This window comes from Felis catus, chromosome B3 (assembly GCF_018350175.1).
Source record: "Felis catus isolate Fca126 chromosome B3, F.catus_Fca126_mat1.0, whole genome shotgun sequence".
In the NCBI taxonomy this organism is placed as follows: Eukaryota; Metazoa; Chordata; class Mammalia; order Carnivora; family Felidae; genus Felis; species Felis catus.
The window spans coordinates 114,395,126-114,464,478 of NC_058373.1; the positions used below are offsets into that span (position 1 = coordinate 114,395,126).

The 69,353-nt window shown below is 51.5% G+C and overlaps 2 protein-coding genes and 4 long non-coding RNA genes across 12 annotated transcripts in view; 3 read left to right on the forward strand and 3 right to left on the reverse strand.

Moving 5' to 3' along the window:
* Positions 1 to 10,177: 10,177 nt before the first annotated feature.
* ZFP36L1 (ZFP36 ring finger protein like 1) lies at positions 10,178 to 15,651 on the reverse strand. The gene is made up of 2 exons (XM_006932939.5): positions 15,380 to 15,651; positions 10,178 to 12,981 (listed from the first exon to the last, which is right to left on the reverse strand). The coding sequence occupies exons 1-2, from the start codon at positions 15,434 to 15,436 to the stop codon at positions 12,022 to 12,024; spliced, it is 1,017 nt and encodes a 338-aa protein (XP_006933001.1). The 5' UTR covers positions 15,437 to 15,651; the 3' UTR covers positions 10,178 to 12,021.
* On the forward strand, positions 12,981 to 16,982 carry LOC123386122. The gene is made up of 2 exons (XR_006599729.1): positions 12,981 to 14,109; positions 14,577 to 16,982. It is a non-coding gene; the product is annotated as an uncharacterized LOC123386122 (long non-coding RNA).
* An 8,117-nt stretch (positions 16,983 to 25,099) lies between these two features.
* Positions 25,100 to 30,921, reverse strand: LOC123386123. The gene is made up of 3 exons (XR_006599730.1): positions 30,818 to 30,921; positions 29,819 to 30,040; positions 25,100 to 28,901 (listed from the first exon to the last, which is right to left on the reverse strand). It is a non-coding gene; the product is annotated as an uncharacterized LOC123386123 (long non-coding RNA).
* Positions 30,922 to 42,262: 11,341 nt separating this feature from the next.
* LOC123386346 lies at positions 42,263 to 45,246 on the forward strand. The gene is made up of 3 exons (XR_006600132.1): positions 42,263 to 43,968; positions 44,087 to 44,238; positions 44,893 to 45,246. It is a non-coding gene; the product is annotated as an uncharacterized LOC123386346 (long non-coding RNA).
* An 8,317-nt stretch (positions 45,247 to 53,563) lies between these two features.
* LOC123386124 lies at positions 53,564 to 57,972 on the forward strand. Its single transcript, XR_006599731.1, has 2 exons — positions 53,564 to 55,812; positions 55,902 to 57,972. It is a non-coding gene; the product is annotated as an uncharacterized LOC123386124 (long non-coding RNA).
* Positions 57,973 to 61,617: 3,645 nt separating this feature from the next.
* The window catches only part of ACTN1 (actinin alpha 1), a 95,190-nt gene continuing 87,454 nt past the window's right edge, over positions 61,618 to 69,353 (reverse strand). For 3 of the 7 annotated variants that reach the window (XM_003987769.6, XM_045060118.1, XM_019833196.3), the window contains exons 15-22: positions 68,938 to 69,120; positions 68,500 to 68,634; positions 67,169 to 67,348; positions 66,276 to 66,422; positions 65,290 to 65,370; positions 64,785 to 64,850; positions 63,425 to 63,583; positions 61,618 to 62,032 (exon numbers count right to left, since the gene is read on the reverse strand). In XM_003987769.6, the coding sequence (XP_003987818.1) occupies positions 61,874 to 62,032; positions 63,425 to 63,583; positions 64,785 to 64,850; positions 65,290 to 65,370; positions 66,276 to 66,422; positions 67,169 to 67,348; positions 68,500 to 68,634; positions 68,938 to 69,120 (1,110 nt within the window). In that variant the 3' untranslated portion in view covers positions 61,618 to 61,873. The remainder of the gene's footprint in view (positions 62,033 to 63,424; positions 63,584 to 64,784; positions 64,851 to 65,289; positions 65,371 to 66,275; positions 66,423 to 67,168; positions 67,349 to 68,499; positions 68,635 to 68,937; positions 69,121 to 69,353) is intronic. The other 4 variants (XM_003987768.5, XM_045060120.1, XM_003987767.6 and 1 more) reach the window with 2 other exon arrangements.

The window sequence follows — 69,353 nt, forward strand, 5'->3', positions numbered from 1 at the left end:
CGCAGGCACTCTCCAGCCTCTCCCCGCTGTGACTTGTTGGCACTAAATGCACCACCCAATTTGCAGACTGTCACAAGCTGTACTAGCCCCTAATTATCTCAAGCTAGTCTTTTATTGTATGTGTATAGAATGCCATCAGAGTCCAAAATCCAATCTCATTAATGGATGGCTTCATTAATTTATGCCTTACCTCCTCAGCCAAAAAGCAAACTCTTTTATGAACAAGGATCACATTTTCCGTCTTTTTGAACCATATAGCACCTTTCATGTTGTACTAGTACCCAATACTAGTACCAATCAGCACAGAGGGAATTCTGAGTTTGTGGTGGATGCCATTTGGGTTAACACATCAGGATACAGAAGAAATCTCTTCCAGGAACACAAAGAAAGAGGAGTAGGTAGGGCCAGACCCAAATTTATCTAACAACAAAAAATTAGCCATCTCTATGCCCTGTGCATCAACACTTACCAGCAACCATAAATAGCTGCAGGGGCTGATTTCATGTTGTCATTAAGAGTAGCTTGTTTTGGGGGCGCCTGGGTGGCGCAGTCGGTTAAGCGTCCGACTTCAGCCAGGTCATGATCTCGTGGTCCGTGAGTTCGAGCCCCGCGTCAGGCTCTGGGCTGATGGCTCAGAGCCTGGAGCCTGTTTCTGATTCTGTGTCTCCCTCTCTCTCTGCCCCTCCCCCGTTCATGCTCTGTCTCTCTCTGTCCCCAAAAAAATAAATAAACGTTAAAAAAAAAAAGAGTAGCCTGTTTTGGGGACACCTGGGGGGCTCAGTTGGTTAAGTGTCCGACTTCGGCTCAGGTCATGATCTCACAGTTCCGGGAGTTCGAGCCCCGCGTCGGGCTCTGTGCTGACAGCTCAGAGACTGGAACCTGCTTCGGATTCTGTGTCTCCCTCTCTCTCTGCCCCTCCCCCACTTGTGCTCTGTCAAAAATAAATACACATTAAAAATTTAAAAAAGAGTAGCTGATTTTTAATTTTTTTCTCACCAGTGAAATGGACTCATCCAAGCTTACTAGGCATCTCCTAGCCAGGAAGGAAGAATGTATAAACCTGTTTGTAAAGTATATTTTAAAGCAGAGAGATAATTAGGTATGTTGCAGCCGAGTGCACTGTTAGATGGCTAAAGTATATCAGTAAAAAACAATCCTCAGTTGTTAATTTGTGTCTGAGTTGAACTATCTATATTTAACCTGGTGATTACTTAATTAAATAGTTTCCTTGGTGTCTACCTGCGGTTCTTGTAATTTGTTATGTGGAATAAAATAATCCATTTGCATTTGTATTTACTCTTCACTTCCCAAGGCTACTTAGTTGTGGGTTTTTTTCCTCTTTTAATAGCCCCAGAACCCCTAATAAAAGAGAGTTGAACAAACAGTTTGAGAACAGAGGAGTGAGTACAAAACACAGAGCACTTGAATCACAAGGTGGTCCAGCTGGAAAGAGCCTTGAGATAACCAAATCCAACCCTGTCCTCTTACAGATGAAGCAGCCAAGCCCCCAAAAAGGTTGGGTGACTCACCCACGGATACGGCCAGCAAGACACTCTGCCCACCTGACTCCCCAGGGCTCGCTCTGCTCTCCCTCAGTTCCTTCCAACGTCTGCAACCACTGAGGGGCCCAATCCCGTGGGACGAGGGGCTCGTAGGATCGGAAGCTATAAAGCCTATTCCAATAGCAAAAATTTTATCCATTCGGGAGGTGTCGGGTGTCTGCTGAGTGCCAGGAGATGGAACACTGGAGACAGAACAGTGAATAAGGGCCCAGGTGTCTGCTTTGTCACCTTGACCTTCAAGTTTGGCACGATGATGACTGAGAATAAATAAATCAATCAATAAATATGACGCTTTCAGAGAGTGAGCCGTACTAAAATAGTATACCAGGATCGTATGACAGCTTAAGGAGGAGGGGGCTGCTTTGGTAAGTATGTCATGCAATCACTCTGTAGTCTCCCTGATGGGGGCCGGGGGGTGGGGTAGGGCTGGAGAGCATTGTGGGGGCCTGGGAGGGAGGTTGGTAAGCCCCCAGCTTTGGTTTGAATATCACCCATGACAGGAAATTCACTACCTCCAAAGGCCAACCCAGCTTGTTAAAAAGCTCTTTCCTGAACTCAGCTGAAATCTACCTCCCTGGGACTTCAAATTTCAATAACTCATTCTCCAAGTGTCACAGAAACCAGTCAGCTAGTGATGTTAAGCAGCATGTGCAAGTGCAAAGCACCATCCTAAAATAAGACAGTTGTTTGAATGTTTTGATGTTAAATGGTGTGTTTGGCAAGTACAACATACCAGGGAGGTGGCTTACAGGGTCTCATTCAACCTCCAGTTCGTAAAAGTGTTTCAAACCACCACTTCAAAGGAGGTTCAGACCGTCAACTTCTAGAGTCCCAGACCCGTCCGTGTGAGTCACCTGACGTCATTAACAGGACACCTCAACACCCTACTGTCCAGAACTCTAGGTGGGGCTTGGGAGCATCGACACTGCTGGCTCCATCGCCCCAGCAGTTGGCGTGGCGGAGGAAGTTTGGCTCCATGCATTTTGCTTTCTAAGAGATTCATGGAATCCTAGAACCAAGAACGCATCTGGTCCAACCCCCCTATAGCGCAGACAAGGAAATGAAAGGCTAGAAATTAGAAGTGGCCGCTCAGGTTCATCAGCAAGCTATGGCAAGGGTGGGACTTGTCCTCTCCAGCCCCCAAACCAGGCTGGGCACAGCTGGGCAGCTGTACTCATAATATATAACTCCCGGGTTTACCTTCATGTTGGCATGAACTTGCAATCCTCCAGTGATTTTTTTTTTAATTTTTTTTCAACGTTTTTTATTTATTTTTGGGACCGAGAGAGACAGAGCATGAACGGGGGAGGGGCAGAGAGAGAGGGAGACACAGAATCGGAAACAGGCTCCAGGCTCTGAGCCATCAGCCCAGAGCCTGACGCGGGGCTCGAACTCACGGACCGCGAGATCGTGACCTGGCTGAAGTCGGACGCTTAACCGACTGCGCCACCCAGGCGCCCCTCCTCCAGTGATTTTTAATGTACGTCTAAGATGAGAAAGCCCGGCTCCCGAACCCCCTTTGCATGTAGACCTGCAGTCCAGAAACCCTCCGGAACATCCGACTCTGCACGGAAGGGGCCGGGCCCCCTCTCTGGCTTTGATGTGCTCTGTTTGCCTTGCAGGGTCATCCACTGTGCAGGAACACTCTGCTGTAGCTCCAAACCAAACCAGAAGCTGCAGGATGCAAGGAGAGAAGCAGAGGCAAGGACAACACAGAAACCAAAAATATTTTGGCTTTTACCTGAGTCCAAGAGTCTGACCGAACCCACCGCCTGGCTGCCCAGATTGCCAGAGGGCACTCGAGGCCGGGGCAAAGTGTCAGCAACAGGGGAAGAAAGAGACCTGGGGAAACAGGCCTTTTTGAGCCAATCACTGAGCCCTGCCCACCCTCTCCCAGCTTGAGGCAATTGGGGGAGGATTCGAGTGGGGGCTGTGGCTGATCGGCAGTGCCTCCTTCCCCTGTCCTCACCGGGCACTGTCCTCATCGGGTACTGGCTGCAGCTTGAGAACCTATCATTTTTCTCCCCCTGACCCTGCACTCGCAGGAATAAGTGACTTTCTTGAGTGGAGGGGGAATGCTGGAATGCAGTCAGATAATTACAGGTAGCATCTCTCAGAAAAGGAAGCACCAGAAGAAGAAACAGCAACTCCAGCAACTGTCCAGGGCCTGCCAGAGAAGACCCCCAAGGTCCCAGGTTCCAGGTGGACAGGAAGGCTGGTTAGGGAGTATAATCACCCTAGCCCTCAGGAGGCTCCTGAAGCATCCGGGGTCGCTCCGTCACTCATCGGGCAGGACGACACTAAAATATTATTCTCTCCACCACGAGTCATGCAGCAGCACACCTGAGACAGGGACTTGGTTTTCAATGCAGCTGCTGCAACTGAGGGTGATCCCGGTGCACTCGCCACTACCATATTGTACCTCAGTTTCTCCATTTGTAAAAGAGGCAGAAAATCAGCCGACCCCCTGCTCACCACCCCGACCCCCTGCGCTGTGGAGAGGGTAACCGGATGGGATGGCAACATCCCAAGGAAGGACAAGCTGAGGGGAGACATATTCTCCTCCATTCCTGTGGGTCCCCAGGGGAGAGTAAACCGCGGAACCCAAATCTGCTGGTGACCCCAGTGCATCTAACATCTGTCTCCCTCCCAGTTGGAGCGTGGGGACTTGAGAGCTTGGGTGGTGGGGTCAGACGGACCAGGGTTACAGCTCAGTCATGTACAACTGTGTGATTGGGAATACTGACCTCTTCCTGAGCCCGACTTTCCCCATCTGTAAAATGGGTCTAATAATAGTACTTACTCATAAGTACTATCAAATGAGAACATGTGATGGAAGACTGAAACCAGCACCTGGAACACCTGGTAGGTCTCCACAAACACTGACGAGTGTCATTATTTTTATGATGTAAATTTTGAAGATTCACCTACAACATACACGCCACATGTGAACTCAAGGCAGGGAACCCAGAAGATGGGCCACATCAACAAAGCGCTTCAAGTTATGACACTAAAACATCCCTGGGGAGGGGGCTCTGTCACCCTGGAGTGCAGCAAGCTACTCCTACGCCCTCAATACCACCTTTGTCCAGGGTCTTTCATTTCCAAAACTCCTTCCTCTCCGTCTCCTCTGATCCTCACCACAGCAGGGTATGTTTCCTGTACCCACGCTTAGAGGAGGAAAACAAGTCTCAGAGAGGTTAAGTGACTTGCCCAAGGCCACACAGCTTGTAAGTGCCGGAGCAGGGTTATAAATCCAGGCGGGCATGGCAGGGCTAGAGTGAGAGGGAGGGAAGTGAGATGGCAGGAGTGCCAAATTTAGGGAGGCACTCATTTGTACAACACTGAGAGGGAACATCTTCAATTCCGCCATTCTGTCTGAGCCCAACCAAGCCTCAGGCCCTTCCCAGAGCACTGAGGCTACGGCCTCCACATACTGCCCTTGTGGACCAGCCCTGCAAGAGCCTGTCCCCAAGCCTGGGGGTGGACAGACCCATCAGCTGAGCTGGGTGTCTCCCTCAGGATCCAAGAAGTTTCCCAAAGCCTTAATACTGCAACCGTGTCCCAAAAGAGTGGAATGGAACAGGGGTCAGAAGTGGTGCCGTGACGGCCACGTGAGGCTTCAATGCACCCTTGAGCCTGAGGGCGGGGGAAGACAGGCTGGGCCAGGCAGGCCCCTCAGAGGCCTCCCAGCCCCCATCAGCCTCAGGGGCAGATGGGCCTGGACAGGCAGGCCATGTGGAGGAATCCCAGGACACTAATGCTGGCCTGCCCAGCCAAGCTCTCCTCTCTCCAGCCCCTCAGAGCTCAGAAAGGCTCTAACTTGGCCTCCCTCTATCTCACACAAAGTGTGGGAGGTACCAACTAGCCACAGGAGATTAATTTTGAATCTGCAGAGCGAGAAACTCTTTTCTAATGTGGAAGCTTCTATTTACTAATGAGATCTTTTGATTTACTAATTAGCTTGCTTGAGTCTGGATGGCTGTGCATTGAGTTTTTCTAAGGAAACAACACCTGTGCATTGAGGGGCATATAGGGTAGTGGGCAGCTGTGTAGGCTTGAAACCGACGTGCCGGAATTCAAATCCCACTTCACGTACACAAGTCCCCCAGCTGCTCCGAACCCATTCTCTCCTTCTATAAAAAGGGAACAGGAGTGGTACTGATGTCCTCAGGTCGTGGCTATTACCAAAACCAGCCACAAGGTGCTGAGTGCCTATACTGGGTCGGGTACTCATTTCGTTTCACTTTTTTCTTTTCTTTCTTTCTTTCTTTCTTTCTTTCTTTCTTTCGTTCTTTCTTCTTTCTTTCTTTCTTTTTTGATGAATTTCATTTTTCCCTTATATGTAGGAACACTTACAACAACGCGATAGGTGTTTGTATTTACATGTAACTTACATACAGTAAAGTACTTGCATCTTCCTCATGCAGCTCAATGAACTTTGGTGTGTATGTTGTCTATCTTCTAATGGGATCTCTATCATCGTAGATCGTTTCGCCTGCTTATGAACTTCATATAAGTGGACTTACACACAATACACTCTTTTTGGCTGGCTTCTATCCCTTAACTTTACGTTTCTGTAATTCATCCATGTTGTTGTGTTTCCCCGCATTGGTTTTTTATACAGCCGTATAGTACTCCATTGTGTGCGCTGTGGTTTATCCATCAGACCGAGGTGTCGTTATCATCTTGTCGTCATCCCATCTCGCGAATGGGGAAACTGGGGCTCTAAGCTGTTCGCTAAGTGTTCAGCCTGGGGTCACAACGGTGAGGTTGACACTGAGCAGGGATTTGAACCCAGCTGCTTCCGGCTCCAAATCCAGCCCCTCACCCTGGACAACAGAGGCTCCCATGCCCCTGGAGCACTGGGATGGGCAGAAATGAACTCTGTGCCTTGTGGTCATGACCTCCTTCTCCCTGAGGCACAGTGGGGAGTCAGGAGGCAGCTGCCTGACTAGCCCCGGGAGGTGAGAAAATTGCCTCAGGTTTGGCCATTGCCAATATTTATTTTCACTGTGGCCCAGGCTGATGGTGCAGGCACAGGTGTCACTCCCAGCTTTGTACCTTGAGACCTGGCCTTCGCCAACATGTTGAAATAACTGCAAACAGCCGAGACGTGGGGGAAGCATCCTCGTCCCTGAGCAGCAGCTGGCTCTCATGGGTAGGAGGAGGGAATCTGGCCTGGCTTGGGGACAGCACCTGCCCTGGCTCCTCAGAGATTAGTTCCCACAACAGTAGCTCGGATGTAACCCTCTGTGACTGAGGGTTCTGAGGCCGGGAGATCTTCTGCAATCCAAGCTTTGCCCACTAAGAAGAGGTGGGTCACCATGGGGACTCCTAGCGCTGGCCTGATCTCAAGAAATTGCCAAGGTTTTGCACTGCTCCCCAACTCTCTGGGTCCTTGCTTGCGCCTAGCAGACCAGAAGCCGGTCAGAGAAGGGTCATCCGCAAGGCAGCAGGAGGAGGTGAGGAGCCTGGGTAGTCTCCTGGGCCCCCTCCCCCCCTGAACCCAGGCACTGTTTCAGGCAGTCCAGCCAGACGTGATTAAATGGTTGGCTACGTGCAGGAGGGTAAGATCCCAGGGGAAGAAGGGCACAGGGCCAACACCCCAGGTGGCCCTGGGGCACCCTTTGCTCTGTCGATCATTAACAGAAGCCACCCCATGGCAGGCAGACAAGGGGAAAGTCCAAGGGGGAGGCCTACCCCCTCCTCCCAGGCACCGTCCTCCAAACATGCCAACCCAGGACCTCGTGGGACATGAGATCATGACACTGGAGGGGTGTGTGCAGAGTCATCTAATCCAACTGGCTGCTTCTTGTGTCCCTACAAAGTCTCCACAGGCCAAAGGAGTTGGGAACTAACACCGGTCGATTTGCAGTTACTATGTGCCAGGGACTGTGCCAAATGTAGTCAGTATGCCAGCCTGCAACATGGTGGCAAAATGCAATGAGGGAGCTGGCCCGCCTGGGTTCAAATCTCAACACTTCTAGCTTTGTGACCAATCAGTGAGCTTCTCTGTGCCCCAATTTCTCCATACATAAAATGAGGAGAGTATAGGAGTGCCTCCATGAGGTCACATGAGCATGTAATGAGTTGACACACAGGAAGTTCTCAGACTACCTGCCACTTGTGAAGAGCTGTCTGTGCTAACTGTTCACTGGATCCTCAGCCACCTCTTGAGATACAGATGAAAACTCCAAGGTTGAGTCATCTGCCCAAGGCACAGCTGGCACAAAGAGAGCTGGGATCTGAACCCGGGTCAAAGGGTTCCATCGCCCTCTCCCTCCATGCCATGGAAGCTTCCTCCTGCCATGACGCTGTCTGTTCCTTTGGTAACCAGTGTTTCATGATCCAATGGGCTATAAGACCTATCTCGTGTCTGCCTCCCTGTTCTCTCAAAGGCCCTCCTTTCACCAGAGTGTCAATGAGCTGCAGTAGGCCCCCAAACTTCCTCCTGAAAATGAAGCTTCCTGGCCCAGAGAGGTAAGTCCTTGCTCAGTGGCCAAAGTAACTCTTTTCTTTTTGCTGCTCCAAGGGAAGACCCGTAGCCAAGGGCCAGACCATGGGTTGCCAGACAAACAGCCATGGAGGCCCTGCCCTACCAGGGCAGACCTCATGCAGGCCCCCAAACCAGAGATGCCCCAAGGTCTGGGACCGGAGGTAGGGAAGCAGTCCTTGCATCTAAGGAACTTGCTGACAAAGGCAGACCTGACCTTCCCTGCTCCACTTCCCTTGGTGTAGGCCTTACCTCCAGCTCTCTCTGCATGTCTCCCGTCTTCCCTGCTGCAGAGGAGCTTAGGGATGAAGGTCTTCTGCCAACTCTGGGCTCACACCTCCCTCACGTGCAGCTTAGAGCACAGGCCCATTGCTAAGGCCCCTCCATCTTCCAGGATTTAGGAAGAAAAGGCCCAAGTTTCTGCTAGTTCTTTTCCCATATAACTTTGGACGGATCTCCTCTATCTTGAAGATGTAGATGGCAGAAAATCCAACTTTGTGGTGATAACCGTGCAGGGCCTGAGCGGCCGAAATTCCAGCCTGTGTTTCCCATGGAGACTCTTAGGTGGGGAAAAGGGTCAAGGCTTAGGTACAGAGAGTTTCCCAAGGCCATAGCGAGTATCTCCTTGCCTGTACAGGCAACCCCCACCCTCAAAGGCATCCTGGAGTCTATGTTTCTAATTTTGGTATCACTCAAGTGATGGATTCCAACTGAAGAAATTCTGAGCAGACCGATGGGTATGCTTAGCCTCTGAGAACCCAGCCAGTGTCACCATGAGCCAGAGAATTAGATGTCTGCCATATGCTCACCTACGCCTGCAGGGAATGAGCTCAAGGTAAACAATTAAATGTCTTTTTGCCTTTAGTCAGCAAGGAAGATCACATGCCACCACCACCACCACCACCACCACGCGCGCGCACGCGCACACACACACACACACACACACACACACACCCTCGTTCCCTCTGCACGCACTGGCAGCCTGGGTTCACTCCAGTCCCAGGAAGGGCTGCTGTCCCCTCCCTCCACCAGCAGTCGCTGCCCTAGGAAAGGGCATCTGCCCCCCCCACCCCAGCAGGGAAGGAAGAGTTGACAGGGTGCATTAAGGTAGGTCTTCCCAAGCCTCAAGGGCAGCCCAGCCAATGTCTGCTGCAGACGTAACTTTGGGAGAGATCAAGTGAAGGTAGAAATTCAGCTCACCCCCAAAACTTACTGAGTGCAAGGAACCAAAGGCAGCCTCAAATAGCAATATCCATCCCTGCCTCCCCGAAAAGAACGGCTCCCAAGAACCAAGAACCAGACTTAGGGTTTTCAGAAGGATCCAACCCCTCTGGCAAGCAAAATATCCCCTTCAAAGCGGTCATCTGGCCTTGGCTGCAGTGCTTCTAGCTAGGGGGACCTGACTCTTCCCAAGATGACAACCTACCTATCCTGCCTGGCATGTGTAACAGGACTTAAGGTGGTGGGAATTCCTGATGACTTCCCATTAGGACTGGCCATTTTAACAGCCACTTCCCCCTAACAGCCCTCCAAATACAGAAGTGCAGGTCAGCTCCAGGTGGACCCACCCCCAACTCCAGTGCCCTTGTTTGGGCCCCTGACCATCTTAGATGCTCCTCTCCAAGCCTGCAATCCTTCATCATGCCCACCCCAGACAGGTGTTGAGAGGCTATAGAGTTTCAGGTCAATTTCATGTGGGAAAAATGAGCCTGCAAACACTCCACAAAGAACTCACTCAAACCCAGACTTGGTTGGAGTACCATGTGCCAGGGGAAAAGGAATGAAGACCGTAAAGTGGAGAAGACTGTGCTTCAGCTTTTGCTGAAGGCCTCCGAAGCTGCACAGGTGCCCAAGGCTGGTCCCTGGTCAATAACCAACACACTCGGAAGATAATAGAGAAGTATGGGCTCCCTTTGCAATAAACTTCCATCCCATCCCCTCTAAGCTCAGAGACTTCCAGCATCAAGGGAGGGAAGTACAGCCATAGGTTTAGCTGTTATGGCTGAGAAAAAAGCAACAAGCACTTCTCCTCTTCCCCAGCACCTGTATCCTATACAAAGGACAAACCTACAGGCAAAGGAAAACCACAAACCAAGTAAAACCAGCTTCACCATCCATGTTTCTTGAAAAAAACGGGGTTTATTGATTTTTAAACTGCAAATAGTCGTTACAAAAAGTTTTTTTTTCTTTTAAATAAATTCACACAAAGAAAGAGAAATAGAAAGCGACGGTAGTGACCAGCAAGAGGAATAATAATTACATTCATCTTAATGTGTGTGTGCCAGTTCTGTTTGCATTAACATTGGAAAACTCCAAACCTGGAATCCAGAACCTCAAATCTGCAACCGGAATGTCTTGAGATGGGCACGTGGAAGTCAAAGGGTTTCTTTTGTTTTTTTGTTTTTTCCCTTTTAGAAGCCATACATAAAAGTTGTTTTCCTTCTGTACTGTCACAGAACTTTTACATACATTCTCAGTCCTAGCTGAAAAGGCCTAAAGAAGAAGAAACTCAATTTGCAGTCCAACACAAAGGGGGGAAATTTCTAAAATAAATAATCCAACAGTTTTTTGCATTTTTTTAAATTAATTTTTCATTTTTTTAAAATAAAATAACCAAAAAAAGTGTAAAGTTACAAAAAATGTCGTTGAAGAATAATATATTAAAACTGTGGAAAAAAAAAAGGAAAAAGACACGTCACAAAATTTTAAGATTAATATGAAGATCATAATTTAACATAAAAGAATATATTCTATGGATTTGTCATCCCGATAAATATGAACAAAATTAACAAAAAAAAAGCATAGTTTTGGCAATAAATACGTTTTGATAAGTTAAATAAGCTTTTTTATATTGATGTGCAGTGACAAGCAAAATTTTTGCTCTCCAATTTCTGAAAGTTATATGAAGTTTAAAACCCAGGGAAAAAAGCATGGCGTGAGTGCTCTAAGGATAGACCTACGGTATTCTAGAGCAAAAACCATTGAAGCTACTTCTACAGGAAATCGTTTTAACACAGCTATTGTATGTGGAATGAATACCATTAACTGCTCACCCCTTACATGTTTTTTTAGCTTTTCTCTCATTTTTTTGTTATTTTTTTTTTTAAAGATGTCACATATGAACTGGGGAACTTTAGCACCAAAATCAAGTCTCTCATAGTCCATCTAGCTTCCCCATCCTCCCCACTTTAAAAAAAAAAAAAAAGAAAGAAAAAATTAAATCACAAAGTCCCACTTATGTCGCGATCTTCATCCACTTTTTGTCTTCCTTCCTGTAGACCTACGCGAACCCAGGCAAGATTAGTCAACAGAGGTTCAGGTCGGGAAGAAAAAGGTATTGAATGTCAAGATAGGTTTCCCCAAAAACCCAAGTCTGGCAACAACTCTCCCAAGAGGGGTGTGGGGGGGTCATGGGGAGAGGGGAGGGGGAGGGTGTGGGAGGCTGAAATAAGGGAAGGTGCAGTTGGGTCGCCAGCGGAGGGAGCTGCTGGTTCTGGGTCCCCTCCCCCTCCCCCATGGGCAGAGGCTCAGGGAGGCCCACGGGTGCCCTCTGGCGCTGAAGAGGTAATGTAGTCACAGTGACAAAGTTAGATTACAAGGCACTAAATTGCTTCTGTAAACTGTTACTGCTTTTTCTTTTGTGATTTGGCACTTAAGGCGTAAGCCGAGGGGAAAAAGGCATCTACTGACAAATATGGGACTTGTCTGTTATGCATGGTAAGTGGGCTATAAAATCGAGGAGAGGGGGTTTCAAGCCAGAGGAAGCTACTGACAAATTGACTTGTCCTTATGTTGGGGGGGGGGGGTCAAGAGAGGGGAGAGGGAAGGGGCATTCCAAGGTTCTGGGGGAAAGGGGTTGAGCTTAACCTTGTTAATGTAGGGGTTGTCAGGAATCAGGGAGAGAGGGAGGGGAGGGTAAGGATGGGGGGTGGAGTAGGCAGGGGGTCCCTCCCTACCCGGGGTTTAGTCATCTGAGATGGAAAGTCTGCTGAAAATGGGCAGGCGTCTTGAGTTGTCCAAGGTGGGGGAATCTGAGCCACTGTGGCTGCTGCTGGAGCTGCTCAGATAGCCCTCCTGGTCCGAGAGAGAATCCTGAGGGCTGGGGGGAGAGTCAAACATGTGAGGGGACTCGGACATGGGCCGGAAGAGGAAGGTGGTCGGGGAGCCACCCCCGGGCAGCCCCATGCTAGGGGCAAAGAGGTTCGCCAGCTCCTGGCTGGAGAAGGCGAAGGGATTATTGGTGCCATCTGGCAGGGTGGGTGAGCCCAGGAGGTCATCGGCGCTCAGGATGGGGGGTGGGGTGATGGACGTGGGGCTGTCCAGCAGCCCTGTGGCAGCGGCGGTGGCAGCGGCACTGGGAAACCCAGCAAAGCTAAAGCTATGCTGGAGGCGGGGACGGTCAGCGGAGAGGTCCCGGGCCCCGGCCAGGGCGCGGCGCTCCTCAGCGTTGTGGATGAAGTGGCAGCGGGGCCCATATGGGCAAAAGCCGATGGTGTGGAAGGTGCGGCACAGCTCCGTCTTGTACTTGGGGTGACGGGTCAGGCTTCGGAGCTCGTGGATGCCATGCGCGAACTGGCACTTGTCCCCGTACTTACAGGCGCCGTTCTCCTCAAAGGGGCGGCACAGCTCCGTCTTGTAGCGGCTGGAGTTGACCTGGCCGCTCCCTGGCTGCTTCTGGGTGGGCAGCAGCCGCTCGCCCCCTTCTGAGAAAGAGCGGTCTCGGAAGCGGCTGTCCCGAGAGCTCAGAGCTGGGGCCGGCTCGCCCTTGAGGCTGCTGAGGAGCTGGTTCTGGTGGAACTTGGAGCTGGGCAGGGTGACCGAGTGCCTTCGGGGGAAGCCCCCACCGGCAGGGGTGCCCACCGCCTTCCTGTCCAGCAGGCAGCCCCCTGCACTGGGAGTACTGTAGTTGAGCATCTTGTTACCCTGGAGGGAAGAGAGGGAAGAGAGAGGATGGTTGGTGACAAAGGCCACGTACCAGGGCCAAGAAAAGTACCCCTAAGTGCAGCCCCCTCCACAATCGGAAATGCCCCTTGTGTCTCTAAGGAACTACCTCTAACTCAGCCCTGGCAAGCCCCCTCCCACAAACCAGCCACCTGGCTTTACTTTGGCCCCATGCGTAAGAAACTACAAAGTCCTAACCTATAAAAAATTGTTATACATGCACCCTACTCCATGCGGACCCCTGGAATGCACCCCCATATCCTGTCTCCAAAGCTACCACTTTTATCCATAAAATCTAACTTTTTTACCTCCCCAGTAGATTCCTCAGCTAAAAAGATCTCCCGTAACTCCGACTTCTCTAGATTCCCTTTCCCCCCAAACAAGAACAGGTAAACCTCAGGAGACTCTGAGTACCCTCCTTTTAATCAGTCCCTCCTTGATTGACACTCCACACAAACAAACGCCTGGCTTCCCAAGACTCAACTTCCTCCTTCAGAAAGGTTCCCTTCCTTTGGCAACAGGTTTCCAGACTGCCTTTGCTTTACTTGCTAAGAGGAGGGGAAGAGGAAGGGTCAGGAGAAATCCTCCATCTGGGGTGGGGGGTGGGGGCCAGGAGAAGGATGGGATTCTAAAATAAAGTTCATTGCCCCACGCCCTGGAAAGAGGTGCCTTCTACAATGATCTCCCCACCCCCTCCACTGGGAAGATGCCTTTGCAGTTAGTGTTCTGGCTGCAAGGGCAGGCTTGGATAAGAGCGCCAGTGTTTAATCTTTAACGCAAAGCTGCAGGTGGGAAGGAAAAGGAAAGCACCAAATCCCCCCACCCGCCTCCCAGTCAATAGTAGATTTGGGGGGAGGGAAGCAGAGCCACCACAGACAGGTTTCTGTTCCAATGGTATACCCTGGTCACCTGCCCAATCTGTACCCAAGATTCGGAAAGGGCACAAGCTGGGGACCAGGGAGTTGGCTCCCAGCCCATGTGGGTGTCATTGTGCAAATTCTAAAGTTGGTCCCTTAGGATCAGCTGCAGGGGCTCGGGAATCTGTAACAGCAACCACCCCACAGAGCGGATTACAGGAACCAAGTGGAGAGCCCGGTTCCCAACAATAAGGTTCATTTAAAAAGTCCGGGGGGGGGGGGCGGGGGTAGGGAGCGAGGGAAAGAGAAATAGATCAAAGAGTGAGAAAGCCGGGAAGAGAAGGAAGGAGTGCAACAGAGCTCAGGTTAGCTGCCAGGGCAACTGGAGTTTGGGAAAGCCCAGAGAGGGAAGGAAGCTGAAATTCAAACTTTTTTTGATGTTGTTCTTCAGCTCCTCGGAGTCCCTGCACCCCAACCCTGCAGCCCTGGGGCCCTGGCAGCTGGGCCGACTGGAGAAGCAAGCTGGGAAAAGACAGCGACATGACCCAACGTGTTTAAAAGAAGGCAAAACACTTTAGCAATTAAAAGTAGCCTAGCAGCTCCCCGCTTTCAAAGTGGGGAGAGGGGACGAACATAATCTAACATCCAAAGGCTTTTGCTGTGTACGCTTAAACCGCATTCATGGAAAATTGTGTTTAAAACCTGCTTTTTTTCACACAGGCTGGCAAGCTACGCCACTTAAGGAGGCCCCATTAAATCCTTCCTCGCAGAGCCCCTTGAGCTCAGGCCGGCATTTTGTCCTCCAGGCCCCCCTCAACCCCCTCGGAAAACAGGTAAACGGGTCAAGCCTAGTACCATTATCACCCCAAAGTTTGCAGTACTGTAGGCGATCCCAGAAGGAAGCCTGGACGAGCTGGGGCGAACTGAAGTCCTACTGCAAACCCGTTCTGCAACATCCTTTTGAATCACAACTCTTGGCCTTTTTCTCGCAGGTTCCCAGCCCTTCCACATCAGACATCCCAGTAGAGATGTCGTCCGGAGACTCACTTCCCCAAGGGGAGCCCCTGCTGACCCCACTGGCTAGCGGTGTGGCTGGAGACTCGAACCCCTCCCGGCGACAGCGAGACTCAGAGCACGCACAGGCAAACCGAGCAGACCAGCGAAACCGGGCTCAAGCAGCACATTACGGGCGACGGAATCACCAAAAAAAAAAAAAAAAAAAAAAGGTCCCAGCAAATGACCCGCATCCCTCGGGCGGCCTCGCCACGCAAACTTCGCCCCCCAAAACTCTGATCTCCAAATTCCCATGCAGTAGCCGCCAGGACCTGTTGAAACTCAAAGGGTGGGAAGGAGAGAGCCAAATTCCTTTAAACTGGGGGGAAAGTAAGGCGGAAAAAAGAACCATCTTGCCTCTCTTCCTCTCCTTCCTACTTTCCAAGACCTGAACTTTTTGAGGGTTCTTTCTTTAAGCAAAAGAGGAAAAAGAAAACTTTGAAAAGCGAACCCTCCCCGCCCCACTCTACCTTGCATAAAACTTCACTCAAGTCGAAGATGGTGGCAGACACGAGGGTGGTGGTCATCCTGGGCGCTCGCACGGGGCAGGGACGAGGATCTGGTGTGCCGCGAAGGTCCCGGTGCGGGGAAGGCGCAGCCTCCGGCTCTCCGGTCTGGAGTCCCACACGCCTGCTCCCGGCGCCCCTCGCCTTTCTGACTCTCCCCGACTGCGGCGCGCGAAGCCCAATTTATAAAGTTCAGATTTGGTGGACCGGGGGAGGAGGAGCTTTAAACTTATTTAAATGAGGAAGAGGAGGAAAAAAAAGGTGATTGACACTGAAGTTGAATCAGCCATGCGGTCAAACTCGGGAAGAAAAAAAAAAAGAAACTTTCAAAAGGAAGAAGGGGGAGGGGAAACGAGGAAAGAAGGCTAAGAAAAAAAAAAAAAAAAAACCAACTGCAAGCAGCGCACAACTTTTTTTTCTTAAAGAGGAAAAGTTTCGAGTCTCTCGCTTGGCTACCCGGCGCTTGGGGCGCCCCTCTGTGGGGCCGCGCGGCGCGAGGGGGAGGGGCGCCCCCCCTTTGTCAGCCTGCGAGCGCGGCTCTGTGACATCATTCATTCCACCCTCTTCGGGGTTCTTGTTGTTGTGTTGTTGTTTTTTTGTCGGGCAGGAAGGCGGGCTCGACTTTCTCTTTTTGCAGGCGGGAGCAGAACCCGTCCTTAGCGCCCGGGCTGCGGTTTCCATCTTGAGCAGATCTCCCCTGAAACTTCTCCAAGTGCCCCCCACAACTTAACTCTTTTCCCGAGTTTTCTTCCGCACTCGGCTGCCTTCCGCAAACCAAGCAGGACCAGAACATCGGGAATTTGGGACGCAGAAAGCATTCGGGTCTAAGGTTTTTAGTTTAGTTTAGTTTTTGTTTTGTTTTTTTCAGCAGGTCGTGGGGGAGGTAGAGTGGTGGGGGAAACTAGGGAGAGTTTTTCCCTGGGGGGGGGGGGGGGGACCGGGCCGGCTGGGAGAGCGCAGCACGGTTTCGCGCGCCACACGCGTCTACACTCTCCTGTGCTTCGCAACCGAACGGCGGGAGGGGCAGTAGCGAAAAAGACCACCGCCCGGAAGGATTGCTTGCTTGTTTAACAGGCTTGGGAGTGGGATTTATTTCACGCATGCAACCCTTAAACTTCTTCAAAAAGAAAACATGAATCCTCATGAATGTCCTTTCCAATCCGCCCTCCTCGCCCCCCCTCCCGAAACACCAATAACGCACAACTTTCCACGAGCGCTCTGAACTATGGGACACACGCACACACCCGTAGACGCTTGAACAATGAAAAAAGTTACTTTGGCAAGAATGAAGGTAAAGAAATGGGGGAGGCGACACTTTTAACTTCTTGTTGCTTCTCCCCCGCCCCCACGGGAACGGAACATATGGCTTGTCACGCTGCGCTGTTTGGGCGGGATGGGGGGAAGGGGGCATGAGATCTTCCAACCCCCCCCCCAATAGATTATTACTTCTTTTAAGACTGTAATATATTTACTGTTAGCTTCAGAGGCCTCTCCTTCCACCCAAATAAAAAGTTGTTAACGTGTCGCCCACGGCCCCCGGGTGCTGGAGCGAAGACCCAGGCGGAAATCGCGGGGCTGTGTTTCTTTCCTATTTCCCCGCGTGCCCGGCCGCCTCCTCAGCCCTCGCACGTTTCTTCCCAGCACTCAAGGCGGCCGGGTCTGTTATGAAACCCCGTGCGCTGAGTGGCTAAGAGCGGGTTCCATTGCGATGTAATTAGGTCACCCCATTATGAGCACGTTTCTTTGGAAAGGACAGGGCGGGCGGAGCAGAGCGCTCGAGTCGCGCTCTCACCACCACCACCCACCCACACACACTCACGCATTTTTATTGCATTTCTGGTGTATTCGTCAACCTCCGAGCAGACCCAGGGAAACCTTCCAAATCACAACTGTTTTAGGAACCGGTTATTTTTCATCTTTGCGAAACACAGAACTTTTGCTGCAACCACCAACCTACGTGATCCCAGCCGGGTCTGCTTTTATTTGGCCCCTCTGACTTAAATTGATGGCCCCCATTTTTAACCCGGCTGCTGCCCCTTGCCTTTCCTTCTGCTGCTGTCCAGCCGCCTGTTGCTTCCCTCCCCCTGCTCCCATATTTCAGCTTTTCTTGAAATCTGGCAAGCGCCAGAAAGGGAAATAACTTCCATCCACCTTAATTTAAATCACTCAAGTGTAGGTTTCTTTCTTAAAGGGGTGTTTGCTCGCTCCTTTACCCAGCTCCAAGAAAGGGAGGGGGTCGTGCAGTTTCTTGGTGATGAGGTAATGAGTTCCAGATTTCAGGACAGAGCAGGCTGCGCGTTAAAACCACAAGGTTAGTCTGCGTCCTGATGTGAAGCTATTTCGTCCTTTTATCTGCCTCCCCCCCACCCCAAAAGACCCATTGGTCTTTAATTCTGGAGGGTTCGCGAAGCTCTGCTGGGGGGATGGAGGAGGGGTGGAAAAGCGAGGGAGAAGGGGGACCCGGAGCGGGTGGGGCCGCCTGCCCGGCCCCAGGCCTGGCCCGCTGTCCCCCCCGCCCGCGGCTGCAGGACTGGCTAGAAGCACCATCACGCGGCCCCGGAGCCGCAGGCTAGCTAAAAAGTCTTTTTACCCAACCCCCCCCCCCCCCCCCCGCAAGAGAACTCCGATTCCTCGAATTTCCTCCGCTTTTCCAACTCCCGGCCGCCTCTCCCCTCCCCCGCTCCCGGGGCGCGGGCAACGCGGGGCGGCGGCCAGCCTGGCCCGCTCGCTCCGGAGTTGTTTACCGGCCCCGCCGACCCACCGAGTTTGTTCCAGCTCCCAGAGCCTGCCTCTATAATTAAACTCTTTTTTAATTGTTGGGTTGAAACGTCATTTCGGGGACTTTCCAAGGGTGAGGGAGCCGAGGGGAGGGAGCGAGCCTCCTTAACCCTTCGCTGACCCGGCGGGCCGCAGAGTGGCGTCCAGCAGGGCCGAGGAGGGCTGAGAGTCCAGGGACCGGAGCCGGCCCGCCCCGACTGGACCGGCTCTGCAGGTGCCCGATGGCGGCGGGGACGGCGGAGAGCTCTGACCCGGACGGGAAGGCCGACGAAAGCCATCCGCCGAGCTCCCCGCCCCCTAAGCAATGCAGTCCGCGCTCAGGTTCCTTACCCGCGCGGGGCCGCGAGAGGCAGTCCCTCCACCTGCACTGCAGCTTCCGACCGGGAGGCGATCCGCCGGATCCTCCGTCCCAGGCCCGACTATCAGGGCCCTCCTGGCGCACTTGGAGCCGGTCCCCTCGCGAGGAGGGGCTGGGCAGGTATTTTTGGATGGGGGTGTTAGGTTTTGTTCAAGGAGGAAGGTGAAAGTCCCTCGAAATTAGGGAACCGCGACGGATGTATTCATGGGTGATTCTGGACCGTGGGCGCACCTCGCGGCAGGTGAGCGTGTGGGGTGCCAGGCCCCTAGCGGGCTTGGCCACGTCAACAGCGACCTCCAAGGCACCCCTCCCCAGGATCCCATCCTGGCCCGGTTGCAGCACGCGATCTGCCATCGCAGAATCCCACGGCTTCAGGTCGTTTGCACAAACCCCCAAATTCTTCGGATTGGGCCCCGCCCGCCCAGGACCTCTGCCACCTGAGACCCTGGAACAGCTGTAAGGTCTCTGGATTAGAGAGAGGTGGAGGTACGGCCAAGTGCGGCCTGAGAGTTACGTGGTTTAGATTCACCTGTAGTGCTTGTGGAATGCAGATTCCTGAGCTTGGACCCAGGCCCAGTGAATCAGATGGTCTGGGTGGGGATTCAGATGCTCTGGGGTGGGGTCAGGAATCTGCATTTCTAGTAATTTCCTGCTAGTGACTCAGACATTGAGGTCTGAGAATCAGTGGTCCAAAACGTTGAAGTTGGGCCATTCTGGATCCAAATCTTGGCCCTGCCATTTTCTAGCCGTGTGACTTTTCAAGACAGTGACCAAAGCCTCTGTTTTCTCATCCCTAAAATATGGATGATAATACCGCCTAAAATTGGCCGCTAAAGTGCTTAGTTTCAACCCTAGCAGAACCCTTTTATATGCCTAGCCATTGTATGTAAACGAAACCATTCTTGAGGCCTTATTACACCACAAAACACATTTTGGGGAGTATTCACTTTGCAAAAGGATGCTTCAGTATGAACATCCGTGAAATGGTCAGCTAACAACTTTGACCCCTTCTGCGCCTTCTCCTTCCTTGCCTGGGCCTGCCTAGAGACACAGGATAGCCCAGGAGTTTTGAGCCACCTAGACTTTGAGGGGAAGCCCAACTCTGCCAGCTGGTCACCAGTTGCACAACCTCAAGCAGGTCACTTATTCTCTGGGGTGGTCGGGAAGGTTAAACTCTTCCAGCCAGTGCTTAGCTCCAACAGCCACTTGCCCTCCAGTCACTCCAAACTGTAGCAGTTGCTGGTGGTTTGCTGCACAGCCCTCCCTGGGGCTTTGCTCAAGAGGTTCCTTCTGCTGGGGTTTCACGCAGCTCCCAGAGCAGGCAAAATACCTCTCTCGCAGCAGGCCCACTGCAGCCTGCGGCACTCCGGCATTCTACTGCATTTTATGGGAATTATCTGTTTACTCCCACTGGACCTGTCAACTCCTGGAGGGCAAGGGCAGCTCTATTACCTGGGTCTCAGGAGTAGGTCGTGAGTAGGTACGCAATTCATTTTTTTTCCCCAGCTTTTACAGCACCTGCTGTTGTAACCATTAGGATACTTTGGTCACCCTAAACCCGGCAGTGGGAATAGAAGAAGGATGGACGAGGCTCCAGGAGTGACAGGAAGGGGGGAGGCCTTGGGCTCTGCCATCAGGGGAGATGGCACCCTTGCCAGGTTCAGAAGGCCAGAGCTGGTAATTCAGGAAGGCTGGGCTTCCACGGCTTGCCAAGGGCAAGTTCTGTGCAGCTGTTAAGAGGTGACATAGTCTAATGGAATGAGCACTGGTCGAGGAGTCAGGAATCTTGGATTCTAGAGCTACTCTGCCACTAGTTCAGTAGGTCATTCTCTACTCCGGGCTTCCATATTCTGCTCTGTAGATGGAGAGCATTAGACTAGGCAGGTGGTACTCGAATATCACGCTGAGCAGAATTACCTGGGGAGCTTTTAAAGCTATACAGATGCCCTGCGCCACCCCATCCCAGTCCAGCCTCCTCCAAAGATTCCACTTCAGTTGGTCTGGTGTGAGGCCCAGCATTTGTATCTTCTAAGCTGTCCAGATAATTCTATTGTGAATCTATTATGAACCCAGAAGCACTGGATTTGATTATGTTAGATCAGTAGTTCTCAACCAGGGATGATTTTGCCCCCCACCCCCACCCCATGAACATTTGGCAATGTCTAGATACATTTTGGGTTGTCACTATTGGGAGGTGGGGAGGTCAGTGCTACTGGCATCTAGAAGATAGAGGCCTGATATGCTGCTAAACATCCACACAATAGCCCCCACAACAAAATTTATCTGACCCAAAATGTCCATGGTACCCAAACTGAAAAACCCAGTTTTAGAGGTTCTTTCCAACTCCCAAGATCCCTGCATACTTAGTTAGGCTCTATCCCCACTCCCCCTGAAACCCTTCTCCTTAGGGCAGCCCAAGTGATCTTTTTTCTTTTCTTGTTTTTTTTTTTTTTTCACGTTTATTTATTTATTTTGAGAGACAGAGCTCTTCGCTGTCAATGCAGAGCCTGACGCAGGGCTCAATCCTCTGAACCATGAGATCACGACCTGAGCTGAAATCAAGAGTCAGACGCTTAACCTATTCAGCCACCCAGGTGCCCCTCCAAGTGATCTTTTCCAAAACCTAGATCTAGGGTGCCTGGCTGTCTTAGTCAGTGGAGCATACCGCTCTTGATCTCAGGGTTGTGACTTCCAGCCCACATTGGGTGTAGAGATTACTTAAAAATAGAATCTTTAAACAACAACAACAACAACACCCCCCAAACCTAGACCTGATCTTGTGTTACACTTGCCTAAAAACCTTGGCTACCCATCCTTGTTGGAATAAAAACCATACCCATAGTCCAGCACAGTTTGACTCTCTTACTGCTCCAGTCTGGACTTTCATACCCCTCCCTCCCTCCCACCACTTCTCCCACCCCCCAGGGCACCCCCTTTGCTCTGGTCAATTTCAGATGAAAATGAAGGATACTTCCTTCTACCCTAGGGCCTTGACACTTGTTATTTCTCCTGTCTGAACTGACCTTCCTTTGGCCCAAATAAATTCTAAATCATCCTTTAGAATCCAGCTCAAGCATCACTCCCTCCAAGACAAGGTATCTCTCTCCTCTCTGAAGTCCTCATGGAATGTTCATTTCGTTCAGAGTAGTTATTTCCGTTTATAAGTATATGTTCATTCCTGTCACTTTTTTTTTTCTTTTTAATTTCACATGCAGAAAAATTGACCTATCTTTGGTGTACAGATTTTTTTTTTTTTAATTTTAGGGATGGAGAGAGACAGCACAGGAGCCAGGGAGAGGAGCAGAGGGAGTGAGAGTGAATCCTAAGTAAGCTCCCCGCTCAGCGGGGAGCCTGATGCAGGCTCCACCCAGGACCCTGGGATCGTGATCTGAGCCGAAATCAAGAGTCAGAGCCACCCAGGCGCCCTTAGCATGCAGACTTTTAATGTGAATAGATTAATCACCACCATGACCAGGAAACAGAACAGCTCCATCACCCCCAAAAACTTCCCTCATGCTACCCCCTTGTAGTCATGTGCTTCCCCTCCCTTCACTCTGCAACCACCGATCTGGTCCCTATACTGTAGTTTCATCTTTTCCAGAATGCCATATAAATAGAATCATATAGGATGTATGATTTCACACAACGTAATGCCTTTGAGATTTATCCATGTTGTTGCATGTATCGCTAGTTCATTCCTTTTTGTTGAAGAACACTATTTCACTGTATGGGTGCACCATTGTTTATTCACCTGTTGAAAGACATTGGATTATTTCTAGTTAGGGGCCCTGATGAATAGAGCTGCAGTAGCATTTGTGTACGGATTTTTCTGTGAACACGGTGCCTATTTCTCTAGGGTAAATAAGTAGGAGTGGGATTGCGGGGTCAAATGGTAAGTGTATGTGGAAGTTTATGTTAAAAACTGCCAAACTGGGGCGCCTGGGTGGCTCAGTCGTTGAGCTTCCAACACTTGATTTCCACTCAGGTCATGATCTCACAGTGAGTTCAATCCTTGAGTCTGGCTCTGCACTGACAGCATGGAGCCTGCTTGGGATTCTCTCTCTCTCTCTCTCTCTCTCTCTCTCTCTCTCTCTCTTTCTCCCCCTCCCCTGCTCACATGCTCTCTCTCAAAATAAATAAGTAACATTTAAAAAGAAACCTGCCAAACTGTTTCCCAGAGTGGATATACCATTAGGCATCTCCAACAGCAATATGTAAGTTACATGTAAGCAACAGTTGTTCCACACCCTGACACCAAGCCTTACGATTGTCCGTATTTTTTATTTCAGTCATTCCAATAGTGTGTGGTAGTATCTCATTATGGTTTTAATTTGCATTTCATTCATGGCTAATGATGTTAAACATCTTTTCATGTACTTATTTGCTATATGTGTATGTCCTCTTTGGTGAAATATCTGTCCAGGTCTTGCCCATTTTTAAAACTGGGTTATTTGTTTTCCCACTCTTGAGTATTGAGAGTTCTTTTTTTTTTTTTTAATGTTTATTTATTTTTGAGAGAGAGTCAGAGCGCGAGCGGGGGAGGGGCACATAAAGAAGGAGACACAGAATCTGAAGCAAAATGTGCAGAGCCCGATGCAGGGCTCCACCTCACAAACTGTCAGATCATGACCTGAGCCGAAGTCAGACTCTTAACCGACTGAGCCACCCAGGTGCCCCTCTTTTTTTTTTTAAGCTATTTTATTTATTTATTTTTAAAATGTTTGTTTGTTTGTTTATTGGGAGAGAGGGAGAGAGCAGAAATCCTAAGTAGGCTCCATGCTGTCATCACAGAGCAGGATGCCACCCAGGCGCCCGGAGGGTTCTTTATATATTCTAGATACAGTTGCTTTGTTGGATATGTGATGTGCAAATATTTTCTTCAGTCTGCACCTTAGCTTTTCATTCTCTGAGCAAAATATTTTTCACAGAGCAGAAGGTTTCAGTTTTGATGACTTTTTTTCAGTTTTTCTTTTGTGGATCATGCTTTTAATGTTGCATCTCACACTCTTTACCTGACCCTGCATTAAGATTTTTTCTTTTAAAATTTAATAGTTTTATGCTTTACACTTAGATCTGTGATCCATCTTGAGTTAGTTTTTATATACAATGCGAAATTTAGGTTGAGGTTTGTTTTTTTGCCTTTGGGTGTTCAATCCTAACACTATTGTTGGGTTTTTTTTTTAAGTTTATTTATTTTGAGAGAGAGAGAGAGGGGGGAGAGAGAGAGAGAGAGAGAGAGAGGGAGAACGAGATGGGGAGGAGCAGAGAAAGGGAGAGAGACAGAATCCCAAGCAGGCTCTGCACTGTTAGCGCAGAGCCCCATGCAGGGCTGGAACCCACGAACTGTGAGATCATGACCTGAGCCGAGATCATGACCTGAGCTGAGGTCAAGAGCCAGATGCTTACCAACTGAGCAACTCAGGCCACCCCCCCCCCCCAGCACTGTTTATTAAAGAGACTATCATTTGTCCATTGAATTGTTTGCGCCTATTCAAAAATCAGTTGGTCATAGTTGTATGGGTCTCTTTATTCTGTTTCACTGGTCTGTGTGTCCATTCTTTTGCCAGTGCTACACTTGTCTCGGTTATCATGGCTTCATGGGAAGTCTTAAAATCAGGTGGTGTAATTCCTCCAACTTTATTCTTATTTTTCAAAATTATTCTCATGAGTGTGCCTTTTCATATGAATTTCAGAATCATCTTGTCTGTATCTTCCAAAAAAATTGTGCTGGGAATTTTATTAGAATTGCATTAAACCTATAGATCAATTCAAGAAGAAGTGACATCTTTACCATGTTGAGTCTTCTAATCCATGTACATGGTATGTCTATTTATGTAGGTTTTTGGTTTCTTGAATCAGTGTTTTATAGTTTTTATTTATATGTATTTTTAAGTACGCTCCTTGCCCAGCGTGGAGCCCATGACCCCGAGATCAAGACCTGAGCTGAGATCAAAAGTTGGATGCTTAACCAACCAAGCCACCCAGACACCCCTTTGTAGTGTTTCGCCTATAGATCCTACACGTTTTGTTAGATTTATACCTAGTATTTCCCTCCTTTGGGGAACTATTATTTTTTCTTAATTTCAGTTCCTAATTTTTCATGGCTAGTGTATAGAAATACAGTTTTTTGTGCATTGGCCTTGTATCCTGTGTTCTAAGTCACCTTAGTTGTAAGAAGGTTTTTTTGGTAGATTCCTTAAGTTTTGTTTTGTGTGTATGTGTTTTTAACATAGACAATTATCTGCAAATAGGAACAGCTTAATTTCTTCCTTTCCAATCTCATGCCTTACATTTCTTTTTCCTGCCTTATTGCCCTGTCTAGGACTTCCAGTATGATACTGAATAGGCATTCATGAGTGGACACCCTCACCTGATCCCAATCTTAGGGGAAAGCATTCAGTCTTTGACTATTAAGTACAACATTGGTTTCAGGTTATTTTACAGTCGTTTAACTTTTTTGTTGTTGTTTATTTATTTTTGACAGAGAGAGAGAGACAGGGCATGAGTGGGGGAGGGGCAGAGAGAGAGGGTGACACAGAATCCAAAGCAGGCTCCAAGCTCCAGGCTGTCAGCACAGAGCCCGACGCGGGGCTCAGACTCACAGACCGTGAGGTCATGACCTGAGCCAAAGTCAGACGCTCAACCGACTGAGCCACCCAGGTGCCCCTGGTCATTTAACTTTTTGACATCTCCCTTCCCACTAGGATGTATACTCCATGAGAGCAGTCTCTCTGCTCTCAACTCAACCTTCAGTGCCTGCAACGGTACCTAACACACAGTTAACAATTCTCTACTTTAGTAACTTATCCAGCCATAACCACTGCCCTTATGACAGACAGCAGAGGGACTTGGCTGAACATTCAGACATTGTGAAGAATAACTGGACGATAAATACCCCAGTGGATCCAACCAGGCATTAGCCCCATGGAGTTGGCCACTTGAAACTGCAGCTTTCTAGCAAGCCATTCTGTGTCGAAGCATTGATCTATCAGGAAAAGATGACCGCAATAAAATAATTATTTCAGACTGAGAGCATTCTATTCCCAAAGGGAATCTAAACAAAAGCTCTTGGCTCTGAAAAACAGGGGCTTTCAGGGTAAAGAGTCACACTGCTCTGAAATCTTAGGCCCTCGGATGGGTGGGGTTGTTTCGCTAAATTTATTTCAGCCGCTTATAGAAACACAAGGGGGAAGAGGGGGGTGGCTGCTTGCACACCAGCCCTGGCTCTGGAGTATTAATATCTGCCGGGGCAGGCTTTTATTTGGGTTTTGTTTCACCTTTTGGGGGTGGGGAGACAGGCAGGCAGCAGGAACATCTCATGGCTGCACGGCTTCTGAGCTGTGGTTTTCCACCTTTCTCCCTGTGCACTCCCAGCAGGCCCACCCAGCCCCCTCCCGCCTCACCTGAGGGTAGCTCTCTACCCACTGAATACCAAGCAGTCTCACCCACGTACCTTTCACATCTACTCTTCTCCCATTTCCAGAAGGGGTCTGAGCGTTCCAAGAGAGTGAGAGTGAGAGATGGAACCTGCTTGCTTGCTTTCTGGCACAAGTGTGGGGCACCTTTGTCCCTGGCCCCATCAGAACCCCCTACCCAATCCCTTACCCCATCCTCTGTGGCTCTGCTATTTGCATTTGGGGTTGGGGGGGGGGGGCGGTTCTTGTATACGAAATCCAGGTCTTTTGAATCCTGTCTTCCTTCTCAGCCTCCCCCCAAGCACTGAACACACACGTTTCTCGGTGCCTGATACCTGTCACACGCTCACACCCATACGGAGAAAAAGGGGTTACGTGAAACCACCATGTTGCTCTCTAAACACCTGTTCTCGTCTGAATTTGGAATGCTTTATGGAACACAGGTTAATCACCTCCCACGGATGTGGGAGAAACTGAGGCACAGGAAGCGGAGGTGAGATGTGTATCCGCCGGCTGGCTCTCAGAGGTACCCACTGAACCGAAAGGCCCAGAGAAACATAGGGCCCCGTGTCTGGGAACTTGCTGTTGGTGCGGCCCGCTGTCTAAGGGCAGGAAGAGGAGACACACGAGCTGAACAAGCTGCTAGGCTTATGACTCAAATAATTACATGAGAATATGGGGAAGTACCTCACACGGTGCTCGGCCCATGGGAACCCAACAAATGCCAGCCCCGTTCTTTGGCAAACTCCTGCTTCCTGGCTCACCAGGGAAGATGGCAGACATATCCTCGTCCTCTCCGCTCCCCAGCCCCCAGTTCAAAAGACTGAACAGGCACTGATGGGAGGGGAAGGTGGCTGCTCCGGGGAGAATAAAGGTTATAGACACAAACTGTAAAGTGCTCACGAGGAAACTAAGTTTCTCTTTTGTCCCAGCACCAGCCAGTTGGCTTTGGAATTATCCCTCCAGCCCGGAGTGGGACCAACCCCGCCCTGGGGAGCTGTTCCTTTGAGGAGCAGGACTCACCTTCCCAGCCAGAACAGGGATCAGACAACTCTTGGAGGGTCGCCCATAGGCAGCGGGAGAGAGGATGGACCTTTGCCACAGCCCTGTGACTTCTCCCAAGATGAGTTTCTCCTGCCAAATGCACCCTCCACCCTGTGGGGACCACGGGCCCCCAAACCAGGGCCTGCCCTTGTCCCACCAAAGGCAACCAGATCTGTTGCAGCTGTTCAGTGAGAGGAAGAGCTCTCCCAGAGACCAGGGAAGTGGCTAGAGAGAGATTCCTGCCAGCCTGGGGGTGTAAATATTTATACAACGTGCTATGTGGGCAGAGGGAGGTGGCAGGAACGAGGCGGCCCCGAGACCGCAGAGTGTAGGAGCCTACTCTTTGCGCTCAGGTGGGAAGGGCAAGAGGCTGCTAGGATCCTAATCCCCCCCTCAACACCCCAAACCCCTACATCAAAGAGGCTGGTCTTTGTCCCCAGCCCTCCTGCCAGAATTGAGAGGAGAACTTAAAAGAAAGTTCACCATCCTTCTCCTAAGTCCCCTAACCGTTCATTCCTCCTGGCTAGGATAGGCCTCTCTGCCAGGAAGGAGGCCCCGCCTTCAACCAGAGACAGAGCAGCTCCACAGGGCCCAGGCCTAAGGATTTGTGGGCCCCTGGGGCTCATGGTTCTAGAGTTTTTAAGGATGCTCGGCCCCAAGACTTGGACTCTAGGGCTGAAGGCTTAGAAAATACAAGCAAAATATAAAATAGGCAAAGATTTCTCTCAAGCTTCTATATAATCAACAATACCTTTCCAAAGTAGCAGTAACATGGTACACGGATGGTGATGAGGAATGGATGGGACTGGCAAGAGAGCAAGGTGTGGAGAAGGTGGGGGAGCCCTTGATGGCACTTCCAGGACAGCACGTGGCCACCATCACACGGGGCCTAGGAAAAGACAGTGCAGCCCCACGGACGTCCACCTGGTGCTCTTGGGCCCCGGCACCCCAGGACGCAGCTCAGCCCCAGGTGTGCACTGACTTAGCTGCCCCTCATCTAGGCCGCTAAGGTCTCAGCCAGGACCCAATGGCACTGACGTCCCAGGGTGGGAGGCAAGCCTGGGTCGGGGGTGGGGGGTGAGGGGGACAGCCAGATGGACTCCAGTCGATCTGCCTCAGACAGCTGGGGAGCAGAGCCAGGATGCGCCTCTCCTCCCTCCCCCATCACTCCAGACAAGGAGGGGCGCGGCTGCAACTTCTTGGGTTTCTCTGCCACCGCGCCCGCGCCCATCGAGAAGCACCACCTGCTTCTATCAGTATGGGGCTGACCCTGAGGCCCCCCACAGGTGGGGTTTGTGTTGCTCCTCAGCGGCCAACAGCCTTTCAGACACCTGAAATGATCAGGCACCACTTGCATTCCCCGTGCCCCTTCAAAAACGCACACTGGCAGGAGTGGGGGTGTCGGGAAGGAAGGGCCTTCTACTGGAAAACCGCCTCGGTCTTCCGCCAGAGAGCGAACATCTAAAGACACCCGGCCTCCTCCAAGAGGCAGCCCCCTCTGCGGCAAGTCCCCCACCCACAGCACATCCCTTTGCGAGTAATACATTCCCAGTGCCCGCACCTCCCCTGAGCTCCGGCCTTTAGGGTGGAATCTGGTGAATGCCCCACCTGTCTGCTCAGAGAGGGACGGATTCCACTGCCGCCCTGAGCAGTGGGGCCCAGGCCCACACACACCGTGGAGGAAACACCATCTGCCCCAACCCTCAGCCCGGGGCCTGGCAGCCGATGTCAACCCTCACAGGGGGAGAGCAGCCCTGTCCCCAGCCCTCCCTCTCCAGAAGGGAGCTCCTCTTCCAGGGACACCAGGGCTGCGGTGAGAATCTTCAGATGCTCAGGTCCTCTTCTGCCGCCATGGCTCTGCCTGCCGGCTGTGGCCTCCTTCTTGCCAGCACTGCTTAAACAGATGAGCAAGAATAAAAGCCTGTGTGGCCCAAGGAAAGCTTTAGGGGAAAGAACTGACGCTGAAGGAAAAGGAGGGGAAGGACTCTTAAGAAACGGGAGAGGAGGGGAATTCAGGAAACAGACAAAATAAACCGTCCGAGAATCCAGATGTAAAACGAGGGAAGCCAAAAAAGAAAGAAAAATTATGCTAAGAAGGCAAAGCTGGGGTGGGGAAGGGAATTGAGAATGAAGAAGAAGGGGGGGGGCGGTTATAAATATGCTGAAAAGAGAGAAGAATGGGAGAGCAAACAACACCAGAAAAAAATAAAAAATAGAGACCCAGGAGAGAGACAGAGGCAGCAGTGAGTTTAAAACTGCTTTGACCCTCAACCAGCCACACTCCTAATGTTCTGAGTCTTAGTGCTTGAGTCTTGTTGATTTCAGAGCCTTCCAACAAGAGCAAAGGACAATCCTAGGAAAGCAAGCTTTCCTCCCTGCGTGTTTTTCCTACAATTCCCCCAGTGCATCTCCACTGTTGCTCTTTTTCGGGGGTAGAGCTCATCTCCCTGGGGCAAGGCGGAAAAGCATTCCAGTCCGCCCCAGACTCTGGTGGCTTCCATCATGGTGGCCCCTGGAGGGCCCACTGGAGGATCTGAGCAGCAGGAGCCCTGTGGTGGGAGAAGCACCGGGTTGTGATGCAGCTGTGCTGTCAGCTTTTCATCCTCCACGGAGGGGCTTACCCCAGCCACCTCTCTGTGGACCAGGGCTAACCTGGAACAGAGGGGCTCTGCAAAGCCAGAGGAGTCCCAGCAAATGCAACTTTTGGAAACAACTTGGATGATTTAGTTTCCAGGCATTCCCAAGGGGACCTAAAGATAGCTACAGTTTTCCCATTGCTGGGTTGGCAAACAGCTCCTTGAAGCTCACCTTTAATGCCTTGTATTCATAAACTCCATGAGCACCGGCAGAAGATTCTGGTTCCTCTCCCTTTGTTGGCTTGGCCTTTCAGCCTTGTGTTGCCTGTCTCTCTTCTGGAGTCAGCCAGCGTCTCTCGTCTGTGTCTGCTTAGGTCGTTCGTTTCCCTTAGGTTATCACTCCCCCTCTGCCCACTCTTCCATTTCTCTAGGGCAGCAGGAGTAGGGAGAAAGGCTAAAAACAAACCAAGGCAAAATCAAGCAGCAGAGGAAGTAAGTGAGTTTGGTTTAGCGGCCAGCGTTGGGGCTGTCTGCAGTGGGGGTGGCAGGCTCCTGATGGACGGGGGTCTGAGCCTCCCCAGGCCCCCTGAAACTGCTCCTCCAAAGTTCAGCCAAGGGGAAGCCACACAGGCTGAACTCTGACTGACAAGGACAAAGAAAACGGTTCTTGCACCAGCCCTTCTCCCCAAGAATTCTTAAGTGCTTGACCCTGGTTCTGTACGTTCCAAAAGTCGTATGTTTCTTCGCTCAAAAACTGAGGGATGGACACAATGGACAGAAGGGATGTCTAGGTTGTAGCCTTAGATACTCAAGCCGGTTTCTTCTCATCCCTCCTAACCTTCAAACCTGCCACAATCGTATAATCTGTGACTCAAACTATTATTTAACCATGAAAAAAGACAAACCAGGAAATTAGAGGCTGAATGACCTAAAATTTATTCCATTCAACTGAGCTAATCTCCTAATAAGGGTGTGTATAATAATAAGTCATGCTATATCTGTTCTGGAAGATGTGAACATTGCAGGGGAAAGCGCATGGTGATTGCAGATCCTAACTTGTTGAGATTTGTCCTCAAAAGGGTAAGTGCCTGGTCCTAGGCCAAGCTGCCTAGCAGTTTGCCAGATGAGTCTCAACATTTGGGAACCGATGTTGCAGCAAAGAGTGCCCAGTGTGCGGGCCGACCCCATTCAAACCCCTCACTGCCACCTCCTAGGCGAGCAAGGCACTTACCTGCCTCCTTTAGTCTCCTCCACTATGAAATGGCAATGACAGCAATCCTGATCTCCTGGGGCTGCTGCTGTGAGGACAGATGAGCGAGGCGCTTGGCACATGTGAGCAGCCCCCCTCCCTCCCATCAACCCCCCCCCCCCAGTCAACTGTTGCTGTATGTTAAGCAGCGAATTGGCAAGACTAAGGAGAAGGCTGGAGGCCCCACCAAGTGGGGTTCCACGGAGTCACTGGAACACAGTCAAGTATCCCAAGCAAGAGAGAGAAGAGGGTCCCAGAGGAAGCCCAGGCAGCTGGCGGGTGGAGCACTGCATGGAGAGCCAAGGACAGCCACTCAGAGCGTGGGGGCTGCACTCCAGTCCTGCTGCGTTAGCTCAACTCCTTGCATCCCCACCCTTGCATGGGTTCACCCTTACATGAAACCCAGCGCTAGCTCCCACTGGGTGCACAGCACCGGCCAGGCCCAGGGCTGTAGGGGGAGCAAGGTTACTAAGGGATCACTGGCCTCCGAGACTTCATGACCAGGCATTTCTGCCCAAATTCAGAAATCTGCCCTTTCAGGAGCCAGACTGTGAGGATATGACCAAATGCTGAGACATTCTTACTTCAGGGCCAGTTTTCTTTCTTTAAGTGGAAAGGCAAAGAGTTCAGAAATGTGCTGGAAATGTGAACACGAAATGGAATCTTGTTAACATTTAAGGACTATTGCTAATTTCTAGGTGAGGTAAAAGACAATATGGCTAAGTTTAATGAGGCCCTTTTATTTAGAGATACATACTGAAATACTGGCAGGTAAAATGCTATGCTCTGATATGTAGCATTTACTTCAATATTATATGGGAGGTGGAGAGGCGGACGGTGGTATAAATGGACAAGCTTGGCCAAGAGTTGGTGCTGTGGGTGGTGGGTACATGGGGATTCATCACACTACTCTGTCTCTTCCCATATATGTTTGAAATTTTCCATAATAAAAGGTCTTCAGTTCATAAAAGCTGAAAAAAACCTTAACTCGGGGATTCTTGTCTTATTGGGTCTTGTAACATGATATCTACTTCCTGAGGACATGTGCTCTTGGACATGAGATGAGCCTGTGGGAGACCTGCCAGGAGTGGGGAGGACTAGAGAACAGGCAGGGAGACCAGCATCCATGGGGCAGAAAAGCGCCCCAAACCCTCCACCCAGCCCCCCCCCAACACACACACATGAGAATCCAGAGTGGTGTCCCATCCCTCAGGGTCTCCCAGGCTGGGAAGAAACATTCGAAGAGGCTGGTGTTCATTTTGCACTGCTTTTAAACTCAGTGAAAATTATCTTTCAGTTGGTTTCAATGTGTTTTAAAGCACAATGAGTATTTTTTTTTTTTTTTTGCCAGTAGAGAGCTATTATCGAAGAGTGGGCAACCTCTCCAACCTCGAATGGAAAATGGGGAGAGTCACGCATGCCCCGCTTGCTAGAGTGTGAGGCGAAATGAGATTCATGAGCGTGAAGTGCCTAAGTGATAAACGATGGGTCTGATTTGAGGGGTCTTCGACAAATGCCAGCCTCTAGCCTCTCACGACCACCTTAGGGGTTCTGTTGCAACTGCAGAGGCTTCACTTCAACATCTGAATTAAATAAAAGTCAAAGCATTCCTACTCTGAGCCCTCTTTGGGCCAAGAATCCTACTGGGTGTCACAGAAGCCCCTGCTGTCCTCTCCGTCCCCCGAGGGGCCACCCCTGCTCCGGGAAGAACAGGCCACTTGGGATGGAGCCCTCACCACTTTCTGGTTGAAGAATGAGTTGGAAAATGAGGAATAGGGCACTCCCCACTCCAGGCCGTGACTTTGAATGGCAAAACGCATCCTAAGCAGGCAGGTGTACAGCCGATCATCTCCTTCCCAATCACAGAGGCAGGTAGCTCAGGGTACAGATGGACAGCAGATCCTGCGCTCACCAGCTCCCCGCTACAGGGAGCTTCTGGAACCTTCCCAGCTTGTTATAGGCAAGCAGCATGGAGGCCTCCAGACCCCAAAGGGCAGCAGAACACACCCTCCCAGGTCAGAGGGATGTGCCAAGTGGTTGGTCAAGGTGACTGGACCACCAACACCCTTCCAAGAATGAATCTAAGTAGCTATGGTGTCCAGAGGAAGGGGTCCCAGGAGAGACAGGTGGCCCACAGAGCCAATTCGAAAGTCTTTGCCACTTGTCCCCAGGCAACTGATAAGTGGCTTTCTAGAGACAGGTACCAGCCAGGAGTGGGTGTTTGTGACTTTAGGTGAGGGCTACAGGACTGGAAGGGACAGGGGACACAGCAGAAGGTAGTCCTGTCACTGAGAAAGCAGCCACCCCAAGCCTTGAGATTCTGGCTCTACAACCTCCTGCGAAGCGATGAAAGTATTTGCCCCATCCCAACCTGCTCCGTGCCCTAGTCTCTCCTTAACACCACCGTCCACCCAACGCGGCTGCGTGCTCTTTGCACCTTCTACCCTAGGAAGAAACAGAACGGAGGGAGGGAGGGTACCCTACACAAAATTTTAACACTCTCAAAAAGTCCTTGGGCTCTGGGAACTTTGAAATGCATCCATGGGGTTATTCTAAGCTCTCTGAAAGTCCCCTGGCTCCAGAGAAGAGAGCACTCTCTGTCGTGAGACCTTGAGTGTAGAGGCTAAGAGCACAGCCTTTGGAGCCACAAGGCCTGAGCCTGAAGCCCAGCTCTGCTATTTCCCCCCCTGTACCAAAGCACAAGGTACTCAGCCCTCTGGGCCTCAGTCTTCTCTGTAAAATGAGGATAACAGATGGCTCTGTAGGGCAGAGCTGGGGCTTACAGTGATGGCTGGACAGAAGAAGCCCTCAGTAAATAAATATTAGCAAGGGTTCCTCCTCAGCCCAGTGGGACACACTACCAACAACCCCTCGTTTCCTGGAAGAAACACCTGTGCTACAAGGTGGGAAGGTAGTGGAAGGAGGCCTAAAATCTTCATAGAAAGTGGCTCAAGGACATGCACAGAGTACCCTTCTCCACGGAAATCAGAAACCCCAAAGAGCTGTGCTTTTTTCCATCAGAATGCAGCTCCCGGAGACCACCAGGCTATGCAGGCTGCATGGGGCAGAGGCCCTGAGTCTGGAGTAGAAATTTTACCTAGTGTTTCCCTGGATGGGTGGAGACGGAAAGGGATACTGACTGGGTGCAGCCCTCCTGTGGCCCCTTTGGTTTTTGTGTCGGACACACAGAAAACATCACTCAGTTGGAAAACAGGGCGTATTAAACTCATCAGCCAGAGGCCTCGAGGCAGGCTGATTGCCCTGTGGGGACAGGCCCACGGAGGGGGGTGGGGGACAGGCCCGGGGAGAGCCAGTCTGGCCGAGGCCAGGCCTGCACCCAAGGGTTGGACTTCTCTGGGATGGGAAGGAAAGAGTTAAACCGACGCTGGGCTTTGGGAGGGAGGCTTTGCAGCTATAAACAGTGAGCCAAGGGAGGGAGGGAGCTGACACAGGATGTGGCCAGGGCTCTAGCTGTCTGATTATTAACTTCACTTTTATTTGGAGGGGGATTCGATTCTCTGTTTTACTTCCCATCAAGGAAGTGAAAGCCCAGGTCTCGGAGGGGCCTGGTTTCAGATTGTTTTGTCACAGCTCATTCATTTTTCCCCTTAAATAAATAAACAAAACCACCTCTTTGTTTTCCCCTTAATGAGCGTTCAGCAAATCATCTGTGGGTGGGGCATGAAAGGGGTTTTCTGGAGTCCTTCATGAAGTAACTTAGGCTTATTCTTCTGGAAGGAAAAAGGAGTCTTCTTTTGGCTTCAGCTTCCTCTAAGACTTTCTTTTCTACCTCCTCTGGAGATCTCAGCCTGAAATCATGACCTCAAGTCCAGCGTAGACCTTTCTTGGCTGGCCTCTGGGGCCTGACCTGCAGCCTGGCAACCCTTGTCCCAGGCTCCCACCCCAAGGCCACACAGAGGAAGCAACATCACAGGGCTCAGTAGTTAGTCTTCTTGATCAAGCTTGGACCCCTGGTGTTTGTTCCTATGGCACCCTGACATTTCCACTAAAAATAACTTAAAGCAATTAAAAACACAAAAGGATTCCATTACAGGGCTTAAGAAAACACCATTCCACTGTTCCTTCGCCCAAGGTTCAAAACGCTTGGGAACTTTGTTTCCAACATCACAACCCATTCAATAATTTCACGATTCTCTTGCAACAACCCTTTCCTGTTGGTGTGTGAGGTGCCACAGGGGACACAAAGACCACTACCAACTACCACATGGTCCCTCCTGTCCTGGTGCCCACAATTCAGTGGGGGAAGATGCAGGGGGAGGAAAAACAGGGGAGTCCTGGTGGCAAAGGCTAATGAATGGTACCATAGGTGGGCAGAGGAGGGGAGGGCCACATTCTGCTGGCAACATTGGGAGGAAAACTGAGGAAGGCTTCTTGGTGGAGCTGATATTTACGCTTGACCTTGCAGGGCTGACAATATTACAAGGAATATTCTAAATGCTGAGAAGTACCAAATGACAGACAGTATCAACGTGTGAACCAGGTCCGATATAAGACAACTGGAGTGTGGCCTGTAGGGGCTGTGGCTCCTCAAGTGGCATTCAGAATGGCATTGAAAGTCCCCAGGGTGGAGAGGGGCTGAAAGGAAACTGCCACTCAGATTCAGCCCCAGGCTGCCAGTCCTTGACCCTTGGCTTGGACCCCCGTGTGATCTGGGAAGGAGTGGCACTTCATGCTGTGAGCAACAGGATACCACACTTGGATACACACTCCTCTCAGATCCTGACTCTGGGTTGCCAGACCAACACCTGCTGACCAGTAGGAGCCACTTTACTGCCTCTGACTTCATGCTCTTTCAACACGGGGCAAGAAGAAAGAGCGTGCCCTGCAAAGAATCCAATTCACTTACAAAAGCTCTGACTTTTGGAATGGCTAGTGGGATGGGATTTCCAAACATCCCTGGGGAAGATGCCAGGGCGTCAGGTTTTCCTGAAGTTCTTAGAATTTTCCTTCCCGCGGCGACCGGGGCTCCGGCCCTGAGTCCGCCGCCCCCCGGCCATGAGGGGGTTAAGCGGCCGCCAAGATGGCCGACTTGTTTTGCACTTCGGAGGGGTCACGCGGGAGGCTGCCCTTTGCCTTGGGGAGGCTGTCAAGGTCCCGCCGCCCTCTCTGGCGCTATGCCCCAGGCGGCCTGACGGTATCTCCTCCCCTGCGTGTCCTGCAGTCCCGCAGAACCTTCCAGGCCCAAGGCGAGCCAGACTCGCCTCCAGGCCGGCCTTGGACGGCGAGGCAGGGAGGTCCGTCGTCGGGGAGGCAAGGGCCAGGGCTGCGCGTGGCTGCGCCCTTCGGCCCCTAGGAACGCGGGGGACCGGGAGCCTGGGGACGAAGGGCCGAGGCCGCTGCCTGGACCGGCTGTCCCAGCATTTCCTCGCCCCGGGCTGAAGCCACCCCAGCTGGTCTCCGGCCGGCCTCCGAGGGCTGCTCCCGCTCCCGCCGGCCGCCTTCGCAGGGACGCCATGAACGTGGTCGCACTGCCCTCCAGTGGCCAGCCGGCCAAACAGCGCGCGGGGGCCGGCGTGGATCCCCTCTCCGGGCTTATCTCCTTAGAGAAGGGCTGCTCCTCTGCTACGTTTGAACACGTGGCCTTGCTCACCCGCGGTTCTCCTTACAGGCGGCCCAAGCTGCCTCTTGCCACAGTGCACACTGATGGAAAAGCAGGGGACTTGCTTGCTCCAGTGGTTCTCAAACTTAAGTATGCACCAGGAACCCCCCCCCCCGCCCCCCCAGTTAGGTCAAACCCGTGTTGCTGGGTCCCACACCCAGGGTCAGAGAATTTGCATTTCTAACAAGTTCCCGGGGGTTGCTGCTGCCACTGGTCCTGGGACCACATTTACAGACCAACTAGCTCAGTTTGCCCATCCTTTCCTGGGGATTCTGGCATCACTCATTGAATATATAATGCACCTGCTGGGCACTGAGGACAAGAAGTGACCATGACCAAGTTCCCACCCTTGTGTGGCTTACTCTAACAAAGGAGATAGACTTGTTTAAACAAATAATTTCATAAACAGATACAAGATTCCATTTGAAAAAAGTTTTCAAATTCCCGTGAAGGAAGAAAATAAAGCATTCGAAGAACATATATACACGGGAAACTGGTTTCTTTTTTCTTTTTTTTTTTTTTTTTTTTTATTTTGGTGAGGGGGACTGGTTTCCATTTGGGATGGGCTATTGGAGAAGACCGCCCTGAGGAAACCCTTAAACTGGGGCCAGAAGGAGGAGGGGAGAGATCTGGGGAGGAACGGATGAGGGGCGTGGCTGCAGGCAGAGCAGGGAGAAGCTGTGGAGGGGCAGAGACTGGAGAGGCAGAGCTGGGGGGCAGGCAGAGGGTCACAGCAGCCCCCACCAGATCAGCACAACTGGTCCCAGAGACCTGCCTCTTCAGAAGGGTCAACATTCAGAGAAGAGGAGGAGAAAAGGTAGATACTGAGCTTGCACAGTCACTGCCCTCCCCCATTTGCTCATCATTAGATGGTCCCCCAGGTGTCTTGGTCAAAGCCCAGCCTGCCAGCACACTGTCAGAGGGATGGATGAATAGAAGCCCCTGCTCAGTGACCCTACAACTATGCGAAGGAAGGCCTTTGGATTAATAGCCTCAAGGGGAGGGAGGAAAGAACACCTGAAAAAATACATGCAGCTTTAGAGTCAAACGAATCCAGTTCAAATACTCGCCCTGCTCCCAACTCACTGTGTGATCTCCAGCAAGTGGCCTAACCTCTCTGAGCCTCAGCTTCCTCATCTGAGAAATGAGGACAGGACAGTACCTACCGCATGGGGTCGTTCTGAAGATAGAGTACTAACTACCATTTGCCAAGTGCCTATTCCATGCAAAGTCCTGCGCTAAGGGCTTCTCACCCATAACACGAGGTGCCGCAAGGAGTGAGGTTTGATCATGGGAGCCTGACTGTTACCATTTCACAGCGGCCCCCAGTGCTTTGTACAAGTGGGTACCTTCAGTAGAAGGAGCTTAGTGAGCCCTGGGAACCCAGTAAGCACTCAATAAATGGTGGCCTTCGTTTTTTAGCCAGAGAAAAGGGACCCTTGCGGAGAGGTGAGCGGGCCGGACAAGACGGCACACCCACTTCTCCCCAGGAGGGCCAGCCCCGGGTCTAGTTAGCCAATGCCCGTGTTGGGACGTCAGCTCTTACTCACTCTTCCCAAAGAGCAGCTAATTAGCCTCCCCACAGCCAGGAGCTCCCCAGATGAAAGGTGCTTAATACAAATGCAAGGCGTGACCCCCATATTTATAACCCAGGTTCCCTTGGGTGAGGTAGGCCCGGGGGTGGAGAGACAGGCCAGATCAGGGCCTCGCCTTCTTTATGACAGAGATTCTCAGGGAAGGTAGCTGGGCTGAGGTGGTTGTGAGCCTGAGAAAAAGGCTCCCGGCTGGTGGGTGTGGGGCCGCCCAGGTCCTGAGAGTGGGAGGTGCCAGTTGGCTGAGGGGGCAGAATGCTCCAGGTTCCAGGTTGCCTTCTAGACCAGGAGCTTAGAGGGCAGGAGGCGGACAGCTTAGGGTAGGGTGGGTCACAGCGGGGACTCGGATGCCAGGCTGCTGGGTGGAGATTCCACCTCCACAGTGGCTACATCGTGTCCCCGAGCCTCAGCTTCCTCATCTGCGAAGTGGGCATAAGGATAGCTGGACCTCACAGCTATTCACCGACAACACTTAGTACAGGCAGCACCTGGCACCCACTGTGTAAAGAATGAGGATTCGTGTATTTGTTCAATCAACAGACAGTTATCAAGCACTTACTAGGTGCCAGGCAATGGGCGCTGGAAATACAGTCGTGAGCCAAAGAGATCAAGGATCTCTTCCTGTGGAACTCACATTCTATATGGAAGACACACAAGAAACACAAGAACCGGGAGATTCCTGATACACTGCCCGGCAACGGGGTGCACTGTGAAGATGACGAGAGACGGGACACAGGGATGTGACGGGGGTGACATGCCGAACGCAGCGGTCACATACACTCTCCAAGGCGGGTAGAAGCAGGTATGAGCAGATTAAGAAATGCACCGGGGTTGAAGGGTCACCCCAAAGCTGTCCGGCAAATCGGAGGCTGGAGCCTGGCTCGGCAGCACGGGAACCGCGACCACAGCTGCTGAAGCGGCCACTGAAGTCCCCTCTTTCCCCCGGAAGAGGGGCTATGCCAGCCTCAGCCACCTGCCCTCATCTCCTCCAGCCAGCGCCTCACACGCACCTTCTCTCTGGATCCTCCCAGCCACCTACTGGGGCAGTCGCAACCCCATCATCTTCATTGAGGTGACACTTCCATGACAGAAAATGAACCTTTTTAAAGTGAACGATTCGGGGGCATCTAGCATGTGCGCGAAGTTGTGCGGCCCGGACCCCTATCTGGTTGTGAGTCATCTTCACCCCAAAAGGAGACTCCTATCCATTAAGCAGCTGCTCCCCCTGCCCCCTCCCCCCAGCCCCTGGAAACTGCCAGTCTGCTTTCTGTCTCTCTGGATTTGCCTCTTCTGATACTCCATATACCCAGACCTTTGGGGCCCGGCTTCTTTCATTTAGCGTGTTTTCAGGCACGGGCTGGGATTCCGCTTACTTTTTATGGCTGAATAATGCTCCATTGTATGTAAGCACCTCCATTTTACAGATGAGGAAACAGACTCGGGGCAAATAATCAACACCCAAAGGTCACAGCCCATCTGTGGCCGACTGGGATTTGATAGCAGCCCGAGTTCCCGCTGTGGAAACATGCATTCGAGCAGGCCTGCTCCCCAGAGGGCTGGCACCCGGGCACTACTGTCCCAAGAGGAGGGCTGCTGCTGGCACATGCTGGCTCCCCCCGTTGTGACCTGGCCTCTTCTCAGTACAGGCTCACAGGCGTGGGCAAGGTGGCCTCCCAGTCACCCTGCTCCAGGCAAGGCCAGAGCATGGCTGAAGAGGCCACCTCCTCAGGGGAAATTCCAGCTCCTGGCCAACCACAGGCGAGGGCACTCATGGGGTTCAAGCCCTCCCTCTCAACTGGGTCATGAGGCTGGGTGGTGACTCAGCCCTGGGGCTAGCCTGGTGGGCAGGCCACGTCGTGAGCATTTTCCCCAGCCAGCTCCCCGGGCAGAGCTGCGGGTACCTCAATGCACGAGAGTGTATTAAGCATTTACTCTATCTATGCCAGGCCTTTAAAGCAGCCCCTCTCTGAAGAGGGTGCCAGCCCCCAAATCGAAAGCGGGTGCTAAGACCAAGGAACAGGGCCTAGGAAATCCCTGACCTCACTCAAGAAGGCTGCACACAGGCTGGGTCTGCCACAGTCCCCCCCCTTCAGCACAGAGGCACCAGGGCAGGCAGCGCACAGGGGTCTAGAACGCCCGCCTGGGATGCCCACCTTGGCTCACTCCACGCCCAAGCGAGAAATGGTACTCACTCCCCCTTGACCCCGTTCTGACCCTGCCTAGTGGCCATTCATTCCATTCAGTCAGTGCCAGTCACACTGCTGGACACCGAGGATACAGAAGTTTAAAGAAAAAATAGTCCCTGTCCTTTAGAAGCTTAAAAGTGAGTGAACTAATCCAACTAAGCAAACTAGGAATGACCCCATGGCCGGGGGCGAGGAGCCCAGAGGCCAGGCCCCAACCGCGTGGGCAGCTGCAGCTGAAATGTGGGTGCACGTGTGTTTGCGTGGATCCCGCAGCTGAGCCCATCTTTAGACTGGAATCGATCCCCCAAGGCAGGTCCATTCAGTAAATTAGCCTGAAAACACGGGCCTGTGGGCTGTGGGCTCCTTAACCCCCTACCCCCCACCGGCACCCCCATTCAGGATGCAGAAGGCTTTTCCCAGCAAGGAAAGCTCCCCTAAAGGTGCCAGTGAGGACGGGCTGAGCCCATCACAGGCTCCAGGAGGCAGTCGTAGGGGTGCTGGGCTGAGCCAAATGGCCAGGGGACATCCAAGCAGGTACGCTGCCACTGCCCCCTGTGGCATCCCCTGATGACAGAGCACCTCGCAGGTGCCAGGCTCATGCTCAGCACTTCACGTGCAGCGCATGTCTTAAACCCCTGAGATTTTTTACCAGTGCTTTGCTCCATGTCAGAGGGCTGGCGGAGGATTTGCATTCTGGTCTGACCTACTCCAGAGTCCACACCCACAGTTCTACTCGCGTTCCCCAGCCAAGGCTAGCACAACACACGCCCCCATGTACTTGCAGCCTCCTGGCCAGGCTGCCGGAGGGTGGGGGTGGGGGAGGGGTGGGGGAGGGGAAGAAATCCCTCAGACAGAGGCCACTTCAACCCTGCTCCTGTCCCTCTTCCCTCTCCCGCCCCAGCTAACCCTTCCAGTTCAGCCAGTTTTTCTGCAGCCAGAAAGCACCTTCTGCCCCCAAGGAGCCCCCAGAGCAGCAGAAGGGAATAGTCCACACCAAGCCTGCGGAAGGGATTGGGGTTGGGGCTGAGTCCTGGCCAGGTATGGGCCTCAGACGGGAGTTGAAATGACCCCCTCGAGCGATCAGATGCTCTAGGTCTGTCCCCACCCCACAGCTGTCATGGCGAACTTGGCAGCAAAAAGGGAAGGAGGGAGCTAGATCTTCCAGGTGTCTTGGCTGACCTTATACAACCCCAGAGTGCCCCTCGGGCAAGAAGGCAGAGGGAAGGGGTGCGTGGGAAGGCAGTGATTATCGCCTTCCATGTCAAGGCTGGGCGTGGGGGCCACCTGCCCAAGGAGCATAGCCTGACTGAAAGGCAGGGATGAGATGGGGTAGCCGTGGGGAAATAGGCCAAGTACAGTCCCCAGAGCCAGACATGGCCACCGAGAGGCCCGGTAACCACAGCCCCATTTCCTGGCCTCTGGTTCAAGCACTTTAATTCATCCTGAAGCCAGTCTTTACATCCACTCTGGGAGGAGGAAGGTGCATGGGGTCTCTGTTTTCTATATGAGAAGACTGGCACTCAGAAATTTGAGAGTGTATGGGCACCTGGATGGCTCAGTCGGGTGAGCATCCGGCTCTCGATTTCAGCTCAAGTCATGATTCCAGGGTCATGGGATCGAGCTCCACCTCCAGCTCTCTGCTGAGCATGGAGCCTACTTAAGATTCTCTTTCTCTCTCTTTCTCTCTCTCTCCTTTTGCCCCTTTCCTCCACTCATGCATGTGCTCTCTCTATGTATAAATTTTTTAAAAAAGAAAAGAAGTTTGAGAGTAAAAAAAAAAAAAAATGTTGAGAATGTGCCCGTAGTCACGCGTCTAGGAAACAATACAATCAGGATTCACATCTGGTCCCTCTGGCCCCGAAGGCCCTGCCCTTGACCACTTAGCACTTCCTTGCTGGCTATTCCGGGCACTGGCCTGGCACCTGAGGTGTTCATTCACCGGATGAGGGAGGGAGTGGATAAGCAAGTGGACAGGCCTGGGGATAAGTGGAGAAGTGGGTCCACTTGTCCCACAGCCCCCAGTGGGTGAGCAAGTGGGCAGGTGAATGAGTGGATGAGGGAGGGAGGGGACCAATGCATCAGAAGTGGAGAGTAAACTAGTAAACCAGCAGCTGGATGGTTAACGGCTCAGCCGGAGGGAAGAGCAGTTGCTGCTGTCACATGGCCTCTGGGAGAGAGGAAGGAATGTGGCTTCGGAGAAACTGGGTGGCCCAGTGGCAGGCTGGCTCACCGTGAATACCCCCCAGGTCTCCCTCCCTAGACAGCAAGTCTCCAGAACAAGGGGCTCTGGAGGCCCCAGGGCCTCTGCCTGCCAGACACATGCACATTCGATGACCAAGTATCCGGCTGGCCTGGTCAATCATCAACGGGCCACTGAGAGCTCAATTGCTTAAGAGGACCCTGGGCCAGGTATCGACCTGCCCACCCCTTCTGGGAGGAATAGAGGAGCAAGAGACCCATTGGCCCTGCCTGAGGTGTAGGTGGGGGTGGGTGGCTGAGAGGCCCTCACCGCTGCCCTGCACAGGCAGGTAGGCCTGGCCGGGATAGCCACCCTGTCCACTGGCCGCTGGGCCTGGGGTCAGTGCCCTGGCCTGTTTGCCTAAGGGGGTGGGTTCAAGCTGGCATGGAAGTGGCTCACTGCCATGGCCAAGGAGAGCCGACGGCCCCTCCTTCTGGGGTAAGGCCCCACTTGGGCTCTGGACTGGGGGTGGGGGAGGCTAGATGGAGCCAGGAATAAAGATAATGTGTGAGAAAGGGGGCGAGGGTAAGGCTGTTGCTCTAATGAGAGGCTGTGTATCTTAGAGCTGGAGGGAGGGGCCCCTAGGGGTCTATGAGCCTACCTCCCAACACCTTCCATGAAACCCAAAGGGAAAGTCAAGGACAATTCTGTGCATTGACGGGCACACAGAGGGACTCCCCACCCCCAGTCAACTCTCTGGGGGAGACTGAAGTAAGCAAGAGGCAGGTGGGAGCCCAAGAATCTCTGGAGAACAAGTGCCAGATACTCCTCCACCCAGAGTCATGCCTGGTCAGGCACAGCCCTGCCTAGCCATGAGTTGTATCCCTACCTCCAATGGGTGCATGTGGGGGTGTGGGACATGTGGTCCAGGGAGGTAACAGGGGGTGTGAAGGGTGGGGGGAGGGCACACAGAAAGCTGCTCAAACAGCCTGGCTCCCTCCCTTGTGCCCTCTGGCCTTGCATGAGCCACCTGCCGCAAGGAACCCTTTCAGGGGACAGAGATCAATACTGCCCTCCTTGGCCTTCCGGTGCAGGGCCCCTTGGGCTAGTTAGCCCCATATCCCCAAATAGGGACCTTCTGGAGACTACACTCCATCCCAGAAAACACCACAGAGATCAGTCTGAAGACAGAGCAGGGCAGCAGTGGGAAGCTGAGTTTGGGGCTGGGGACCTCCCATCTCTGTCTCAGCATGGGCCCAGAGTGGGGACGCGAGCGCCCTCTGGTGCCTTCCTGTGGCACAGGCGCATAGAGCTATATGCCCCAGACGGGACTCAAGCGAGCACAGCTTCAAGGCAGCCTCCCACAGACTCCAGGAGCATCTTCGGAGCAACCAGCAACTGCCTAAAACCAAAGATTAAGGTGATACAGCCTACATCAAAGAGTCATTGTGAGGACTGCACGACATCCGCAGCCCTCTTCGCACCACGTTCTACAAATAATAATAATAACACCAAGAGGAAAAAGCTGTTTGAATCCTCACAACGACCGGGCTGAGGTAGGTGTTATTTCCAGTTTCCTGATGACATGAGGGCTTGCACAAGAGCACACAGATAGTATCTGGCAGAACGTGGATTTGAGCCTAGATGTGACACCAAACTTGTACTGTGTTCTAGGCACTCCACTATAACCACTCGGATCTTAACAAGAGAGGCCATTTCCAGCCAAAGGGTGGCTTTTTCTCTCCTGTCTCCTGCTCCCAAGAGAGACTGCGCTGCTGGCCCAGCAAAACGGTCCCTCCTTCTGTTGTGGTTGTAAAGTGTCAGTGGTAAGCCCTTGCTTATCTCGTTATACTTTACAAAGGACTTTTACCTGTGCTGTTGTCTCATTATCCCTTCACACTTGCCCTGTGAGGGAGGGGCCCGTAGCCCCATACAACATACACCCCCAAAGTCAGCGGTCCACTCAAGTTCCAGCCCCATACCCACACAACCCCCACCTGGGGCCAAAGCCAGTACCTGGGATTCCTGTAAAAATCTACTCACAGAAAATATTTGCAAAACACATCTGACAAGGGACTAGTATCCAGGATATAGAAGTAATAACTCAGTAATGAAAAGACAAATAACCCCATTTTCAAATAGGCAAAAGATTTAGACAAAAGATTTCAAAAGAAGATATGTGAATGGCCAATAAGCATATAAAAGGAGATAGTCAACACCATTAGTCATTATTAGTCATCACTATTAGTCATCATTAGGAAGTGCAAAATAAAACCACAGTGAGATACCTTTCTACGCTCACCACAACGGTGAAAATCAAAAAGCCTGACAGAGCCAAATGCTGACGAGAATGTTCACTGGAACATTCATACATTGTTGGTAAAGGTATAAAGTGGTACAACCACTCCGGAAAAGGTCTAGTGGTTTCTTTGAAAACAAAACATATACCTCGTCTATAACCTAGCAATTCCACTTCCTAGGTATGTAACCAAGAGAAATGAAGCCATATGTTCGCAAAAAGACTTGTACGGGAACGTTCCTAGCAACCGTACTCATAATAACCCCAAAACAGACTGTGGCACCCCTACCGAACAGAATATGATTTCACGATGAAAAGGGACATATCACAGACACACGTGGCATCATGAATGTATCAACAACATTATGCTGATGAAAGAAAGGGCTGCCAAGGAGACCTCTCGTGTGATTCTACTTATACGTGGTTCTAAAGCCGGCGAAACAGGGGCGCCCGGGTGGCTCATTCCGTTAAGCGTGCGATTCTTGATCTGGGCTCAGATCGTGATCTCACGATTTGTGAGATCGAGCCCAGCATGGGGCTCCACACCAACAGTGTGAAGCCTGCTTGGGATTCTCTCTCTCTCCCTTTCTCTCTGCCCCTCCCCTCTTCTCTCTCTCTCTCTCAAAGAAATAAACTTAAAAAAATATTTTAAAGCTGGCAAAATAATCGGTGGTGCGAAAGAAAGGGCAGTTGCCTCTTGGGGGCCGGGGCTGGGATTGATTGGGAAGAGGCATGGGGGAACTCACTGGTTGCTGGTAATGTTTTATGTCTTGATTGGAGTCTGGTTTCATCAGTAGATGCATTTGTCAAAACTCAAAGGGACAGTTACTGTGTACATTTCATGGTATATAAGTTTTACCCCAAAGGGGGGAAAAAGCCACTACAGATATTGAATCCTAATTAACAAGTTGCATGTGGGGGTACTCAGGGGGAAGTGTACTGATTGGTCCCAACCTGTCTCTCCAGAGACGTGCCCCACCAAACGGGTTCTGCCCACGAGTGGTGGCTGAGAGGGTGCCTCACAGATGCCAACATGCAAACAAATCACCTGCATGGCTTGCTAAGCAGAACATTCGGAATCAGAAGGCCTGGGCTGGGGCCCAAGAGTGTGCATTGCTAACAAGCTCCAGGTGTCGCTGCTGGTCCTCGGGCTCCACTTTGAGTAGCCAGGACTTAGAATATTACCTTCTGATAAAGGCAATTCATATATCGGGACCCACAAAATAGAGGCCACCCCAGTGGCCTGGCCCACATCACAGATCTAAACCCAAGTCAGGCTGCAATTAACAGGAAATGCGTCACTATCAGGAAACCGGATATACACCAATCACAGTCCTCCAACTCTGCACTCGCTCGCTCGGTGGCTCCTTTACTGACCCTAGGGAAATACGGCCTGCTAGCCTTTAAGGGAATCCCCGGCCTTGGAGCCAATCATGCTCTGTTTCCGCGTAAAACCCTTGCCCCAAATCCCTCAGGAAGACTGCTCCACGATTGTACGGCACTATTCTCCCCCCACCCCCATCCACAGAAAGACACCGAACTCATCGCTAAATTGTTTACGTTGGTCACTTGACATTTCCACCTCTTGGCCTTTGCTCCCACTGTTTCCTCACGCTCCAGCTTGCTCTGCCCTCCCCACGCCATGACTTGTCCTCTCCATGCCCATCCATGTCCTACCTTTTCCCATCCATCCTTCCTCTCCCAGCAGATGACAACTGATAACGATGATGATGATAAATGATAGTGACAACAACCTTTTGAGACCTTATTAGGTGCCAGGGACTGTGCTTTACGAGCATTATTTTAGGTTTAACCCTTTTAGTAACCCTATGGGGTTGGTATGAATATTGTTCCCATTTTATGGATGAGGAGACTGAAGTATAGAGAGGCTAAGTATTCGCCCAAGGTCACACAATCTTGGCCGTGTGGATGCTTCCTTTGGTTCTAATTATGGAACAGCCTTGTGGTAAAAAGCACCCATCCCCCACCGCCAGCTCCAAGCTCCCCACTCACCCCCACTGATCCCTTGTAGCTAGCTCTCTGCCTGCTATGTGGGTCTTTCTAGGCCATCCCCTCCAGTTCAGATCACTCCCTGCAATCTTCTCTCCAAACTCAGAGTGTCCAGAGTCTAAAGCAGCTGACCTGGGGTCCACTGACCTGGAGGAGACCCCACGAAAGACTGCTCTGCTCCCACCCCAAACTATAGGCTCTGTGAAGGCAGGCCCAGACCCGCCTTGTATAGTTGCATCCCCAGGGACATTTGCTCACTGTAGATAGATGGGGGGTGGGGGTGGCGTGGGGGGTGGCATAATGAGGTCTCCTGCGCTGGCCTGGTCCCCATAGATCTGCACCTGACTCAGATGAGAGGCACCTTCTTCACCTACCCCCAAGTAATCCTGCCACTCCTCAGTGTCTCCGTCACCCTCCAACCTAAACCCAGAGGCTGACAGGCTGGGGACTGATATCCTCAGACCCGAGGCACTACCCACCCTGAGCCCTCACCCCAGTCCTGCAGTTCCCAGCCTTCGCCGGCACACCCTCCATCCCAAAGGCCTTTGGCGGTTTCTCTCAACCCGCCCCCCCCCCCCAAGACCGCTTAGGGAGGATATTTTACTTTCCCAGTTAAGCTCGGGGATGCAATTTCTCCTCCTAAGAGGTTAGGCTAATTGCTCTTCCCAGAAGAAAATCCTCCGAGGTTTTCCTTGTGGTGGGATAGGAGGTTTGAAAATTACATGTTCAGGGCAACATCTGGTTACTATATTAAAGTCCAGTCTCAAAGTGGGGTGGCCACTGGGGAGCACAGGCGCCATCTGCTGGCCCAAAGAAGGATTGCGTCAAGAGTCTCCCAGCCGGACTTGATTTTTCTCATTTTAAAAGCGCCGTGACAACATTGATGTCTAATATTTTGGCCCGCACATACATTAATTGAATGATTTCCAGGGACGGAGAGACTTCAAATGTACCGGACACAAGCACATCAATTTGTATACGTTAAATATCCACGGCTTTCTGTTTATCAATCAGACCTCAATCAAGTAGTTTGTTTTTTTTTTTTAAAGTACCAGACACACAATTTATAAACCTTAGGCAATGAAAAGACTAGGTATGTGTATACACACACACACAAATACGCTGACATTTAATTGATGATAATCCCTAGCACTTCTTATATCAAATTAGTTATGCAGCTTTTATCCTATTAGATTATCTTAAGCTCGTCTTTAAACAAATGGGATCTCTCAAGCATTAAGGTGGGAACGTAAATGAGAGGTAATTTTCAGTCTATCGAATTATAAAAGCACATACTCATCAATGCAGCAATCCCATTACTGGTAATGAAACTTACAGACACATCCACATTCACGGGTACCAAGATAATGTTCAGGGGTTTCCTCGGCAGCCTCATTAATAACAGCAAAACACCAGGAAGCACCCATCTAATTCCAACACTCATATGCTTCAATTAAAAAAAAAAAAAAAAAAAGCTTGGAGCACCTGGGTGGCTCACTTGGTCGAGCACAGGACTTCAACTCAGGTCCTGATCTCATGGTCCGTGAGTTAGAGCCCCACGTGGGTTTCACTGAGGTCAGCAGACCCCTCTTTGGATCCTCAGGGCAGAGTCTGCTCTGAATCCTCTGTCCCCCTGTCTTTCTGCCCTTCCCCTGCTCACGTTCAATCTCTCAAAATTAAATAAGCATTTTTTTTTTTTTAAAGCTACCATACTTTTTCCAAAGAAATCCACTTTTGTAGGTGTCTGAGCATCCAGGGCCACAGTTAGGGCTTCAGAATGCACTGAGGAGCTCCATGAACTGGCCAATAGGTTTTGAAATGCAGACATAGCTTTCATACAGGGCAAAAAACAAAAACAAAAACAAAAAGCAAAACCACCAACCATTTAGCCAAGATACCTCGAAAACACAAAAAATTTTCGGAAACAGAGTTTTGATTCATAGCCGTCAGCCTTACCTTAAGCGTGTAGCGAAAGGGAAGTCAAGTCATGAGTTGGGTATTAGAAGAAAATATCAGGACAGAACTGAAGGGAAAGCCAAATCATGGCATGTTTCTGAGCGGAGTCGGGCCCAGAGAGCACCACATGCCTTAATCAGCCCTGGGGCACAAACCATCAGGGCTGAGGCTCAAGGGAGCCTGTGGCCTGTCTCAATGTATGCTAAACTTCTGCATGCAGTAGCTGGGAGAAATCAGACAGGCCTGTCAGCCTCCCAAAAGATGGGAGACCCATGTGGGCCAACATCCACAGCCCCAGGAGGACAGAAAACACTGGACAGTGTGAGCCACTGCAGACCTTGACTTCCCGGGCCCCTTGAAACAGATGTCAAGACGGACATTCACAGCAGCCGGAAACCACACACGGACCCCAGGCCCCAAGCACAAGCCGTGGGAGGGCACAGCATATGCAAATGGATGAGAGGGGAAAGGACTGGAAACTACTTCTTCAGCCCAGCTGGGGGCAGGTGGGACGGGGGCGGGGGTGGGGGGGTTGCTCGGTGAGGGGTTACTGCACCCTACAATATTCCAGAGGCAAAAAAGTCCAGAAGCATAAAAACCACAACTGAGAAGAAAAAAAGAACTACAACATTTCATCAACGCTAAGATGCACAGTTGTTTCGTTTTTTATTATCTTCGAAGTCTGGGTTTCAAACCTACAATTGATGGCAGGTCAGTTCATTTGGCAGCTTTGTTTTCTTTCTTAGAAGAGCGTAAGATGGTAACGACTGTAGAGGCACCTGGGTTAAGCGTCTGACTCTTGATTTCAGCTCAGGTCATGATCTCACAGCTCATGGGTTCAAGCCCCACGTCAGGATCTGTGCTGATAGCGTGGAGCTTGCTTGGAATTCTCTCTCTCCCTCTCCCTCTGCCCCTCCCCCACTCGCAACATAAATAAATAAATATGACTTTATTTTTTGATTGTGGCATGACTGACAAATTTAAAAAGTGTATAAGATACACGTACACATTGTAAAAGGATTCTCCCCCAAAAGATGCCTCTTACAATTGGTGGCATTCAATAATGTCTTAATAAAATTGAAAAAAATTGATGAATGTTAGAGTCAATGAAATCCAGTATCATTTATTGAGCCCTAACTATATTGCCGGCACATGTTGGTCAGTTAGCCTGCGGGAGCACACAACCCCAGGAGCCTTCCATCACAGAGGAGAAGCGAGACTCAGGTGAAATAACTTTCCCCGGGTCACAAAGGCAGTAAGCAGCAGAGACAGGATTCAGGGCCCAGGTTTGCTGGGCCCCTGTGCTTCCCATTATGTTGTCCTAGTCTCCTGCCTTCTAGATAAAGTGAGAGGGGCAAGGCCAAAGCCAGTTTGTCATTTCTGTCCTCAGGCCCTGGTTAATTCTCCAGGAGAGGTAGGTCATTGTCATCTGCTCTGTTTCAATCCTTAGTAGTCAGCTCCAGGCTCAGAAGTTTCCAGAAGCCCTGCTTCATGGCTCCCAGCTCACCTGATTCTGCCACAGCTCAGTGAGCTTGGCCTCCTTGACCTGTCTCCACCGCCCATCCTCCCAGGCTTTAATTGTGGGTTTCCTGTTGCCTTCCCAGCCCCACTGGGTCTTTACTGACCAAGCTTACCCCCTGCTTCTCTGCCCACCGCAGGCCCCAGAAGGAGATCCCAAAGGTGGCAGTTTGGCGAAAGACATTAATTGCAAGTTCTCTTGTCAGACCGGGACTGACTAGTAGGATGGCCAGGTCAGGGCTCCATGTTCAAAACGGCTGGTGACAGAAGGGGCCACTGGCAAGGCCTGTCTGGGTTCCAGCCTTGGGGGCTGGGAAGAGCCAGTGGGATCGCAGATCAAACCAGGGTCGCTGTCCCCCAGAGACCGAAGGACGCCTCTCCTTTCTCCTCCTCTATGCTGCAGCCACCTGCACCCCAAAGACCTGGCACCTCCTACACGAGCCCCTTACCCCCCAGTTGGGCTTCATTTCCTGATGTCCCCTGTGTGTTCAATTGCTCCCTGCCAGGCCTGGTGGGTTCAAAGCTTATGCTTGGACACTCAAATCTCGGCCAGAAGAGCCTTTGGCTCTCCCAGGCCTAAGGGTCCCCTTCCCTCTGCCCGGACACACATCCTGGCACCAGTTCTCACCTCTACTACCATTGTGGCTTTGCTATTCCCATGGGCTCAACAAATATTTGTACCCATGACGAGCAGACGCTCTGTCAAGTGCTGAGATGACAGGACACCACAGAGGGGGCAAGGAGCAGGAACAGACACAGTAGAGCATGGCAGGTGTTACAGGGGCAGTGCTGTGCAGAGAAGGCTCACGCCCCCCACCTCCCGCCCCCGAGAGCCAGCAGCGGGCACCTCCTCTCCACCTTGCGGTCCGGGCCATCAACTTAGTAGACGGAAATCGGCCACGGCGGGGGAGTGCTTATGCCACCGAGATCAGCAAATGCTGCAAACCAGAGCTCTATTTGTTTGCTAGACGGCAAGATGGTAACCGTGTCCTAGCAGGGACCCTGGGCCCGGGGAGGGCCACTGGCTTGGTTGGAGTTCTCCCTCAAAAACAGACCCTGAGTCCAGGACTGAAGAACAGGGGTTTATTTGGAAGCTGGTGGCCAGGAGCAGCAGTGGTGGGGCCCGAACTCTGAACAAGCTGGCCTCCCTCCTCCCCGCCCCTCTGCTTTCCAGCCTTGCCTGCCCCTGTGCTTGCTCAGCTTACCTCACAGGACCTCTTCCTTGCAGGGGTTTGTCCTGGTTTCAGAGCATTCTGAGGGCTTCGTGAAAAGCAGCCCCCCAGCAACCAGGACTTGGCTCCCAAGTGGCCTGTTACAGTGCCTCATCTCCGCACCCCCTCCCCCCCACCATGGGGCCTGTCCCAGGGATTAACTATTCCAGATGCCGGATGGGGCATTTCAGCTCAAAAATACTACCTGCCCTTACTCTGGGCCCCTTGCCAGACAATGCAAAAGTCCCCACCAACATCAAGGTGCCTAATTTCCATGGGGGTGTAGGGGAGGGGAAAAAAACAACAACTTTTTTTCCTCTACCCATCTCAGGTTCATGGCTCTGCATATTAGACTAACAAAAGACTGATTTCAGAAGTATTTTCCGCTTTATGTAGAACTACTCCTATAATAGCAAATGTAATATTAGAACAAAAATTTTCTTCTGGGTTTTGTTTCCACGGGTATTTGGACTCAGATTCTTAAAAAAAAAAAAAAATTAGGGGCGCCTGGGTGGCGCAGTCGGTTAAGCGTCCGACTTCAGCCAGGTCACGATCTCGCGGTCTGTGAGTTCGAGCCCCGCGTCGGGCTCTGGGCTGATGGCTCAGAGCCTGGAGCCTGTTTCTGATTCTGTGTCTCCCTCTCTCTCTGCCCTTCCCCCGTTCATGCTCTGTCTCTCTCTGTCCCCCCCCAAAAAATAAATAAACGTTGAAAAAAAAATTACTCTCTCTGCCCTTCCCCCGTTCATGCTCTGTCTCTCTCTGTCCCCCCCCCCCAAAAATAAATAAACGTTGAAAAAAAAATTTTAAAAAATTAACATATACTTCACAAAGTTGGGAAAAAAAGTTAACAAATGATAGATCTTCTGGAATGATTCAGATTGTCTATTTTATTTTTTTAAATGTTTATTTTTGAGAGACAGAGCACACGAGCAGGGGAGGGGCAGAGAGAGGGAGACACAGAATCCGAAGCAGGCTCCAGGCTCTGAGCTGTCAGCACAGAGCCTGATGCAGGGCTCGAACCCATGAACCATGAGATCATGACCTGAGCTGAAGTCGGACGCTTAACCGACTGAGCCACCCAGGCACCCTGGTATTTGTCTGTTTTAAATGGTAGATCTTCCTTAAATCAGATGGATGATTAATGATTCAATCCATATTTCTCTGTGAAAATCACAAATCTGAAATAACGATCGTTGTACCTCAGAGAAAAGGCCTCAACACAGAAGAAATTCACTTAATGCTTTAAAAAGTAGATAAAGAAAATTGAGATCATTTTTAATCTTTATTAACTTTTTAATATACCAAGTTATACTTTCTCTTTGAAGTACCAAGTCAAGTAAATGTAAGTTAATGACAAAGGCTGGAGTTCTGATGAAAAAAGACAGATCAACAAGGGGAAAACAAACAAGTTTATTAACACAGTCCTCCCACATACACATGGGAGCACTCAGAGTTGAATAACTCAGAAGGATGGAGGGGCGCCTGGGTGGCTCAGTCATTTGAGGGTCCAACTCATGGTTTCAGCTCAGGTCATGATCTCAAGGTTTGTGGGATTGAGCCCCACATGGGAATGTGATGACAGTGTGGAGCCTGCTTGGGATTCTCTCTCCCTCTCTCTGCCTTTTCCTGCTGGTATTCTCTCTCTCTCTCTCTCTCTCTCTCTCTCTCTTTCAGTAAATAAATAAATAAATAAATAAACATAAAAAAAGAAGGTGGTTAGAACTTGACCTTATACAGCATCTTGACTGAAGAACAATACATATTTAGAGAAGCAACAAAACACAGAAAAAGAGCTTTCAGTTTCTAGGGCAGCAAGTTGTGGGAAGGCAAATGAGGAGAAGTATGTTAAACAAGGGCTGGTCCCAGCCAGGTTTGTTATATAGGTTTCTTTGGTGCCACGTGCCGGAAGATAAGGGTATATAGAGTTCTCTCCGGTGACTAACTTCTGTCTTTCCTAGGAGAGAGGGAAGAAGGGGACACTCACACTCAGGCAGATAGGAGGAGGACAAGGAGCCTTTCTTTTTTTTTTTTTTTTAATTTTTTTTTTCAACGTTTATTTTATTTTTGGGAGAGAGACAGAGCATGAACGGGGGAGGGGCAGAGAGAGAGGGAGACACAGAATCGGAAACAGGCTCCAGGCTCGGAGCCATCAGCCCAGAGCCTGATGCAGGGCTCGAACTCACGGACCACGAGATCGTGACCTGGCTGAAGTCGGACGCTTAACCGACTGCGCCACCCAGGCGCCCCAAGGAGCCTTTCTTGTATCTGCTTTTGCTTCTCAGTCGCCTTCAGTTCAGAATAGTCCCTCTGCAGAAATGGCCTATTCTGGAGCGGCGTCCTGGGAGATGCACCGTCAACCGGTGGCGGAATGCCAAATGGACGGATTCCCCAAGTAGAAGAGAGCAGGGAGAGGAGGGCCGGTTCTCTCTTGGAGGCATCCTTATCTGCACGTTGGGGACATTGATCTCCAAGACTTACTCAAGGAAGGGAACTGAGGCTGTGTATATAAAACCACCTGGCACAATGGTTGGCCTGTGGACATTAATCGACTCCATATCTATGACTATTAGTTCTTTTTTATATCCAGACAGAATCTTCTCCAGACAATGATGAGGTCTTACGTTGGTGCTTCCCAAAGTGTGGCCCGTGAACCTGCTTGGATTACTTACTGGATTCTACCTAGAACATCCTAGGGACAGATCCCCAGTTCCCTTTGCTCCTCTTAGACCTACTCCACCATGTTCTCAGGGGACAGAGCCCTGCACTCTTTGACAAACTTCCCAAATGATTCCTGAGCACAGCCGAGTTTGAGAACCACTAGTAAGGCGAATGAAACATTGCTTCTGGGGATTAGAGAGACCTGGGTTCAAATCCCAGTTCTGTAACTAACTTAAAATGTCTATGCCTTGATTTCCTGGTTTTTAAAGGGATAAGAATAGTATGTGTGGAGATTAGATTATATGCATGTAAATTGCTTAAGACTTGGGCTAGCACAAAATAAGTGGTCAAACAAATGTTAGCTATTTTTTTTTCCTGCTAAGTGTTCCTGGTTGCATCTGCTGTCCCTCTGTGGCACAGATCAAGGCCCCTCGCCATCCCAGCAATTACTGAGTTGATACACGTTGGGAGCAGGAAAAACAAAAACAGGGGAGGCTGTCAGGGTGAGAGCTTTGGTATCGCCCTCAGCGGCTCTCATCTGTGAAACGCTGTAAAGACACACTTGGCCACTGGAGGGCAACATCCACCTAGCTCGTTTTAAGACCTGCTTTCTCAAAAAGCATCTTCAGATAGTAGTGTGGGAGGGTGGAAGCCTTAATGGGGAATTGGGGTTCTTTGCATTACTTAACATCCACTCTACTCCAGGCAGCGCTTAGTGCATAGGTGTGCCCTAAAATATAACCTGGAGAGACAAGTTTGGCATAAAGAACTGCTTTCCCATTGCCTTGAATTATAAAAGGGGAATTTTGCTTCTAAACCTGGGGTCTCCCACAGGTGCCCAGTGATAGCTTTCTGAGTGTCCACATGCCTGGCCACCAGGATCCCACAGCCCTCTGCAGGCACACAGAAGGCTCTTTCTCACCCTGCCAGCCGCTGGCTGCACATGAAGAAATACGCAGGCAGCCCTGGGGGAGGCGGCAGTCCCTCCCTGCATGCTTGGTGTTCCCTTCTCGACGTGGCAGCAGGGATGGATTCTCCAAAGCAGGTCCAAGCGTTCTAGAACCGTATTCGGACTGGGCGTGGGACCCCCTTGATGCTCATCTCGGGTCTAAACCGGGGCTCCCAGGTGAAGCCACACTCCAGGCACTCCCTGAGAATGGGCTGTTTATTTGGGTTATTCCCAAAGCAGCCTCTAGATGGCTGTTTGCGCTGTGAGCTCCGTGGGCAGCGGGACTCAGTGGAGAAACGCTGTGAAAGTTGCAAAACCCGTGCGTCACAATCAACCCATCCAAGGGGTAAGGGAGCTGGTATTCACTCTTCCTAGTAGCTACTTCCCGGTAGCCTGCCTCATCCTCAGGCCGAGTCTCCTTCTGCGGTTCTGGGGGGAAGGTCCCCAGGCACAGAGATGCAAGAACCATAGGTGGAAGTTTGCTGGGTATGGGCGGGGCAGTGCCAGCAGCTGCTAGAGGCTGCCTTTGCCTTTGGCCGTCGTGCTGACCCCAGTGCCCCCTGCCTCCAGCCCCTGATCTGGGGTGGGAACCCCTTCCTTCCCACTTCCGTGGATGATGTCACGCTGGCTGGCCAGCATCAGCACCGGGAGAACCCACTCCTTACGCGAGTTTTGCGGGGAAGCAGAGCCTTTCCTGTTGCTTGCGGTAGAGTCCTGACACGCCCACTCTGAGTCCAGGTGGCCTGGGTAGGGCTGCGCCCTCCAATCTAGGCTGAGCACCCAGGCCAGGCCGAAGCCGGTGAGCAAATCTCATTGCCCTGGCTGAGGCCAACATGTGACCTACCTCCGGGGGATGTCATTCTCTTCTCGGGGGCGTCTCTTCGCTAGACTTGAAGTTGCGAGGTGGTGACACGGGAGCCCCTGGCCATTTTGCCACCTCAGAAGGAGAGCCCGTTTGAGAATGGAGTCAATCCAGGGAAACCGCGTCCTGCTGGCCTTGGTGCGCCCCTGCCTCAGGCACCTGGGAAGACAGCATTACCTCTGGACACTTCATTTATCCAAGTCAGTGAAACGACCCTTCTGGCTTTACCAGCGTAGGTTGGGTTTCGTGACTCTTGCAGGCAAGTGTCCTAATCGTTAGATCACCCAGCAGCTCCTGATTCTCATCCACAAATGATTCGAGGTTGGGTAACAAGTTATCACATCTAATTATCTCATGCTGATTGTGTGCGGAAACAAAAGAGCCCTCTCTCTCTTTTTCTTCCCGCCTCTCTCTCCTCCCACGCACCTTGGCTCCAAACTTGGCTGTTCTGCACAGGGCACCGGGCTATGGGTCAGGAGACCTGGGTTCTCACCCTAGCTCTGCCTCAACCTACCCCTGTGACCTCGAGCAAGCCAATGCTCTCAGGCTGTAATCTTCTCCTCTGTCAGATGAAAAGGGTGGACTTTGTGACCTCTTCGGTTCTCTAACACTAACATTCCATGGACATCTTTGCCCTTCATCCCACATTTAGCTCGTCACTGAGGCCCACTGAAGCTTCCTTGGACGTCTCTCAGCCACCCCTCCTGCTATTACCTTGGAAGAGGAGTGGCTCCTCCCTTTCTTCCTGAAATGCTGCTTTCACCACTGGCTCTAAATCTAGAACTAAAAAGAATTTTGCAGTGAGTAGAGCCTGGGAGGGCTCCCTGGGAAATTCTGGACGGACAAGGGGACATCTCCGTTAATTCCGATCCTCAGAGAACGAAACTGAGATGAAGCTTCAGCTCCTAATTTTCCCAGACAACTCAGTGTCCTAGACTGTGTCCTGCCTGCAGCCCTCACCCCCTCAGCCCAGGGCCGCTAACCAGTCCACCCACCTCCTGTGGGCCCGGCCATTCCGGCCCTTTTGGGGTTTCAGGGTTTTGTAGCTTCCATCTCCCTCCTCTGTGGACTAGTGTTTTTAGGGTGAGGGGCTCTGGTCCAACAGCTGTGGCAGCCTCCCAGGGGCCAACATTGCAAACTCAAGCTTTTGAAGCAGGAGAGGTTTCTCCAGAGCCTCAAGCCTATAACATGGGCCCCTGGCGTCAGGGAGGCAACCAGGCTCCCGTGAGGCCTGAACAATGGAGCAGGTGTGAGTTTCCTACTACTGCTGTAACAAATTACCACAAACATAGTGGCTTCAAACAACACGAGTTTATTATCTTATACAGGCATCTACCTCAGAGATATTGCAGGTTTGGTTCCAGACCACCACAATTAAGCAAGTATCACAATAAAGCAAATCAAATGAATTTTTTGGTTCTCCACTGCATATAAATGTATGTTTACACTATACTGCAGCCTATTAAGCGTGCGATAGCATTATGTCAAAAAAAAAAAAAAGATGCGTGTGCCTTAATTTTAAAATACTTTATTGACACAGAGACACGAAGTTGGCAAATGCTGTTGGAAAAATGGCGCCAAGAGACTTGCTCGACTCCCGGCTGCCAAAAAATTTCAACCTGTACAAAACACGGTATCTGTGAGGTGCCATAAAGCAAGGTAAGCCTATATAGTTCTGGAGATCAGAAATACAAAGTCAGTAGCAGGGCCGCGTTTCTTCTGGAGGTTCTAGGGGAGAATCCATTTCCTTGTCTGTTCCAGCTTCTACTAGCCATCCACATCCCTCAGTTTATGGCTCTACAGCACTCCAATCTCTACCTTCACCGTCCCTACCTCTTGATGAAGGCCCACCCAGATAATCCAGAATATTCTCCCCATCTCAATATCCTTCAATACATCTGCAAAGTGCCATCTGCCCTGTGCAGTGGCGTAATCACACGTTCCAGGGATTAGGACGGGGACGTCTCCTGGGGACTATTATTAAGCCCACCACAGAGCTCAAAGACCGGAAGAGGACTCCCCTTAATGGTATTTTTCTAGAACCAGGCCTTTTGCCTCAAGAATTTTTAAAATAGCATAACAAAGCACAGCTAATTTTTAAAAAAAAAAAACTATACTATCACCTATTAAATGCCTATCGTGTGCCAGGCACAAAAGGTAAGTGGCATTATTGACGCCATTTGGGGAGGTTATTTACCTAGCTGGGGAGTAGGAGGGCACACCTGAGCCCACGTGTCTCCTTTGAAAGGCACTGATGTCAAAAGAGGTTGTATTCCTTCCCTCAGTGACAGGAAGGCAGACCCTAGTCTAAGGCTGGGTTTAGGTGGGACGACTCAGAGGCACCCCTCACCACACACGCCACCCTTGGGCACCCTCCATACTGAGCAACACTACCTGGCACAGGCCAAGGTACTGGCAGAGCCTCTGATCCCCTTCCAACCTAAGGAAATCTTAACTGTTCTCAGTTGTGGTAACTCACTCACCACACTGACTGTACCCTTTGAGCATTTGTCCTGGGTCCAGGGGACAGTTGTGAGTTGGTCCAGTGATGGAGGACACAGCAGATTCCTGAGACAGGCCTGGGACTTGGAATGGTCACAGGATCTCAACCAAACGCGTGACAGGCCAGAGAGAGAGGAGCTATTTTCGTAGACTGGCCTTCATCAGGCTGTCACCAAAGTCCCTCCAAATGTATGGACAGAGGCAGATAAAAACACAAGAGAAACGCATGCTCTACATAGGCAAGAGAGTCAATGAGCTCATCCCAAGGATGCAGGAACAACCAACTGCCACCTGCATCAGGACAGAAAATTCCACCTACCCTATCATTGCAAGTAAGCTGGAATTGTTTACAATGAAAATTGGCAAAGGGTGAAACATAAGAGATGACCAGCAGGTGAGGGGCATGGGCTCGGGGCACAGCAAACAGCCCTTGACTATTGGAGTCAAGGCCATGAGTTCACCGGTGCCTTGGGTGAAATCTAGAAGTGGGTGAGCACTTCATCTTGTGTCCTGGTTTGGAATCGCCACATGACAGATGTCACAATTCTGAACCTGTGACCCGAAAACCCAGCAATGAGCCACAGGGGAACTTAAAATCACCTATGTAGAAATAAGTAAATGGATGAAGTAAGTCAGACTCTCAGTATTAAGATTCTGGAGGGGGGGGGGGGGGTTACACAGTTTTATACTCGTGACAACCTGTGGCTTAATCTAAGGAGTTTGAACACATAAGAGAGCCCAGCACCTATCTGCTTTGGGATTTTCATCTGGAATGTGTAATTGAAATTAGATGCATGATTTTAATTTTGGAGGTGTGAGAGAATTGTTAGTAAACAGCTTTGCACTGCTCCAGAGAACTTGATTTACATTTATAATACTTCAACTGCTTTGTGCTAAGACTTTGCTGCTTCAATTTGAATTTGCCTTGGTGGGAGTCTGATGTATTGGAAAGAATGAAAATTTGTAAATATGTTTAAAATATTTAAAGGAACTTAATTATTTTGGGAAATTTAAACGGGGTTGTTTGTGGGTGGTTAACTTAAGATGTATGAATGATTAGGACAAGCAAGAGTGTTTTTACTTTTACAGAAAAAATCATATTGTCAATATATTAAGACAAGTGTGGTGACCTAAAAAGCTTAAGAAACAGGTTTTAAAATTTTTATCTCTTTAACAGATTGAACATTAAAGTAACTATAGTCATTTGCCCACATACAAGCATGCTTGAATATTGAAAAGGTCAAATAAGGGAATTTCTCTAAAGGATGTGGAATAACTCAGTAAGCATACTTGCATTGAAAGGACTCTTACACAATTTCTTTTTTAAACAAAGCAGTGAAAAGGTTGACTGATTGTACCTCTGGAAACTGTGGTATGGTAAAGTGCTTGCACCCCAGGTTTAGGAAACTTTCTGGTTGGAACGATTTCCCCTTCTCTTCAACTCCTGTCCCACTGTACCCTTGGTTAGACTTGCGTATAAATAGCTAAAAGAAGCCATCTTATATATTGGCCTCTCTCAAAGGACTCTGACCTTCAGAGACCAGCCTCTGGCTTTGTTCCACGGCTCTCCCCGTGCAGCTATACCCACAGCAGACCGACGGCTAAACATTTTCTGGACTTTTTACCAGCCAGTGGTAACACTGACAGGAATGTTTCCCAAAGCAAATGCCAACCTCTACCCCAGGTCCTTCCTTCTGAATGGCCTTCTTGCCTCTTACCCTGGGAAGTGAGTATTCCAAAATGTTCTAATATTCTTGGAGCTCTATGTGTTACCGCGATGGCTTTCCAAAAGCACTATTATTCCCACTTAACAGATAAGGGAACTATAGTGCAGTTTACCCATTTGGGAAATGGCAGTCTACTGCACTATTACTGGTATGATCACTAATTGTCTTTACTCCCTGTACTTGAAGTAAAAGCCTCAGGGAGGAGAGACAGGTAAGGAGAAAAAACTACAGAAGCCAGAGCAGTGCACACAGATCCCCTGGGGATCTTGTTAAAATGCAGATTATGGGGTGCCTGCATGGCTCAGTCAGTTAAGCGTCCGACTTTGGCTCAGGTCATGATCTCACAGTTCGTGGGTTCGAGCCCCACATTGGGATCTGTGCTGACAGCTCAGAGCCGGGAGCCTGCTTGGGATTCTGTGTCTCCCTCTCTCTCTGCCCCTCTCCTGTTTGTACTCTCTTTCAAAAATAAATAAACATTAAAAAAAATGCAGATTCTGAGTCTGAAAGTCTGGGGTGGGGCCTGGGACTCTGTATTTCGAGCAAGCTCCCAGGTGATGCTGGACAGCTGTTGTCTGTGGAACATTTTGAATAGCAAGGGGTGGGAAGGGTTATTGAGACCTCAGTGCGTTCCCTTGTAGCAAAGATACAAGGAAGGGGGGCACAGAGATGTCACAGAGCTGTTTCATGCCACAGAAAACAAAGGTAGGACTTATCATTAAACGGCCCCTTCCTTTAATGGGTCACATCTGTGACCTTATTCTCAACTCACAGGAGCCTTCCGAGGAAACCACCTTTTAAAATAAAGGGGGTCGCCTGGGTGGCTCTTTCAGTAAAGAGTCCAACTCTTGGATTGACTATGCCAAGGTCAGAAACATATTAAGGTTGGGTACAGGTGGCCCCCATCATCCTTGACCCCACATACGCACTTCTGGAAAACAGTAAGCAAGGAGCAAGCAAAAAGCGGTCATGGGAACGCTGTCGCTTTAATATGGTGTGTGACAAGCAATACCAAAGTTGTCCACACTCTCCGATCTTGTTCTGACCATTTTTAATAGGCAGTATTAAAATTAAAGGGAAAATAGTGTGTGCTGATAAAGAACCTAACCACACTTCTGGACTTAAAAACGAGAAGACAAGCCACATAAATTCTCTCCCTTAGAAAACAGCCATTTCAAAAGATTTTCTTTAATATCATAAAATATTCTCATGGACAAGTGAGCTAGCAAACACACATGCACCAATGTGCCTTTTGACAAGATCCCCCCACCCCCACCCCCACCCCCACATCAAGGTGGACATGAGATTGGCGAAATGAATACAGCAGATGATACAGAGAGGAAAAAAAAATCGATAAAAAGTATGGAATATAACATTGTGCTTGGTTATTTTCCTATGTCACAACAAAACAAAACATTTCGGTGCAAACAGTTAATTTTTCCTCTTTTCCATTGAAGTCTGGTGGAGAAAAAAATACTTTTTCTATAATAAAATATGTGGTTTTTTGGTGTTTTTTTTTGTTTTTTGTTTTTCCTTTTTTTAATGTAACTTTTTTTTTTCTTTTTTTTGCAGAAAATAATTTTGTAAACTGTCACTTTGCGGGCAGGGCGGCTCGACGCCACGTGGGTCCCGGCTCGCCCGGTTCGAGGGTTCGAGGCTGCGCGAGGAGACCAAACCCGGGCTGGGGTGGCGGGCGGGGGAGCAGCGGGGGCGCGGGGGGGGGGGGGTGGCGCACAGCGGGCAGGGCGAGGGCGCTGGCGGGGGCCGGCGGGTTAGAGGTCGCTCTCGCCGTACAGCGCCGTGGAGAAGGACATGTAGTCCAGAGCACCGGGCACGGCGTCGGGGCCGGTGTAGGGGGCCATCCGGGCGATGCAGTACTCTGCCTGATCCGGCGGCAGCTCTCGGCGCAGCTCGTCCACCGTGATGTAGTTCTGCAGAGAGAGCGGGCGGGGCGGCCGGGACCCTCACTCAGGGCGGCAGGAAGTGCCCCGCCCTCCCGCTTCTGGATACGCAGGCATGTGTGTGCACACATATCCACGTGTACACCAAGTATACACGTGTGTTTATTATGCATACACAGGCATACATATACACCACGAAATACACAGGCATTTAAAATCTCCTGTTTGCCATTTCAACACCGACTTTGGCCGGCTTCCAAGCTAATTCCAAGTGGGAACTGCACCTGTAATTTCATGTACCACTCTAGTCTGCAGGAACCATGGGCAGGATCAACACCAGCAGGTACTCTGGTGGAAGACAGGGGACCCCACACCCACTCAAGGTGGGCTCTATGGAGGTCGTGTCATTTCATCAAATACAGTGAGCATCCAAGTTTGACACCCGGCTGCTGTCTCCTCCACCGCGTTGGCAGGTCTTGGGCCTGCCCCCGCCCCCACCCGGCCTGGCTCCCGGTCTAGGTTATCTGCTTGCCCATGACAGGCCTCCTTGGAAGCTGCTTCTCTTGGGAGCTTCAGGCTCCAGAAGGGCTCACTCACAGGATCTGACCCACAAGGTGGGCCCCTAGCCCCATGCCCTACTTCTTGCCAGAGTCCCCTAGGAACCAGTTTCAAGGAGGGTGGGGTTGATCAGATCCCTCCAGAAGTCAGGAGACCAGGCCCCAGAGTCACTTCAACAAGGTGGTTTCTGAGGGTCATTCCAGCTCTAGGTATGACTCTGATAAGGTGTCCCTGAACTTAAATCAGATCTTTAGGAACCTCTATAGGTTCAGTCTTTTTTCCCTTATGGATTGAGGCATTTCCAAAATCATAAATCCCTATTGGCTTTCGTTTTTTATAATTGAATCTTTCCCGTCTGAAAGGAAAGGATGGCATGAAGGATTAAAGGAAATCTGGCCTCTAGAATCCCTGCTTTGCTAGTTTCCCTTGGTGCTCCCACTTTTCCACTGCCAGGCAGGGAACTTGGGAAATTTGGAAACCAAAACGGATTGCTGCTTGGGGTAGACAAATGCGAGACATGCTTCCCTCCTGCTCCCCTCCAACCTTCCACACCTATGCCCAGAGTGATGTAAGGGTGACATCACCCTTACATCACTCAGTCACATACTCCCCCGACCCCCACTCTACCCACCTCTGCCACTCATCACTCCATCCCAAGTGTGAAGGAGTCCCACGCCCTGGCAGGAGACCCCTTTAAGCTAATATGTGTCCTAACACCTTAGCAGATGCCCAGGCATTACAGAAATGGGTAGAAGTGGACAGCACTGGGAGGCCCCAGCGGGAGGAAGAGGCTATGGGGTGCAAGTGGCCTCCCCTCCAGATCAGAGTGGCCCCTGCACGGTGCCCACGCCATAGCAGACCCACCTTGTCCCCAGCCAGGATCTTGAAGGAGGCCATGACTTGGTCTGCTGTGTCCGTGTCGGCCGTCTCCCGAGACATAAAGTCGATGAAGGCCTGGAACGTCACTACCCCCAGGCGGTTGGGGTCCACAATGCTCATGATGCGGGCAAATTCTGCCTCTCCCTGGAGAGAAGAGCCAACCCCAGGCCTGTCAGCCTCTCTGCCACAGCCCGCTGGGAATCTCTCCTATGGTCCTGAAGCCCCAGGGGGCTCAGAGTAGCCTGAGGCTGTCAGAGGCGGGGCACAGGGGCCCTCTGACCTAACCTGGGCTGTCCTGAGGGCATGACAGGGACACAACATCTAGGAGTGGAGACCCGGTTCAGGCTTCCCGCCCCCCTGCAGGTTCCCGGGGGAGCAAATGCTGATAATGCCGGTCACAGCTGTAATCACAACCACTGCACGCCAGGCGCTACTCTAACCACCACACACGTTTCATCTCACTTAACCCTCACCACGACCATAGGACACGGGCATTTATTATTTCCATCAGGCTTCCACATGAGAAACCCGAGGCCCGGACGGGCTTGGTGACTTGCTCAAGGTCACACGACCAGTAAGTAGTAGAGTTGGGACTTGAACTTGGATGGTCTGCCTCCACAGCCTGTGCTCTCCCCACCACCCCGTACTTTGTGTGTCAGACGTACTTTGTGTGCCCAGCATTCAGGGAAGTTCCTTCATTTAACCCTTACGACAGGCCTGCAGGGTTCCCCTGGTCCCCAAGCTGGAGCTGGGATTTACTCCTGGGCTCCCCACATAGACAGCCTGCGCCCTTGCTCTGCCCTGGGCAGCCCACAAGCTCTGCGCTCTGCATCATGGCTCAGGAGCTGCCCGGCCGCCCAGGTAGGCCCCTGCTCTGCTCAGAAGGCCTGCTTGGGGGCAGACCACTGAGAAAGTTGTGAAGGCCAAGGGGCGGCAGGCGTGGCTGGAGCCCCCACCGGGGCAGAGACAGAAATCTCTTGCTTCATGAAAAGACAAAGTAGAGCCAACTCGGGGCCAGAAAGGCCAAACTACCAGTCCTTCCTGCTGGCCTTGGGGTCAGCCCCGCCATCTGCCATGGGAGTGAAAAAGCCCATCTCCACAGTAAGTACCAAAAGACAACGCCAGCACCGAGACGGAGGGGAGAAGGCCAGGCCTCGGGGACACGCACAGGCCACGAGGCCGGGCCCAGACTTCAGGGCACCATCTTCCCCACCGACCAGAATCTTGAGGGCCCTCCGGGGAGAGCAGCCCCTAGCCTGGGGCCTCCAGCCTGCCCTGGCCAGGACTTGGCTTCTCTGGCCAGCTGGCTGGCCCTCGCCAGAACAGAGGGTGGGGTTTACATTACCATGTTGTAACCCATGGAGATAAGGCAGGCGCGGAAATCATCCGTGTCCATCATGCCTGTCTTCTTCTGTGGGGCAGTAGCGAGGGTCAGAGGCAGGAGGAGGAAGAGCCGGCCCGGGGCCAGGAAGACAGGGAACAGATGACCAGAGGGGAGGTCAAGGTATACGGTTGGGAGGTTTGGAGGGGAAAAGGAACACAGGAAGAGACACATCCACAGGGAGGAGAAAGAATAGGGAGGTACAAAAGTTGGTCCACAGGATGGAGGGCAACGAGGAGAGAGGAAGGTGGGCCCCGAGCAGGTTCCCACGAAAGACAACCAAGGGCAGAGGTCAGAGGTAGGAGCCCGACGCAGGCCAGGCAGGGACAGCAGGAGAAGACGAGCCCCGAGGCCCACAGGAAAGGGAAGACAGGGAGATCCAGACAGAGAGAGAAAAGAAAAAGGAGAAACGCGTTATTTCTCGCCCCGGATGCCACCCCTGAGCGTGCTCCATGCAGGAGGCGAGTACCTGGGGGTCGTTGCCAATATCATAACCCAAGCTGATGAGGCAGGCTTTGAACTCCTCGGGACCCAGCGTGCCGGAGTGATCCTGGGGCCGCCGTGCGCCAGGCAGCGAGCCATGCGGTGCCAGGGAGGTGGAGGCCGTGAGGGGAGGGGGGTGGGCCATGCCCCGGGTGGAGGGTGGTGTGTGTGGGGAGACACAGGGACAAAGGCATGCGGACGGAGAGGGTGGAGGGTGGAAGGGGCAGGGGAGGAGGGGAAATAAAAGTGCACACGGTTAGACACACGGACGAGGTCCAGAGGGTGCCCTCTCCCTGGCACACACAGCCCTGCTCCGGGAAGCAGGCCAGAGGGGAGCACGGTGAGCCGTGGGGGTGCCCAGCCCACCCCAGCCCCAATGCCCAGACCCGGCTTTCTAAGAGGGCCTCACCCACCTCACCCAAGAGGCTGGAGGACAGTGAAGCAGGCAGAGGTGGTGGGCAGCACCTGGCCCCATGCTTCCACCCCTCTGGCCGCCCCGGAGCCCCAGGGCACTGGGAGGGGCAGCCCACACAGAACCCAGCCTGTCCCTGAGCTAGGATGAGAACCCATGACTTAACATCACTGACACCCCCATAGCGTCTCCCGAAGGCTGTGGGGTGGGGTGGGGGGTGCGGTGGGGAGGAAGCCTCTGCTCCTCTGTCCTGAGGCAGAGGCAAGTGATAGTCCCCACAGCCAGGGGACATCAGGCCTGCCCTTAAGGCCATGGTAGCCTTGCTCCCAAGGGTTGACCCCTCGTGGCAGAAGAGCAAGTGTCGTGGGCCAAATAGCCTGTCTCTACCCACTACATGAGCTCTTGCTTCAGAAAAGCAGGGAAATTCACAGGACACCAGGACAGGTTGATAGCACTTCCTGCCCAGGAACTGGCCCGGCATGGCCGTCCATCCCCTAGGCAGTGCCCTCCAGGGCCCTGGGGCAAGGGTTGGGGGCTGCTCTAAGTGCAGGGGCTCTCACCCGGTCAAAGTGGTTGAAGGAAGCTCGGAACTCATTCATCTGCTCCTGGCTGATGCCTTTGGCATCTCGGGTCAGGATCTGATTCTCCACCTCATTGATGGTCCTGGCAATGGTGGTGAGGAGCTGCTCCCAGCCCACACGGATGTGCTAGGGGTGCATGAGGGGCCTGTCATCAAAGGGCACCCCCCCAGGCCCGGACCCAGGCCGCTCATGGCTACTCCCTTCCCCCAACTGTCAAAATGGCCCAAGCAATCAAATCCAGCCTTCTGTCCAGATTTACAGCATCACCAGGACAAGGACAACACACTCTCTAGGACAGAGAACCCAGATGATGATCAGGGAAGTTCAGGCAGGTCGGTGGCCTCTGCCTGGGACAGCAGAGACCAGAACTGACAGCGTGGGTCAGGTCAGGAAGGAGGGCAGGTTTGGTAGAGGGAAGGATTAAAGAACAAAGCCTGGGTAATTCCCCGTACATCCTGCTCTGTGACCTCACGTACGTGCCTTCGTGGCCCGAACAATTCATCGCCTGGAAAGCAGGTGCCTAAGCCAGTGTTTGGAGACCACCCGCATCTGAATCACCAGGGTGCTTGTTAAAAATTTTGATTCCTCAGCCCCACCCCAGACCTTGTGAATCAAATTCTGGAGATGGAGCCTGAAAGTCTGCATACTCAACAAGCTCCCTGGAAATTCAGAAGGCCCTGAGGACTGAAGACCCTGAGCTCTAGGAGTGAGAAGCAGTGTGTATCCCCTCACTCCAAAGAGTCTGTCCTCCTAGTATGACCAGCTAGCTTCCTTGGAAGATGAGTAACTGTCCCCTGCCCCAGCCCAGGGGGCAGGGAGCAGAATGGGATCCAGGGCTCCCTTCCTGGAGGAGCAGAGTCGGCGCCACCCACCTCCATGGTGTAGTTAGTGTGCTTGTTGTCGAAGATGAGAGCCTCCTGGATGAGCTGGTGGTCGCCCTCCAGCTGGTCGATCTTGGGCTTGTAGTTGACGATGCTCTTCTCATACTGCCGCAGGTGGCTGAGCTGGTCCTCCAGGGTCCCGTGCATCTCAATGGAGATCCGCCCAATCTCCTGCTCACCCAGAAGCAAGCCCTGGTCAGACTACCCCACTCTGCGCCCCTAGGGTAAGGACTGGGGTGCCTAGGTCATCAGTCAGCCCCTCAGATGATTCCTCAGTTCCTACTCCAGCCCCAGGGAACCTGTCAGTGGTAATTAGTAAGCCGAGAACAAGACACATTCAGCAGGGACGCACTTTGGCATGGAAACAGCATCATAAAGGGGTATGACAAACACTGTCATCATCAGATGAAATACTTCCTGTCTCTCAAGTAGCTCTCAACCTCAGAAAGGGGCTGCAAGGTCAGTTGCTAACCTAAATGCTCATTCCCCTGCTTGCCATTCAAACTCCCCGCCCAAGCCTTGTTCCCAACTGTCACCCATCTCAGGGACTCTCTCTGTGCCCAGGGAGCCAGATTCCTCACAGCCTCAGAGCACCGGACTTACCTCCTCAGTGGCTATGCCTGCCTTGGCCTGCCTCAATCCCACCTGCCCCATGGGCCAGGCCTAATCCCCCTTCCTGTCTGTCCTTCATCCATGTAAACAAACATTTGGAAAAGCCCTTTCTGTGCGCTCAATTCGATCCAGGAAATATTTCCTGAGCACCTACTATGCACAATGTGCTAAGCAGATAGGGCTGGGGTACAGGAGAGACACAAACATGACCTTAAGATGGTCTTTGCCCTCAAGGAGCTCAGAGGGACACCATGCTCTAACCCTAGCAGTGCCCCCTTCCCTGATCTACAGAACCCCAATATCTGGCCCAACGATTCAATAAAAAGTTCTATGCCTGCCCGAGTCTCGGTTCTCTCTCTGGAAAGATCCTCCTCTTTGCTCAGGAGGAAGGGAGGCCTGGTTAGCCAAATAAGCCGAAGTAAGCTAGTCAGTTCCCCAGGCACTCATCCCTCCATGGGACTTTCTCAGGTGGCTCTTCAGTGGCATCCCTGTGCAGGTCTTCGCTCCCGAACCAGACATTGGGACCAACCCACTGGCCTTCCCTGACAGGCTCCACACCCTCTGTAGGGCAGCAGACCAATCTTGAACCTATTTAGGACTGCATTCCTCCACAAGTCTCGCCAAGGAGGAGACAGGGCAAGCCTGACTGGCTGGGACGGTGCTGGGAAGGGGTGGAAACCCCTATCCCTGTCTCCCATGATGGGACTCACCTCCATCTTGGTCTGAATCCAGGGCCCGATGACATTGGCCTGGGCCGCGAACTGCTTGCGTAGCCTCTCGTTGTGCTGCTGGCGGGCATGCTCCTCTGTCAGGGCCTGGTCCCTCCGTGGCACCAACTGCCGCACCTGGGGTGGGAACAATCACAGAACCTTGGGAATGGACCAGCCACCTGCCCCATTCTTCAGATCAGGGAATGGAGGAGCCATGAAGGGAAGGGGCCAGTCAGTAAATAGAACAAGAGTGAACATGTTGACCTGTTCCAGAAATTCAGTCATTCATTAACTTGGCAGAGGAACGCTTGCCATGTAATGATGAAATAAAAAAATAAATAAAATCAATGAAAATCAACAACAAAAAAAGGTAAAATCCCTGCCCTCATAAAACTTGCAATGGCTCGGCCACAACGTCCCACCAGCCCTTGGACTCACGTGGTCCCACTTGCTATTGATCTCCTGAGGAGTGATGGTTGTGTAGGGGTTGGTGCCCGCCATGTTGACGTGGTAGGTCTGGACAATCTTGGACACCTCGTTGTGGATACCCAGGATGGCCAGGCGTTCCTTGTCGGCATCAGGGAGGGTGGCCTTGAACTGCTCGTGGGCTGTGGTCAGTCCCTGGATGCAAGAGAAACACAGTGACTGGTGCCTCGTGTGGGCAAGATGAACTACGGGAGCCCTACAGGTCCCAGGGTAGAGGTGGGTGGGAAGGCCACTGAAGGCATGGCCCCACACCAGCGGGGAGACCTGGAGCATCAACCAAGGATGCTCATGGCTGAGAACCAGGAGAGCAGGGCTGGCCACGGGGAGGTGAAGGCAGAGCCATTAAAGCAACCGCTTCATGCCTGTGG

Bases quoted from the DNA above. Each gene is read 5' to 3' on its own strand.
- ZFP36L1 (XM_006932939.5), bottom strand. From the start codon at position 15,436: ATGACCACCACCCTCGTGTCTGCCACCATCTTCGACTTGAGTGAAGTT. The intron at 12,982-15,379 runs GTAGAGTGGGGC...TCTTCCCTCCAG, and splicing joins TGAGTGAAGTTTTATGCAAG to GGTAACAAGATGCTCAACTA.